This window comes from Pleuronectes platessa, chromosome 21 (assembly GCF_947347685.1).
Source record: "Pleuronectes platessa chromosome 21, fPlePla1.1, whole genome shotgun sequence".
NCBI lineage: Eukaryota > Metazoa > Chordata > Actinopteri > Pleuronectiformes > Pleuronectidae > Pleuronectes > Pleuronectes platessa.
The window spans coordinates 15,771,334-15,822,765 of NC_070646.1; the positions used below are offsets into that span (position 1 = coordinate 15,771,334).

Below are 51,432 nucleotides of genomic sequence, written 5' to 3' on the forward strand. Positions count from 1 at the left end.
ATCCAGGCTCAAAATCTACTAACAATATTCTCCAACTTGTCTCTCTTGTGGGCAAATATCACATCCATAAGCCTAGAATACTTCAAACCAACCCTAATATCTATCCATTCCATGCTGAGCCACAGTATCTCTTCTAAGATATCAAGACTTCTCAAATAACCCAGAAAATTTGTAGTCATAGTAATACGTTGTGTTGTGTTATTTTAGGTTTACATGTATGAATGCATACAATGACGTGACTGTGCAGGTTTGTCTAACAAGCTGAGACAACAGGTAGATATTATTTTTTATTTCAGGCCTTAGGTTACCTTTTGTTGAATGATTTCAACACAGAGAGAGAGAGAGAGAGAGAGAGAGAGAGAGAGAGAGAGAGAGAGAGAGAGAGAGAGGGGAAGAGAGAGCAAACAATGCGAGATTGGCAGTAATACATGGGGGGACAGAGAGAGACGTGCTCCAACAAAATCAAGTGTGATATGATATTGAAGAGGGCGGGGCTTAGATGAGGTGAGTTCAGTCCACAACAACCCCTGCGACCGTAAGTTAGTCAATATAAAGCAATAAAAGTGTGCCGCCTCAGTGGAAGCGACCTGTTTGCTGAAGCTGCTGCACACGACTCGTTGTTTTTCTCCTTGAACGACAGTATGACTGAAGCGGACTTGTACACGCTGTACAAAGGGGTATATCTGCCTTCAGGGCTGTGCCCTCCACAAAGCCTGCAATACTACGAGGACTTCACGTTTCGCCCCGATGATATTGTCATTGTAACATATCCCAAGTCAGGTAAGTTCACACCACTGTATTGTGTGCAAAAGTTGCGCAAATTATCTCGACAAATTGTGTCAAAGTTGTGACTAGCTCTTTAAATCATAGTTTGTTTGTTTTTTGTTTTTTTTTATTCTTTTTTTGCAAAACATACATTTCATGATAAAGTTACTGGCACATTTAGGTCAACTTGGACTGCGGTCAAGCCAGCCGACACTCGAGTCTCTGTGGTCAAATCAGCCGACACAGAAATTCTACTGCACCCATATACTGATATTTATGGTAAACGCATCCGAACCGCCCAGAACGGGAACAGGGATATTTCAAAGTACTATAAAAACAGTTTGCTCAATAATTCCAGAGAGACACTGATATGACTGTGTTCAGGACCTCTCAGGCTACCCACACACTCAATATCAGACATTTTTACTGTATAAATTAAGATATTTTTTAAAGTAAAGTCAAACATGTGCCCAATCAAATCGGTTCATTTCTGGATATTTCAAAGTACCAAAAAAAGTGTTTGCCCAATAATTCCAGAGTGAGACTGATATGCCTGTGTTCAGGACCTCTCAGGCTACCCACATACTGAATATTAGACATTTTTACTGTATAAATTAAGAGATATTTCAAAGTAAAGTCTAACATTTCCACTGTGGAATACATCATTTCTGGATATTTCAAAGTACTATAAAAATACTTTTCCCAATAATTCCAGAGAGACACTGATAAGACTGTGTTCAGGACCTCTCAGGCTACCCACACACTGAATATCAGACAGTTTTACTGTATAGATTAAGAGATTTTTCAAAGTAAAGTGCAACATTTCTACTGTGTAATAGATAATTTCTTGTTATTTGAAAGTACTATAAAAATACTTTTCCCAATAATTCCAGAGTTAGACTGATATGGCTGTGTTCAGGACCTCTCAGGCTACCCACACAATGAATATTAGACATGTTTACTGTATAGATTAAGAGATTTTTCAAAGTAAAGTGCAAGATTTCCCATGTGGAATACATCATTTCTGGATATTTCAAAGTACTATAAAAACTGTTTGCTCAATAATTCCAGAGTGAGACTGATATGCCTGTGTTCAGGACCTCTCAGGCTACCCACACACTGAATATTATACATTTTTACTGTATAGATTAAGAGATTTTTTAAAGTAAAGTGCAACATTTCTACTGTGTAATAGATCATTTCTGGATATTTCAAAGAACTATAAAAACAGTTTGCTCAATAATTCCAGAGAGACACTGATAAGACTGTGTTCAGGACCTCTCAGGCTACCCACACACTCAATATCAGACATTTTTACTGTATAGATTAGGAGATTTTTCAAAGTAAAGTGCAACATTTCTACTGTGTAATAGATCATTTCTGGATATTTCAAAGTACTATAAAAATACTTTGCCCAATAATTCCAGAGTGAGACTGATATGGCTGTGTTCAGGACCTCTCTGAATACCCACACACTGAATATCAGACCTTTTTACTGTATAAATTAAGAGATATTTCAAAGTAAAGTCCAACATTTCCACTGTGGAATACATCATTTCTGGATATTTCAAAGTACTATAAAAAGACTTTGCCCAATAATTCCAGAGTGATACTGATATGACTGTGTTTAGGACTTCTTTGACTAGCCACATACTGAATATCAGACATTTTTACTGTACAGATTAAGAGATATTTCAAAGTAAAGTCCAACATTTCCACTGTGGAATACATCATTTCTGGATATTTCAAAGTACTATAAAAAGACTTTGCCCAATAATTCCAGAGTGATACTGATATGACTGTGTTTAGGACTTCTTTGACTAGCCACATACTGAATATCAGACATTTTTACTGTACAGATTAAGAGATATTTCAAAGTAAAGTACAACATTTCCACTGTGGAATACATCATTTCTGGATATTTCAAAGTACTATAAAAAGACTTTGCCCAATAATTCCAGAGTGATACTGATATGACTGTGTTTAGGACTTCTTTGACTACCCACATACTGAATATCAGACATTTTTACTGTACAGATTAAGAGATATTTCAAAGTAAATTCCAACATTTCCACTGTGGAATACATAATTTCTGGATATTTCAAAGTACTATAAAAACAGTTTGCTCAATAATTCCAGAGAGACACTGATATGGCTGTGTTCAGGACCTCTCTGACTACCCACACACTGAATATCAGACATTTTTACTGTATAAATTAAGAGATTTTCCAAAGTAAAGTGCAACATTTTGACCGTGTAATACATAATTTCTGGATATTTCAAAGCACTATAAAAATACTTTGCTCAATAATTCTAGAGAGACACTGATATGACTGTGTTCAGGACCTCTCAGGCTACCCACACACTCAATATCAGACATTTTTACTGTATAGATTAAGATTTTTTTCAAAGTAAAGTCAAACATGTGCCCAATCAAATCGGTTAATTTCTTGATATTTCAAAGTACTATAAAAACTGTTTGCTCAATAATTCCAGAGTAAGACTGATATGCCTGTGTTCAGGACCTCTAAGGCTACCCACATACTGAATATTAGACATTTTTACTGTATAGATTAAGAGATTTTTCAAAGTAAAGTGCAACATTTCTACTGTGTAATAGATCATTTCTGGATATTTCAAAGTACTATAAAAACAGTTTGCTCAATAATTCCAGAGTCAGACTGATATGCTTCTATTCCCACTCCTATGACTAGTCCCTTTTCTTGGAATCTGTAACTGTCCTACCCTCTCTTTCAGCCGCACCCATATTTAAAAATCAATATTGCCTAAGCGATGTCTTTTCAATTTCTTGATCGCAGCGTGAAAGACTCCCTTTGTATTTGTTAATTATGTTGAGCATTTTGTTTATTATCTTATCCTTTTTACACTACAAATACTATTTTTTTTCCTATGAATTATGCTCTGTTTAATTAGTAGTGTTGTATTTTATAATATTTTCTGAATTGGCACCAACTGTGGCTCCTTTGCTCCCTTCGAGCTTGATTATTTATCTCCATTTCACTATTGCAAAACTTGTAAGTACAGGTAATATATAACAAAATACATACATAACGCAAACAATGGAGGAAAAAAATACTTTTTATAAATAAAACACCGGAGTAGTTGTCAAAAGCTTTGTTCTTTATAACAAGGTAAAAATGTCATTTTTTGTATAAAATGGGAACCTAAAACCTTTATGTAAAAACCCAAAACATCACTCAACTGTGATATTAAAACGAAAATAAAATTAGAAAACCTAACCAGCCATGATGCTAAATTGTTCCCTTCCTTTTAACCTCGTAATTCAGGTGCCATTGTTGGGCCACACCCATCTTCAAACGTGGCCTTCACTTTGATAGAAAAAAAAAACCTGTAAAGTTTTGTGACTGCAAACTGTAATAGATATCCAGAAATTATCTATTACACAGTAGAAATGTTGCACTTTACTTTGAAAAATCTCTTAATCTATACAGTAAAAATGTATAATATTCAGTGTGTGGGTAGCCTGAGAGGTCCTGAACACAGGCATATCAGTCTCACTCTGGAATTATTGAGCAAACAGTTTTTATAGTACTTTGAAATATCCAGAAATGATGTATTCCACATGGGAAATCTTGCACTTTACTTTGAAAAATCTCTTAATCTATACAGTAAAAATGTATAATATTCATTGTGTGGGTAGCCTGAGAGGTCCTGAACACAGCCATATCAGTCTAACTCTGGAATTATTGGGAAAAGTATTTTTATAGTACTTTCAAATAACAAGAAATTATCTATTACACAGTAGAAATGTTGCATTTTACTTTGAAAAATCTCTTAATCTATACAGTAAAACTGTCTGATATTCAGTGTGTGGGTAGCCTGAGAGGTCCTGAACACAGTCTTATCAGTGTCTCTCTGGAATTATTGAGCAAACTGTTTTTATAGTTCTTTGAAATATCCAGAAATGATCTATTACACAGTAGAAATGTTGCACTTTACTTTGAAAAATCTCTTAATCTATACAGTAAAAATGTCTAATATTCAGTGTGTGGGTAGCCTGAGAGGTCCTGAACACAGGCATATCAGTCTCACTCTGGAATTATTGAGCAAACAGTTTTTATAGTACTTTGAAATATCCAGAAATGATGTATTCCACATGGGAAATCTTGCACTTTACTTTGAAAAATCTCTGAATCTATACAGTAAACATGTCTAATATTCATTGTGTGGGTAGCCTGAGAGGTCCTGAACACAGCCATATCAGTCTAATTCTGGAATTATTGAGCAAACTGTTTTTATAGTACTTTGAAATATCCCCGTTTCCGTTCTGGGCGGTTCGAATGCGTTTACCATAAATATCAGTATATGGGTGCAGTAGAATTTCTGTGTCGGCTGATTTGACCGAAGACACTCGAGTGTCGGCTGGCTTGACCGCAGTCAACTTGGGGTAGGGGTAGCCTTCCTCAAAGAGACACACTTACGAAGTTCAGCTGTTTTAGGTATTCAGAGGAGTTGGGTGGGGAAAGTCTTTGCATTCCTAGTTCAACGCTAGGGCCAGGGGCGCAGCTATTCTTATACACAAAAGTGTCACCTTTGATAGTGATCAGATAATTGCAGACACGAATGGCCGGTTCATCATAGTCACCGGTCCTCTTTTCAACAAACCTGTTATTCTCGCCAGTGTATACGCTCCAAACCGGGACGACAGCGCTTTTATTATCTCCTTTTTTTCTACTGTCCCTGGGGTCAATAGCCACCACTTGATTGTTGGGGGTGACTTTAACTGTGTTCTTTGCCCCAGTCTTGATCGGTCTTCTACCAGACATGCAAAACGGTCTAAAATGGCCACAGCTATTAGTACCTTTATTGAGCAGTACGGAATGGTTGACCCCTGGCATTTTCACTTCCCCACAGGAAAGGCTTTTTCTTTTTTTCACCAGTTCACCATACATTTTCTAGGATTGATTATTTTATTCTAGATGCGCGGTTTATACCCTTTTCTAGCCCTCCCACTTATCATAGCATAGTTATATCTGACCACGCCCCCCTATCCTTTGAACTAAATTTTCCTGATCATCCTTCCCCATATAAACAGTGGCGCCTGAACTCTCTTCTACTGTCTGACAGAACTTTTGTCAAATTCATCCAAACCCAAATAATTTTTTTTATTGAGATTAATGCATCAGCGGCGGTATCTCATAGCACCATATGGGATCATATGGTGCTAAAAATCATGTTATTATTAGTATTATCATTCTTTGCTGTTTTTTTTTGTTGTTATTTTTTCTCTCAACAAATTAACTGTGATTATGCCTGCAATTGACATGTGATGCATGCTACACTGCTCTTCTAATTGACTTTATCATGAAATGTATGTTTTGCAAAAGTTGAGACTATCTCTTTAACTCGTCACACCCAATAGTAGTCACAGAGACTTCTTGGATTGAATGCACAATACACTTTTATTTGTACGCATTCCATGAACGAAAAAGGAACACAGAGAAGAAAAGTCTTCGATCAAATGGTCCTTTCATATTAATAATAAATCAAAAAGGACCTACCTTTTATTGATTTCCTTTCTTTTCCCAAATCACATAACAAATCAGTTATACAAAAATCAGTAGCAATCATCACAACATAATACTTAAATAGGTCATTTTCATTATTTTTTTCCTATTTAATATAATGCGTGGATATGGACGTCTGATATTATACCTCCTTCTATAATCCTCATAATTTGATATTAATGTAAACAGTTTTTACAGGTTTTCAGTTAGCAGCTTTATATATAACCAAAAATATTTTTAAGTCAACCACATCTTTAACCTTTAACCCTGTGACTTCTTAAACAGTTTACTGCTATGTTCTCTTACATTGACTTTGATTTTAACAGAGGTGTCAAAAGTATTCCCATTTATTACTCAAGTAGAAGTATAGATACTAGGGTTTAAAAATACTTTTGTAGAAGTTGAAGTATCAACTCAAGCTTTTTACTTAAGTAAAAGTGTAAAAGTACTGTTTTCAAAACTACTTAAAGTATAAAAGTAAAAGTAATGTAAGGGGAATTTTTTAATGCAAATACATTATAATACCATATGTGTACTACTGAGCGTTAACAAGCGTTTCATGGAGCGAAAGATATGATAACTAGCTGCCAATAAGTATTGTAATAATTCAAAAAGTCAAACTTCAGTGGAATGTTATCAATAACCTTTATTGGAAGAGACCTTGACTCCTTTGGACTAAATCCTGTATGCACAACAACATTACCGATAGGCTTTGTTCAGCCGCGAAAAGCAGCAGGTTCTCAAGGTTATTTGAGCCTATGCATGCTCTACCTGGCCTGAAGATGAGCCCTGCAACACTAAACAGTCTTTCACAGGCTGCTGAGGTCCTGCCCTTTGTACACACCGCCCGTCGCTACTACCGATTGGATGGTTTAGTGAGGTCCTCGGATCGGCCCCGCCGGAGTCGGTAACGGCCCTGGCGGAGCGCCGAGAAGACGATCAAACTTGACTATCTAGAGGAAGTAAAAGTCGTAACAAGGTTTCCGTAGGTGAATCTGCGGAAGGATCATTACCGGCACCCAACCCCCCCCCCCCCCACAGGTGCTTAGGGTCTCGCGCTGCGCCCCAGGGCCAGCGTGTCTCCCGAGGCCGGGGTTGTGTTGGTGTGGCACGCGAGTTCTCTCCCACCCCTTCTATTTTTCTGTCTGAGCCCTGTCCACGACCGTGCGGTGCCTCCTTCTCCTCTCTTCCACCCCCCTCCGTGCACCTTTGCCGGCCTGCTCCGATTTTTGTTTTGGTGTTTTTGAACGATGACACCTCTTGATTTTAAGTCTTAATGCTCTTTTCTGTAATACACACAAGGGTCTAATATTAGTTTATATGTGTTTCCCAACATCTCGGTGCTATAACCAAAACATGGAGGAATAAGTGAACTATGTAAAATATCTTAACTGCCCTTCGCTTTGTATATAGGACTACAATACTTTTGCCCACTTTCTATAATTTATACTACAAGTGTTTTCCAAGTTCTGGTTGTTGTTTATAACAACGCCCAAAAACTTTTGGGTCATGAATTTGGTGTTACTCCAATTTAAAAATAATACAGTTTCATCGAACCCCATTTTAAGTTTTACTGTTTCACAAACACTATCTGTAACTTTGAGCTGTTTAACAAAATCATATTCAGGCCAGAACAAAAAATATGTGTATCATGTTCAAACAGGAGGAATTATATATCTTGGACTCTTCGCTACTTCTTTTATAGGAGCACAACTCAGTGTGAATAACACTGCCTCTTTCTGTTTTCCTCAACAAAAAGGTTGATGCTTACAGAAGCAGCTTGAGAAACAACTAAGAACTACTTTACCGCAGGTCAAAGACCACGTGTTGTTTCTATCCTGCAGTGAGCACCATTTGGGAATGTGGAATATTCTTTGCAAACAAGACGAGCAATCCTTAGCAAAATCAGTGTACTTAACCGGTTCTCACCAGTTAAAAAGCAAACATTGTGGGGGATTGATGGTATAAGCTGTCACTTCTCAAAGCTGCTTAGTGGTTTGTGTCTGTGCACGCTGCTGTCAGTACTTATCACAGATAATCAGTGAGAGAAGAACCTCCACTCTGTAACAACTTTCCCAAATCCAAAAGAGTGAGTTATCTTCTTTCCAGTGGATCATAGGATAACAGTAATTTGCACGTACTAATGCAGTGCCCGTTCTAAACATACCCTTTTAGAATGGGCTGTTTGCTTAGCCTGCCCTCTGAAACCTGTTTTCTTTATTCAGGCACAACTTGGTCGCAGGAGATTGTCCCACTGATCATGAGTGGAGGCGATCCGGCCTCCGTTGAGTCTCTCCACAACTGGGACCGAGTGCCCTGGTTGGAGATGCATCGGTCCAGGGACCTTAACCTAGAAAAAAGGCCGTCTCCTCGCATGTTTGCGACTCACTTCCACTACAACATGATGCCTCCGGGCTTCTTTGAAGTAAAGCCAAAGGTAAATCTGTCTTATACAGAGAACTACAGGTCAGCTGCAGCTCAAACTTCTATTAAATCAAGGGTGAAGACTTAACTGTTTGCAGTTTGAAATCAAATTGTTTCTAATTTCTTACACTGCAAAGTAACTTTCTACTCATGTATTTCATATTATTCTGTTTATTTTACTCCTCAGTCTATATGATCTTTGTATTTTCTAATGTTGCTTTGTACCTTATGTGAAGCACTTGAATTGGGCTGCTGTGGAAATGTGCTTAGCAAATAAATTTGCCTTGCCTTACGCATGTACTTTTACTCTCTCATTGAAATGACTTTGAATGTCAACATAGCTGTCATGAAAAAGGCACAATACCCACTCTAGCCTTTATACAGCTTCTTTATTTTTTCCATCATACGAGTGCTTTCATTTGCCTGATTGAACTCCAAGCAATTCTAGAAACGATTTGATACTTCCTAACTCTGTTTATGCACCAGTAAGAATTACAGTGTAGGTGGTCCCACCACTGAAGTCCACATGGTCCTGAGGTCAACCTCCCAGATTTCAGGATTCTACTTTTCTGAAATGTCAAATCCTCTTAACTCAACTACATCCCAGGCATTTGTATTTGCTGCCACTCAAAAGTCCTACACAACTACAGACAATTCTTTGTGAGAAATTAGAACAGAGCAGATTGAAGTGTAATTTTGATTTACCTCAGGCATAGTTGAAGAGCTCCATGTACCATAATTGATTAAGCCATGTCATTCTCACTACAGGTCATCTATGTCATGAGGAATCCCAAAGATGTGTTTACATCTTTCTTACATTATTCCGAAGTGGCCTCGTTCCTGGTTAACCCAGGCCCACAGGGAGAGTTCCTCCACAAGTTCCTTGATGGAAAAGGTCGGGCTCAGTGTTACACCTATGCAATACAGTATACGCACTTAGTGATAATAGATCATCGTAATATATGTTAAATACTTAATGTGATTTTTCTCTCCTTTCTAGTTTGTCATGGTTCATGGTTTGATCATATAAAGGGTTGGCTGAATGCTGAAGACAAAGAGCGCATCATGTACATCTCCTATGAAGAGATGATAATGGTGAGATTTAGCAGTACTCCTGAAAACGTCCGACCAAAATCTCTGTAATTTTTTTTTGGAACAATTCTGACCTCAGAATACGTGATAATTTATGAACTATTGTAGGAATGAATGCCAAGTTGTTTTTCTTTTCTTTGGTGCAGGACCTGAATGACTCTGTATCCAGAATTGCTCAGTACTTGGAGAAACCTCTGACCACAGAGGTGATAGAGAAGATAACAGACCGATGTTTGTTCAAGAATATGAAGCAGAACAACATGTCAAACTACTCTGCTGTTCCTTGTGAAATAATGGACAGGACAAACTCAGAATTTCTCAGGAAAGGTGTGTGTTCCATTAAATAGTACATACAGTACTGTTAGTAGATGTGGTCCACTGTCCATTAAAATAAGGACATGTTTTTACAAATTGTTACATCAAATGATTCCTATTGTTGGGTGTTGTGTTTCAGGAATAACTGGAGACTGGAAAAACCAACTGACAGTGGCAGAGGCAGAGTACTTTGATGCTGTGTACACAGACAAAACGAATGATTTCAAATATAAATTTGTATGGGATTAAAATAAACGTGATGAGCACACAATGATAGTCACCCCACCATACAATAATGCACAAGATCTTTCTTAGAGGCAGATCATTAGTATAACTGCCTTTACCAGCATTACTTTCTAATTACTTATCTTAATCAGAAAGCTGCAGTCCCATCTTCTCGACTTTATGTCAAATCCTCTGTGTTGATATATATATATATATCTCAAAGGCTTTATGAAATATAATTTAGGCTTTCAGCATGGACTCCTAATGCTATGTGCTTCCAAGATGACTAAGGCAGGCCAGATAATGCCTCAAAGCCAACTATGAATAACACTTCAACAATCTGTTCCTAAATGTATTTCTATTTTTATTTGCTTCCTCATTCACCACATGACATCCTGTCTTTTAAATACCCTGTCTGAATCGTGGAACAAAGGGATGGTGCTGGTTGGGCTAAAATGTAAGATCCAATTGTTTGTTTGTATCTAATTGTATGTTTACTGACACCGTCTCTTGATATTGAATTATAAAATGTTAAGAATTAAAAAGAGAAAGTGGAAATGTATGGTAATTTTTATTCTACTTTATTACTTAATAATTTCTGGTGCATTAATGCCTCATGTTGTTGCCAGATTACTTTTTGGGGTAACACGATTTCAGGCGGTTTGCTTTAGGAACTCAAAATAAGATGATATCTGTGTTAAATTTGTATTGTGCCATCTGAGCTTTAGTACTCGCGTGGAACAGTTTCGATTCTGTAGAAAATGATGTCACTTTGTTTTCAACACAATGCTGCATTCACGGTACCTGTGAAAAAATGTCTCTGTCATTCATCTCAAATTAGTGTAGCTCCAAAACCTGTGAACTCTACTTAGTTGTTCGTGTGCGGTCCCCTACTGTTTTACACCCATAATAAAAACATAAAAGTGGGGATAAGAGTTGGCTAAAATGAACCAATATTTTATAATTCACCAGGAAGAAAACCGCTTTTAAACATCCACGAAACAAAGGGACTAAACTAAACTCAAATCCTCATGCAGCAGGCGTCGACATGAAGCTGAAATGATATATTCTGTGTGATTATAATAATAATAATGATTAAATCTTTATTTTGTAAGACAATTCGGAGTAGAGTGTTCGTTTTTCCTATTTGCGCCATGTGACTTGAATGAAGCATACGGTTAGCTAGGCAGTCGGCTAGCATTAGCAAACAATAGCGTTAGGTTACCGAGTTTCGCTTCTTCCGTATCATACGGCGCTTAATCTCAGCGGTGCTAAGATTATACAACTCAAATACGGTGACAGCGGTTATTCAAAATCCCGCTGTTGACCGGTTAGTGCGGTTAACGTAAAGTTAAACCGCAACACGCCTGGTATTGTTTGCTAACGGTCGCCAACGCTTGCTAGCACGGTCCGTCCGTTTAACGCGCTTCCGTGTTGTGATCTCTTCAGTGCGGAGAGAAGTCAGGCGACAACTGCAACACATGGGGGGATGTCTGGCTCAGTAACAGGTAGATGGAGGGAGTCCGCCACACTTAACCGGGGTTCAAATCAGTGGTTCAACTCGGTGTCAGGGTATTGGGAGATCACACAGCTCACACAGTTCACCGGTACTTTACCGGCTGCTACGATTGGCTGTCACAGTCATAATATTAATACATGTTATTTATACAGCACCTTTCGTGCATTAACTGCAGCGCTAAGTGCTTTACAATAAAAATGAGCTAAGATAGATCCATAAGAACAAAGGGTATACAAAAGAATTGGAAAAAAGAACCATTACAGTTACTGTGTGTCAGCCTGTAGTTTGTGGTTCATTTGACTTGATATCAGAAGTGGAGAATGCCGTTTATGCGATAGTGAAAAACAAATGTATGGAAAAGGAGATGCATATCCCATACTTAAATTCATGTATAGTCATGCGTGTGTCTGTAAATGTATATATTGCATGATACTTATTACTTGCTGATGCCTTTTTGACTCTTGCTGCTGTAATACTGCAAATTCCCCCATTGTGGGACTAATAAAGGAATATCTTATCTTATATATATTGTCGTCTATGTAAAGGAGTAGGTCGAGCCAAGTCTGTCATTTCACCCCTTTTCGACCATATGTGTAAACACTGAAGCACATCCATAGCCACTGTTCCACCTAGACACTCGAAGTGCAGCTTCGGAGCCCGTGCCTGTAAACTTGAACCAGTTCTTTGAGTTTTGCCAGTCAAAGAACTGTCTCTTGGCCAGAAAACCTGGTTTGATTCAGACACCAGCACTTTGCTGGTCTGGAAATAAGAATCACTTAGGTCAGGGCCTCTGTTGAGACTATCCTGACCACTGAAATCATCACCACCATTGTTGATGTGCTTGAAGTCAGATCTAGCGTTGTAGAGTTATGTATAGAGTGATGTGTACAGTGAAGTAATGACGTGGCTCAAACCATAGTTGCAGTCAAGTCAAACCAACTCTGAACCAGGCCTATAGCACCGATCCAGCACTACCGCAAGGTTCACCTAGGTCGAAAAAGGGTTATGACCCACTTGTCATGACTCGACATATTACAGAATCCTTTGATTGTTGTCACCATCATCATCCCCTCTCGCATTCCTCCTCCTCATCATCTACATTGATCTCCCCATGTTGTAAGGTATGGCCCTAACAGTGAGGAGAGAGAAGACATGAAGCACTGACAACATAGTTCCAAGCTGACCAATACAAGGTATGTTGCTGTGGCTTGGTTTGTCGTAAACCCTTAAGAAATACATTGTGAAACCTGTGGCCAGAGGTAAATAGAGAACATGAACACACTGCCGCTCGCTCAATTCAAAATTGCATTGAAGACACAGCCGTAGAGTGCTCCTTTAATTGTCATCCTCCCAATATCTTGTGGCAGCCATCATGTCATTGTAACTCATAGATCTGTGCAGCAAAGGGTACGGTGTCCTGTTCAGGATCAGGTTGTGAAGTCATCATTAGCTGAGTAATGTAAGGAGGACATGAAACAGCAAAATGTGCAAAATGATGCGCAGGAGCGAGGCATTAACAAAGTATGGGGGCAGGAAGTGTGCTAACGTGTCTGAATAGACAATTCGCACGTAGTACATTTTCTAGTCTGTTTCGTTTACTTAGGTTTAGGCTTGTCCGTATCAGTGACACATCGCATGGGCTGTGGCTGAAATCAGATCACATGGTTTATTACTCAGCTGGGGGAAATGGGTGGGTACTGGCCAGGAATGTGAAACTCAAAGCTTCACCCTCACTCTCCTTCTGTTTTGTTTTCCCTTCTGTCTTCGTCACTGATGCCCCCTGACATTGCAGCTTTGCTTACTTTCATCAACATGTCGGCTGAATACTGTAACAATAAGTCCCAGCAAATATCATTTGAACATTAAAAGCACGGACATTTAGATGAATTAGTGCTTCAGTGAAGTTTGGTTACTGCACTGCAGGTTATGAAAGACTGAGTGGATGTTGCGTGACTGCACCCAGCTGTTTTTTGATTGCCTTCTTTTATTGCCATGTCTGTGTGAGGTGGCAAAACCATTTCCAGGGATTGAGGGAGTGTGGCCGACACAATAGACTTGAATGAGCCTGCTGGTGGCTTTCAGTTTCGTTTCTCTGCCATTATGGTGAGAAGGAAACCGCAAGGAGGGGGTGGGATTATAAAATAGATAGGAAGGTTGTTACGGGTTCATATGATAGTTGAAACTCAGAGGGAGATGAACAACAGAACTTGTCATACGAAGGAATAGGTAAGATCAACCTGCCTCTGCTTATTCTTCATGCAAATTAGACTCTAGTTTATCTTTGTGCCTCAATATATGCTGCTGATATTATGACTAAAGACTAAACCGATTTTAAAATACTTGATCAATATTAATTCTGTTATGTAAAAGATAGTATATCGATTTTAGTTTTGAGAAGATCGTAGACCATACTCTCTCTACTCTGTGTCTCTCTGTTACATTTGAATGTATTTCATGCAGATGAAAAACATACTGTGAAAGTGAAGTGAAAAACATACTTGCAAATTGAACCTCTGTAGCAAACAGACATTAATAATGGGTCTTTCTTAAAATTTGTTTAAAAAGTACAAGTACAAGAGTTTTACCTTCGGTTTCCTTATGGCCTGCAGGGCATTTGTTACCAGAGTTTTCTCAAATTGCTGAACAGGTGACACAGTTGACGTTAACGGAAGTACATAGCTCAAAGTGTTTCCTAGTTGTTTGACTAGAATATCATAAATTTCTGTGTGAACTCCTCTTGTTCAGACTTCTGCATCACAGTGTGGTGTGAACTCGGACCTATTCAGCTGAATATAGGAAATTATTTATGAGAGCAGTTAAATACGAATTCTCAAAGGGCAATAAACACACACTTTTGCATGCAGAGGCATGACGAAAACCCCCAATTATTGTTTTTGTGCTCCTACATGTAAACAAACAACAATCTTGCTGCAAAACATATTTGATAAAGCTTTTTGAATCAATGAGGGGGCCAAAGCAGTAAAAATGTGGACCGTAAAAGTTAAATAATATGTTAAAGTATTCTATGAATTTGGAAATTTATGGGGATTATTTTGCATTAATTCTAAATTGTTATAGAATATCCTTAAGACTGAGCTGTCTTCATGAATCAAGCAGGAAATACAACAGAGAACATAACAGAGTCTGTACCATGCACAAGGTGAAGGAAGGTTCATGGAGTAGAAGGAGATTAAATACATGGTTTCACAGTTAACAGTTCCAATACAATCATAATTTTTATGAGAGCTTCATCTAAATCAAATAGCACACAAAGTGCCTAAGCTAATAAGACACAAGCTATTTTAACCTTTCATTTGAACACATGAGACATTCGCAGTGCCGCTGGAAAATGCAAATCCGTCCTTTCATTTGTTTAATAATCAAATGTGATTTGGCAGCAATGACCTCAAACAAGCGGTAGCTGCAGATCGGACCTGCAACAACATTCTGAAGGAATCTTGGGATTCATTTTTGTATACCTCGCCATTCATGCATTTCCTGAACAAACAAATTTACTTTTTTTAATGGGTCCACAAACCACCTCTTATCACTGTAAGTCAACTTCCAGGCAGTGTATCCACAGAACTGAATTGTTTCCATTTATAGACGTCTATCTAAGTGTAGGCTGATTAATATCCAATCTTGTGTCACTTATTGGACTCCAGGTTTGCCAGCTCTTCACTCCAGTTAGATTTGGTTAATGTCAGTAGCAAAGGTGTTTAAATACATGTTCCGATCTACACTGTGTTTCAATATTTTTGTTATGGTGTGGACAAGAGCAAAACAATGCTTTCTTATTTCCTGGTTAAAATAGATTGTGCTTGTTCAAAATGGTAACAGATGAAGATATGACCATATCATAAGACAAATCTATAATTCTGATGAATCCAGCGGGTTTACTTAAGTTTTCCTGCAACTCTATATTTGCCCAGCGAATCGGTCATTCTTTAATTAGCACCAGTAAGAAAGCATTTGATTATTAATATTGACAGTTTATATTTCAGAGTGTTTTTTCCTTCTGTCACCATCATTTAGATTTCTTCTTTATTTGATACTTCAGGCTGTTTTAAAGCACATTACTTAAACAGCAAAGGTAGCATTGTAGTGAGAGCAAAAACCTTTGCTAAAATACATTGCAGTACATTGTGTTTTCCCTTTAACGGTGTTGTCTTCTTCCTCTGACAGTGTCACTCAAGATGGAGGAGGTTCGGGAAAATGTAGTGGCTATGGCGGAACAGCACAAAGATGGGATCCCCGTGAAAAAACTGACCCAATACTACCAGCTGGCTTACCACAGAAATCTGTGTCTATCATCTTTGGGCTTCAACTCAACAGCTAGTCTGTTAGCCTCGCTGGATAGGGATCTGATTGTTGAGGGGAAAAAGGTGTTTCACAAAACCCACTACCATGCGAGGAGGGCTGGAATTGCAGTTGGGGTAAACACTCCACCAACAGAGAACAAGGATGTCAAGATGGTTTTGGAAAATGTAGTGTCCCTAGTGAAGCAGCAAAAAGATGGCATCCCAATTAAAAAACTGGCCGAAATTTACAACCGCACATACCACAAGAAGTTGGTTTTATTACCCTTGGGCTTTGACACCATGGCAAGCCTTGTCGCCTCACTGCATGGGCATCTGGTTGTGGAAGGGGAACTGGTGTTGCACAAGGACCATGTGTTTGGAAGTCAGGGGGTAGCAGAAGCTGGAGGTGGATCTGGGACATCATCAGAAACTACAGAGGACAGTGAGATGATTGAGATTGTCATAGAAAATGTATTGGCTCTGATTAAAGAGCATCCACATGGAATTCCTCTGAAAACGTTGGATAAAGTCTACCGTCAGAAATATGGCAGACATATAGCTTTAGCCCTCTTGGGCTTCAAAAATATTTCCGCCCTGGTAGTATTTTTGAAAAGAGATCTAGTTTTGAAAGGTCAACTGGTGTTCCATAAGAATCACCAGCCTCAAAGTCAACCGGTAACTGGGAATTCAACGAATGCTACGAAGAACCGTAGGTCTGCAACTCCCCAGGAAACTGAATCACTTAGTGGAGATACAGCCGCTACCCCGACTTTTACCATGCCAAAGGTAGATGTCAACCCTCACCAAGTGCGCCTCGCTCAAGCAGGAATCAGCCCTCCAGCTCCTCCTTTGCATTCCACTGCGTCTTTATTCACAACCCACTGTCTTCCTGATAACCTACTCTTTGCTGCATCCAAGCCAGCTGAACAACTGACCCAACAGCAGTTGTACCAGAGAGTCTTAGAGGTCAGTTATTTCAACAATTCTATTATTGTGGTTATGTTTATTTCTAGCATTTATTCATTAAGCATACAGCATTAATATCTTTGAGTACAATTGTTCTATCATAAGTTCATATTTGCTTTGCTGCAGTAGCATAAACCAAGTTGCTGTGTCTTGTGAAATGTATACAACATAAACTTTACAACCTCTATAGTCAACTTCATATATGTTAATCATACACAAGCTTATTCGATCCTATAGATTGCAATAGTGGTTACAAATACAGCATATATATAGTATTTTTTTAAGTGCCCAGTAATGTCAAATCTGGTGCTGCACTTCTAAACACTTACTCAAACTGAGGTTGATAGTGTATTCCGCTACTTTTTAGTTGAGGATAATACTCACTTGTTCCAATGAGTACATTTTTGCAGGTGGGACTGACTCACAATAAACTCATGGGTTTTCTGAAATGTAGAAAATGAAAAATAACACAAGCTATACTTCCTTTCAGTCCAGCACTACAGAGGACATTTAATTGGAAACATTAGTTTATAAATACAAATACATGTATATATGTGTGTGTGTGTGTGTGTGTGTGTGTGACATAAATCAGCCATTTCCTTGGACATAGTTTAAATTTGGATATTGAATCATGCCTTCACCTCATCTTACTTTTGAACCACCTAGTCAGTAACAGTTTATTGATTTGTTCCAGGTGATGAAGAACTACCAGTTGAGTGCTCCAACAATCGACCAGCTCCAAACCTGCTATTTTCGGCAGTTTGGTGAGGGCCTTCCTCTGGAACAATACATGTCCCTGTACGACAACTGGCAAGCCTCTGACTCTAAGAATCTGTTATTTCAAGAGCAAGCAACAGCAAGTCCCAACCCTGCCGTATTGCCGACAACTGCAGGTAGGATGGCAACACTCCTTTACACCATCCCCCTTCTTGTGTAAAAAACAAAGACTGTCACATATCCATGCTTATAAAACAAACAAATGTCATCATGTCCTTCCACAGCAACAGGTAACCTTCCGAGAGAGCCTGAAAAAAAGCAGCAGCAACCAGCCGCTAAACTTGACTTCCTCTCCGGGTCTGAATTTCCAAAACTGGGGTCAGAAGTGAACTTGACCAAAGCCCAGAAGAACAAAGTGAAAGAAGAGACACTGAGAGGGGACACTTTCCCTGTGTTCAAAGAAGCTTATCGTGCGCAGCTCAGAGAGGTCCATGGAGCTAATATGCGGGCAGTAGAGGCCATGGAGGGGGCTGGGGAGGATCTCACAAGGCGGAGTAGGAACAGGGTCATGGATCCGGATACAGTCAACAGCCTGATGGAGGGTGTGATCCGAGACATCGCTGCAGAGGGAGAGCTGGTCACCGAAGAGAAGGTGAGGAGCACACTGAAGCTTCGAGGAATATATAAATATTTTGGGAAATACACTTACTCGCTCATTAAAATTACTCATTAAATATCATGTTTGACATTACCTCTGTCCAGGTGATATCCAAGGCATGCGTGCTGATGCAGGTTTCCTCTTTGAAGAACTTTAACATCAGACCCGGGAATGTTCCAGCTCTAAAAGACCTCCTGTACATCATAAGAGAAATCAACATGTTCATAGAGGTTTGCAAACATTTACATTCCCTTCTGATCCGTGTTTTTCTGGATGCTTGGTAGCTAAACATTATTTGTTTTCCTCTTTTCGTCAGTCCACTGAAGCTGTGACATCCATTTGTACCCTGTATGAGCTGGGTCAGTCACTGGCTGCGCTGAAGAACAAGAAGTGCTTCGAAGAGCTGAACCTGGGGCCTCTCTGCAAACAGCCACTCATCCACCGCATGTTTAAGATTGACAGTAACACCAAGGATGATGATATACACCAGATTAGGACAACAGACATCTTGAAGGTATGACTCACATTTTTGACTGGCTCTTATTTTTGTTCACTGTTGATTTAGATGTAAGATTGAACGTTTTATATTACACAGTAGTGTTTGGATAATTACCCGGAGAACTCAAAATTTCTGATTTACTAAATTAACGTCTCAGTTTCTAGAGAAAGTGTTTCTGTTGGATGCAAGGGAAATCAGGAAAGGAAGTAAATCACCTCATGGCAAGTCATAATAAATCTACGTGACTGTGGTTATTGTCGCAAAATGTGAATAGTTGTGTGCAGCTTAAAGATAAGACTGTATGAGACGTGAACCTTTTAGAGAATGATTTATGTGTCACATGCACCGAATTCTTTGAATCAGTCCAAAACTTTCTTTCTGTCACGAATAGTGACTGATGAAAAGACCTATTTAACAGAAAATACACGACGGAGTTTGCTGTATTGAGTACATGTGCTTTCTGTTTTACTTTTTGACATGCCATTAACTTTTCCCTAAATGTGTTTACTCTGTTTCATTTGTTTAGCAACTTCGCTTATTTCGGAAGCAGCAGAGCAAGGCAAGAGTAGACCTGGCTGAGTTTATGAAGTATTTGGCTGACCACTACAGCTGTGAATCTCCCTATGAGCTTGGCATTAGAATACACAGCATTGGGCTGCCCATATCGGTAAGAGACTCGACCTTCCTTAAGCAATAACAGACAATACATCAGGGGTATTCAAATAAAATCTACCTCCTGCAAAGGTCTACTAGTGACTGCAATATCAAAGAAAGACATTGCAATAATATTCAACAATATTTATTGTCAGTTTCCACATTGAACTGGAGGAATTATAAATAAGTTCTGTGATATTAAAAGAAAATGTATTTAAAGTGTGCATTTAACATGCTTAACTTTAGGAAAAATATCATAGAAAGTGTAAATAAAAGTTTCAGTTTTTCCTCTTTTTGACATAACAATTGACCAATTTTTGAAACATTTTAAAAAACATCTTAACTGAACGCCGTAAACACCTGCCTTTCTCTTCCTTTTGTTTTCCTCTTATATCCCACCCTAACTTTTTTTAAAGTCTTTCTGGTTTTCGATTGAAAACGGTTTTTGCTGTCTTACTTTCTTTATTAAATCACGCCATGTGAAGATACCTCTGACTCACAAAGTTTTTTGGGCCCATTAAAGGGCTCTAACGGCTCTTTCCTATCTTTCTATGTACTTTAGTAGAATATTTATTACGTATGATCAACCACAATGTGAATATTTCTCCTATGCATTGGGCTGATGAGAGCACATGTTGAAACCTTGTTAACATAAAAGCAGTTCAGTGTAGAAGGAGGGTTACTCAAATTAACCTGCTCACTTATATTTTTCTAAACTTTCCTCTTGTTTACAAATCCTGCCTCTCCTCTCCAGACCCTGATCAAGGTCAGTCGTTCTGAGCATGCCAACTTGGAACAAGCCATGGAGGTCATCCAAAAGGAGCTGGAGGAGGAGACTCAAGAGCAGCTGAGAAAGAGGAAGAGGAGCGTGTTGGAGCCATTGCAAGGAGCAGGTTGCTTCACTTCCCCAGGCAGCTTGGACCTCAGGAAAAAGTATGCGTCCCTGACAGCAGCCGAGGTAGTGCTGGCCGTATTCTCAAATGCAGTGGGGGTCTTCAGTCCCAGGCTGACAAAGGTGGGTGCTAGACACTGAAGAATGGGATTTTTGAATTTATCTTAGAAGTGCAGAGCCCGTTTTACACCTGCCTGTTTGGGAATGTACTGTTGAAGTAGAAATGTTAGCATATGGGACGTGGGACAAACTGAAAAGTCAAAATACATGTTGGATATATATTTTCTCCATCACACTGATGTTTTTCAAGTTTTAACTCCTCTAATAAGTTGGTTCTAATTGTTATTAAAATCAATTGTTACCTAAATCAGCTCTCTATAGTATGGTCATTTGTGGTGTCATGTGAGTGTCAAATTACCATATATCTGATACAGAGCTTTGTCTGAATTCCAATCCAGCACGTCCAGACCTTTCTGCTGCAGGTGTCAGGTGACCGTCTGGCAACGGCCCTGTTTCAGCTGGCCATCTGTGGTGGCTCGCTGGCTGTCCCACACGACCTGGTGCCAAAAGACAAGGCGCCCCAGACCACTGAAAAAAATACAAAAGGGGACAAACTCAGCACACCCCTCCCCAGTGAAGGTACTAAACCACAACGTAGTGTTTTTTTGACACATATACTAACTAACATGATCGTGTATAATAATGCATTTTGTTATGATTGACATTTCTGATCTGTGTCTCTCAGCCAAAGTGAAGCAGTTTCTTAAAGACAGTCTGTCCTCTCAGAACTCAGCCATAACTCTGGCTCACATCGCCTCTCTGGAGAGGAAGTTGATCAAAAATTTCAAGGTCAAAGATTTCCTTTCTTTAGAGCAAGGCAACTTCTTGGAGTTTCTGGTTAAAAACAATCAGGTACAAGTTGTTTTTTCATCTTTTTATTTTGCAGCCAACTGTCTTTTTTGTGTTTTTAAATAAAAAATCTAAGCGTATACATAACATTTAGAATGTCTTCATCCTGTGTCCCTCTGGCTGTTTGCAGTTGCTGCAGGACACACTTGGCTCCACTTTGATTGTGGGCAGTTGCGGTGTGGAACTTGTGGGCAGTGGTCTCCGACCCACCAAACAAGATGTGTTTGAGTTCATCCAACAGTGTGGCAACATAACCTCTACTGACCCAGATGAAGTAAGTTATTTCCAGGCACATTCAAATTTGGTTGCCTAAACATACAAATTGATGCACTTGGAGAGCTCCTCCTCACACGGTTATAATTGTTATTATATAACTTTTTTTCCCTATCTTTATTCAAAAGCATGGCCTTTCCGTTTGAGATGAGGATTTATTTGATATCATCCTCAGATTTTGCCCTCAAAATCCACCACTCACATTCAAATAGCTCCCACTTATGCTTTGATCTGCCCTGCATGTGCTCAAACTGTGTTTGCAATAATAAATAAAGTTTTTCTTTTTTTTCCAGCTTTCCCATATTGAATCAGCACTGAAGTCTCACTATAATGTCCGGGACAGTCGTGACCTCGGCTACGGAAGTCTGCAAACTCTGGTTGGACTGGTCAAACTCCAGAGAGGGCTGGCTGGGGGAGGAGTGAGCCAGGTCTTCTATGAGTCTGCCCTCTTTGCCAAACAAGGCAAATCAATGTGAGCACTGTTTTACCACACATATTACTCAAGCTAAGTAAGCACATAAACGTCTTTGAAAATGTCATAATAGGTAAACCAAAAAAGGAACAGTTCTTAAACCCAGGCTACACTGGGCTGGCGCTTGTTATTCACAGAACTTCTCTCCCGTTCGCAGGAGCACGTGCGCTTGTGTGTATATCTCCGTCGCTATTCATACGTTTGCTTAGTTATTAATTGATGTGTCGGATCATCTATCTGGAACGTTCTGGTCACTTTAACCCTGATGTCCTTGCTGCGCACTCCAATGTGTTAAAATATGATTGAAATAAGTGCAATCCTCTTTTAACGGAGCCAACTACTGAATCAGATATATAAAAAACCTCACCTGTCACTAGACTTTACAGTTCCTATTTCATCCTTGTCTTTCTCTATATTACTCTTCCCTCTCAGGAATAGTGCTGAAGTTGGCTGTGAGGCAGTTGGGCTTCTTGGTGAAATGTCCAAGACCCAGGCCATGGCTAGCTTGCTCTCCTGCCCCCTGCTGGAGGATTTAAGTGAGTGGAGCCAGTGGGAGCTGATCTTTAAACCCCTTCATGGCTCCCTCAAAGATTTCATCGAAAGAAATGCAGGTACAAGTCAGACATGGTTCATTTTGCATGGCTGAATAAGGAGTAAATGAAAATGTTAATGAAACGTATTATAGATGTTAGGTATGTAGTTAATATCTCAATTACAAACTCCTTTTTATTGACTTGCCCACAGCTAACACAGGCCTGGCAGCGTTGGAGGTTAGACCAGGTCTGCTTCTCAGGATCACCACACACACAGGAGACAAGTACTTCTCCAGTGCCGCCATGACACTTGACCCCACTGGCACAGCCGGCCATCTGGTGTCCATGGTGGTCGCTGATGGGATCGTCAATGCTCCCACTGCCCTCCTGGCCAACTACATGCAGAGCTCCCTTGCAGCAGCATTGGCTAAAGAAGGTAGTGATGCATGAGGGCTCTGAGATTGAAGCTTTTCTTTCCTTACATTTTCAAACTGCTTCACAGAAGGAGGTTCCAAATGCTGCCTAAAGTTTCTAAAATAAAGTTTTGATTTGTTAGACATGTCTCAGGATGAAGAGAACGTGGCATGTTACAGCAGAGTGGCCGAGTTCCTTTTGGCGTGTTTGATGCGAATCCCCACCAGAACCTGCCAGGCTCTTCTGCAGCAGGTCAGTCTCACTGCGTTGCACATTCAGATCACAGGATCAAATAAGTATCAATTATTTTTTTATTTCTTGTGAGATGTTACATTTAAGCTTTGAGTAGAAATAGTGAGAACAGGTATTCCACATTGAAGGTGTTTAATTCATTCCAGGGTTCATTTGGGCAGGTGGAAAAATGGAATGAGGGGATTCCTGATAAGTGTAGTTATTATGTCCTGATAATCCCAGGACCTCAAAGTCTAATCATGAAACTTAATAATCTTTATATTTAGGCTTAGAACAAGACCAGTATATGTATATTATAATTTTCTATAAGTAGAGCAGGGAAGGTATGAGTGTTGATTTCATTTCTTGTACAATTTGTGCAACTCATGTTCACTCGTTTGTTTTTGCAGCAGGTATTACAACATAGCTTCCATAGCAAAAGTCTCAAGGATTGGGCAATACGTTTCTGTAGTAACGATGAGTAAGAAGTGACTCGTCTGTTCTTGTATAAATGTGGCCTCCAGGTCTTTTTGGAGCCTTTCTCCCGTGTCTTGGGCCAGGCCAAGTCTAAACAGGTCCTAATCACCTTGGCCCAGTCCGACCCAAGGCACATGAACTGTCTGCATCGTTTGGGCATCCTCCTGGGGATCACAGACTGGGCCAAAGACTACCAGAAGAAACTGAACCCACCACCGAGCCACAGCTACAACATGCACACAGCACCTGTGGAACAGGCGAAGGTCAGAAAAATGGAAAGACTGTTCTCATTGAATCGGATGAGTCATAATTCAAAGTGTGCTCTCACTACTCAAGTGTGTGAATCATGTGCCATTGTAAACAATGGAATAAACAAAGATAGCTCACGTTACATTTTGACTAAACAAGGAGCAAGTTTCTCTGTAAAATCAAGGAAAAATTTCTCAGAATTAGTCCCAGTGTAAAGGTGATTTCTGTGTACCATAACACCACACAGTACAACACATGTGGTATGGTAGCTGTAAATTCACTGTCATGTTCCTCTGGCAGGTCTATAATTCTTGGCTTGTAATGTTCTTTTCCTTCCCTTTCATTTTCCCTTCAGTCCAATTTGATAGACTCTGAGAGCAGCAGTCTGTCGGCGCTGAACACGAGTGAAGATGATTATTTTGAGGATAACCCCATGGAAAGCAGCTACGCCTCCTCCCAGCTCAACCAGAGCCTACATCAAGGTGGCTAAAACTCCAGCACAGGAATTGCGAATTTTACTGAACCAATTTTCCCTTTTGTTTAGTGTTTAATGGCTAACTGTTTTTACAGTTAATGGCGAGCAAGATGTAGAGGTCGAGGAGGATGAAGAGGAGCTGTTCGAGTTTGCCTCAGTCCCTAATGGGGAGACATCCGATGTCAGTGCTGAAGCAGAAAGAGTCCAGGATAAGGAAAACTCAGAAATGTCTGATTCTAATGAAAATGATGCGGACGTCTGCCAATCAGAGACCATGTTATCTCCCCAAAGAACCATCATTGAAGACATCAGGTTTTTTCTTATTTACCATCTGCAGATATATTTACTCTGTCCATATAGGTATCGTGGTTTATTTGACCACATGTGGCCCCTTAAAGTAAAGCAGATCTTTGCTTACCTCTTGTGTCTCTTCTCAATCTCTGACAGGAAGAACGAGTTTGGTATTGGTGTGGAATTGGCCGCTGAAGGCAAGAAGCTCATGCAGATTCAGCAGGACAGGCTGGGCCGCAGCTTGGAACGCCTCTCCACGGAACTCTACAGCAAGGATACACACTTTGTCCTAGAACTCATTCAGGTAGCTTCAAGTACATTCACACCCGCACATATGCTTTTATATATGGTATTATACATGGTAGCAGCCAGTGGGAAAAGTCAGCTAGGTGGGTCCAGGGACATGCCAACTGGAGAGAAAAATAAACAAATGGAGGGAGGGAGGGATGAGAGACAGATGTACTGGGATGATAATTATTAAGAGTTTCATGTCTTGTTTAAATGTAACTTTAACTTATTCTAATATTATTTCAGAATGCTGATGACAACAGTTACCCATCAGATGCCGGCCTCATTCCATCGGTGGCCTTTGTGGTGGAAAAGAACTGCATCACTGTCCTCAACAATGAGATCGGCTTCCAGGAGAAGAACATCCGGGCCATCTGTGATGTGGGTCGCAGCACCAAGGGCAAACACAAATACGGATACATTGGTATGCATGTCCATGGTGTCTTGAACACTGCTTGAATTTGCAAATAGTGTTTTAAAACTTTATGTTTGTCTCATAACAGCAATATTAATAATCCTGATACTTCTTCTAACAGGACAAAAGGGCATCGGCTTCAAATCAGTGTTTAAGATCACAGACTGCCCGGAGATTCACTCCAATGGCTTCCACTTGTGCTTCGACAAGACTTGCGGCTTATCCATGGGATACATCCTCCCCCACTGGACTGAAGATGAGAGGCCTCTAGATGCAGCGCTGAGGAACGCAAACCAGATCAGGTTGGAAGAAAATAAATTAGATTGTCTTTTTCTTTACAAAAAGGTAAAACACAGGAATTACAAATAAATATAAATTGATGATGTACGATTCATGTCTCCCACTAAGCCATGACAATTTGGCAGTGAGCCAGCATTTATAACACCATGACCCCAAAACTGAAGCAGCAAAATTGAATTCAGTGACAAATCTTAAGTAAAAAAAAAAGGCCATTCAGGTTAATTCAAAAAGATGCAAACCATAATTCAGCTCTATATCATCAGCAACTCTGGTTTTCAGTAAATGTGGTACCTCAAACATACAGTACATCAGATTTATAATGTTCAGCCATATTTGTTCTACAGTTGTATGTTTACCTGATGTCTGAAGGGATAAATGATTTTTGGCCACTTGAGGGCAGCAGAACAACCTCTAAGCACAACATGTTACCACCTTATATTTGCTGTGGGGATTGTGACAGTAAATCCATCTACCCGTCCTGAAGAAACAGATCAACATTCAAAAAAATATGTAGAATGTTTTGGCCACCAAACTATTAACCATACATATCAACATTCACTCTCACCTTTTAACTCGTTTTTTTAGTTATAAGCATCGTCATTTGGTGCTTGGCAGGTATCAAACTGTGGCTTTATCAGAGCTACAGCAATTGTCCTACAACAGTTAGTTGTCAGTATGGCTCGTTCCAAGTGGTGAGTCAACCAAAATTGTAAATGAATCATTAACGAAAAGCTGAAAGAGGTTACACCGCAGTGTTTCCCCCAGTAAATGTCTCAGTCAAGGTGGTAAGCAGGTGGCGGTGCTGTTGGCGCGGTGTGTAGCGGTGCTGTTGGCGCGGCGCGGCGAAAATTTTTGGGGGTATTTTGCTCAAAGATGCCAGTACGCATGAATGAAATAAACAACTGTTTATTTCAATATAAATAAACAACAGTAGGTACAAATGTTGTGGAAAACATGCAGACACTACAAAATAAAATTAAAGAACAGTGCAAATTAAATACAAATAATGGACAATACACTTAACTTTTGTATGCACATAAAAGGGCAAATTCAACTATTTACAGTTCCTTTCTGGATCTTCTTATTTGCGGCACAGCTGACAAGAGGCATCAGTGCATGCTATTCTGCGTGGCTGTGCAAAGAACAGTTCCAGCGCCCTGCTGAAATTAAACTTAGACACTGGTGGGCCATTGATGCTGATCTTCATGAAAGGCTGTAAGACTCTTGCCCTGCAGCCTGTTTCGCAGGTCTGTCTTTATCTACACATAGAGTGAATGAAGTCAATGTTGTATTTAATATTTTAAATTTTGAACTAAGATAGTGAGAAGATGATGGGCTTACCCTATTCATGGCAGAAAAATCTCGCTCACAATTGACACTTGCCACTGGTATCGTGAGCGTGATCGCTGACAGGAGGGACAGGTTTGGATACAGCTGATGTAGCTCATCATACTGCATAAGCCTTTACGTTACATATCATTCATGGACCAATTAAAATCGAGATATTACTAGACATTTACGCAGCTTAGGCCAACGTCATTACGTTGGCTATGCTCATTCACGTCGCGTTACCCCCGCGGATTTTTAAGTCAACATTGCAGCTGCCGTGTCCGTGCCCGCAGATATTTCAGACTGGAGGAATTTTAACAAATTGGATTATAATTTAAAAAGGAACAGAATGAATAGCAAGAGAAAGGCCTGCGCCAGCCTTGGACGGTGTACAGCAGCAACAGGGACAAACAATGTTCGAGCATTTCAAACGGACAGGTAGCCTACATGAACGGAAGGATGCTAGCTAGCTGTGCTGTCAGTCAGACTGTCACTGGATTACTATCGTATTGCTTATTTCTACAGCCAGGGAGTCAGATTGGTGAGTCAGAAACTTTTTGGGGGTTTATTTAATAATAAAGTTGGATGAATTGATACCGAGTGCAATCCATTCTGCATTTTATATTCAATTGAGCAGTTGTGTTTTCATTGTTACTGACGGACAAACCTAAGCTCTGCAATGTGGATAAATGGTTACATTCTGATGCTGGACAGGTCCATGGGGCATATGCTACTGGTACTATATCTATTAAGATAAAGTTTATGGAGTGGAGTTGCCATCAGTTATGCTGTAGTCCTACATAATGATGAATGCTGTCTTTTATTTTTAAGTTGAATAGAAGTAGTACCGGTAGTTTGAATCGGCGAAGGTTTGACTTGTTGCCTTACGTTTATTCTGCCCTCGGTGTGAGGGACGGGTCCGTTAAGTCGATGGATGCGATGTTTAATCATTTAGACCAAACTACAGTAGGCTACGGGCAAACCTGAAGTCACCGTCGTGACATTTCATATACGTCCCGTCTGTGTGTGTGAGTGAGTGAGTGAGAGAGAAAGAAAGAAAGAAAGGGAGGAACTTATTTGAAATCGGCCGTGCGTGCCTGTTTGTTGTTTATTGTTTTTGATTTAACAATATATAGGTTTAGAGAAATCTGGCTTTCAGAACTCAGTGCCTACCCACTCACTGACCTCACCGCACGTCACTGGCGGTAGATTGACAGGTGACTATGATAGACTATGCAACAATATATTCAACCACCAGATGTCGCCGTCTCAATTACACTCAAAAAACTTTATTGGCACGACTAATGTTGTAAACAGTATTACCTGAGTATTATCAATGCCATTTTTTTTTTTTTTTATTTTTTTTTTTTCAATACATTGGTAGTCAAGGCGGGGCCCTAGTCTTGTTAAGGCGGCCGCCTTAACAAGATAGTGCTGGGGGAAACCCTGCACCGTTACAAGTTCCACAATTCATAGGTAGTTGAGCATTCTAAATTTATTACGTTGCGTCTGTGGCTCAGGATGTAGAACAGGTCGTCCACTAACTAGCGGGTTGGAGAGCGAGATACTGAGCCCCATATTACATAGAGTATTATGCTATGTCGCCTATTACATATAACAGCTTTGTCCTGATGTTTTGAGTGGAAGAGGAAACAGAGGCCTTTATTCACTATTAAAGCTGCATATTTAATCCACCAGTTTTCTAACTGCATTATGGAATTTGATTGCTCATCAGTTGGACCACCAAGATCTGCCTTCCTCTGCGCTCCGAGAGCCATCAGACCAGGAACCTGTTTCATGATGTGCACCCCTCCCTGCTGCTCTTCCTGCACCGCCTGCGCTCTATCAGCATATACAATCAGGTAGCTCTTGTGCTGGCACTCAAACATTCTAACACACTCAAAACTAAAACCATTCTTTCAAAGCTAAAAGAAGTCTTAATCTATTTCCTCCTGGTGCTGTCTTTCTTCAGAGTGAGAACCGTCTCGTGACCATGACTCGAAAAGATCTGAGTCATGACGTAGTAGAGGTGGAGCACACAGAGGGCACAGAGCGCTGGCTGGTGGTCAAAACTACGCTGCAGCCCAAGAAGGTAATAAACACGCAAGCCTCATGGTCTATGTAGGTTTTAGATTTTACATTCACATCAGTCCTGAAATTCACCGTAGTTTCGCTGACATGCTCCTGTGTTTATTCCTCATAAATGTTCTGTGCTTTCTGCTTTTTGCCAGCCTCAGTGAAAGCTCACGAATTAGGTCTTGGCTACAACATCTGGCCTAATAATTTCTCAATGGAATCCCTGTGACTTTGCTCATCAAAAAAAATATTTTTCCCTCCCCAATTTCCCAGTGGCAGTTGCCTGTTTCCTGTAGTTAGGTTCTGTTGGAGAAGATGTGAATCTGACTAAGAAAACATATGTTGAAACATTTGCTCTCATTTAACAGGCACCTAAACCTGTTTTTTGTGAGTCTGTCTATTTGCGCTGATGCATCTATGTTGATACTGATCTGTTTCCCCTTCAGATCAAAGAGGACGTTGAGGCGACCGAACTTGCCCTGGCGTTCCAGCTTGGAAGCGACAACACAGGAGATGGCATTGTGTGTCAACCTCAGAAACAGCCTGTGTTTGCCTACCTGCCGCTTCGCAGTTTCGGCTTCCGTTTCATTGTCCAAGGTGAGAAGAATTTTTAAAGTAATTTTTAGAGCATCCCAGTTATGTAAGAAGGAATTTGACACTCACTTGACTTTGTTCTCCAGGTGACTTTGACATCCCTTCCTCTCGTGAAGACGTGGACAGAGACAGCTTCTGGAACCAGTGGCTTCGATCTGAGATACCTCAACTTTTCCTTCAGGCCATGGACGTCTTCAGTGTAAGACAGAATTGTATCGTGGGATTAATTCACTGAAATTTGAAATTAGAAGATTTTACTGAGTATAAAACCGAAGACATTTTGAAAAATGAGTTTCTTTGTAAATTCAGTTTCATACACCTCTCTTAAGTAACTTGAAAGTCACTCAGACACACACATAAATACCAGTCCTCTAAATATGTCTGAATATTCTTATCAAGATCCATTATTTACACTGGATCTGTTCCCTTATCCGGATCTGGGTTCTAACCTGACTGTTAGAATCACTGTTACATATATACAGACCTGAGACAAAAACTCCTCTACCTGAGAAATTATGCATTAAATAAAATAAATAAAAGAATAACAGGATGTCTAGAACATGATGCAGGGATAATACCCATTAGTACTTAGTAGTCATTCACCATTGAGTATTTTTTGTCTTTTAACTAGTGTCCTGTTTGTCCCTCTCTCCAGGAACACCCAGAGTTCAGGGGCCTGAATGGCCTATGCCAGTTCCTACAGTTTATCCCCCTGCCTGATGAAGTGATGGACTTCTTCAAGCCTGTTGCTGGGCAGATTATCCAACTGCTTAAGGGAAAGGCCTTCCTGCCGACACTCAGCTCAGGTGTTACTCACAAATGAAACAAAAAAACAAAACAACATTGACAAGAGTAATAAATACAGAGCTCATCGTTGTTTTTGTTTTTTTAAACCTTCGAATGTTCCTCTCCATGCTTTCTGTCATAGAGGGTAAGGTTGTGTACAAGCTGCCGTCCCAAGTGGCCGTCTGTCGGGATGCCGTGATCCGCGAGGTGATTGGCGGAGACGAGCTTGAGAGACATCTGTCTCTGTCCTATCTCCATATGGGTTTGAGCCCAGCCCCACCCACCTCCCTGCTCACTCACCTGGGAGTGCGAAACCTGCGGGGATCAGATGTTACCACGGTAACCACAGCCATGGCCAAGGAGCTGATGAGGGAGGAAGGCATCCATTCAGGTGTGTGCACTTAAGAGTGTATTTAAAGAGAGAAAGAGGAGGACTTGGCAGATTATGATGTCACACAAATAACTAAAGCTGCTGACACAGTACATGTGCACTGTGTAATGTGCAGTTATCAGTCATTACTAGAATGCTGATATTACATATATGCTGGTTTGTCACAAGGTTAAACAGCAACACAATACGGCTAAAGTTAAGAGAACCAAAGTTCAATGCATCACAGTACGGAAGGTCTATATACTACACAGTGTTATACCATTAATATTTTATAATAACCACAACTTTTTTTACATCCTCAGTGTTTTCCATATATTTGTTGTTGGACTGCCATAATATCAATATTGACCACACATAAATGGATACAAATCTAAACAAATCTCCACTATTTCTCAATCTCTCTCTGTCTATCTTACAAACACACAAACACATTGACAAGGCTCGGTTTGCCGTTGTTGGACTGACAAAAGTCCAGCCTCATCAGTGCTTCCTGTCCCTGTATGTCCCTTTACGGGTCCTCTCTGTGTGCCCATGGGCATGCAAGGGTTTGACACAGCGTGAAGAAATGGAGCTAAATATATTGTTTATTATCATTATCATTATTATTTTGTTGCAACTCAGAATTTTAACTTAACTTACTCAGCCACTCAAGGATATAAGCAACTGTTGCTTATCTCAGTCAGTTTTAGAAAGTGTGCCTGTGTCCTTTTCTTAGACGCCGGTCTGCGACAGCTGGCCAAGTTGCTGGTTTGCAACTTCCGAGCTCTGGAGTATGGCTACGGAGAGGCAGACGCCATCTTGCAGAGCCTGAGGGATCTACCCATAATCCCCCTGGCTGATGGAAGTGTGGTGGCATTAAATGGAGCGGGAGTATTCTTTCCAATGGAAGAAACCAAGACTAAGAAAAAGAAATCTCCAGCTCAGCCAGGTAATTTCATGTTAACATATACAACAGCTCACTTACATCACACTCTCGCATTAATTATTATCTATTCACTGATGGAAAAGAAGTAAAAAATCCCATTTATTTTCTGAATAGAGATTTTGATTTTCAGTCATAATATTGCAACCTTCCAAGGTAGACTGAGCCCAAGCTACGAGATTTTGAAAAAAGGATAAATGCTAGAAGGCAAAGGTCTGTTTAAGTTTAATTCTTCACAGAGAAGAATTAAACTTCTGAAAATCCTCCAGTTCGTAATGTTGGAGCTTGCTGTTACCATGGAAATGTTTACCATTACTGCGAAAATCTGCTCAGATTGAATCGTCCTGTGTTACAACCATGATTTCCTACTCTAACATACCATGCATGTTGGGAAATTAATAAAAGGGGGAAAAAGGAGGTGAAAATCAAAACAGGGATCACTCGCAATGGTTTATGGGCTGAATAGTTCCTTCACTCTTAAAGAAATGATGTACACATTTGTATACCTTTGCCTTTTAGTCCGATTTCCAATATTTGTTTTGCTCTGAATCAAATATTTTGTGGTCAAAATTGATCTCTTAGTTGGTCGGCCTGGTTCCAGACTTTAAATCTTTTATAAGGATTTTCTGAAATGAAAACAAATTTCAGTGCACACATTTAAAACAAGACTTTGGAATAAAGTTTCAACAAATAAACTCTTGAGATCTCACTCATCATTAAATGTGAGATCATTTTATAGAAATGTAGAATTTATCAAGATCCATGTGCCTCCTGATTAAATAGAGCTATTACTAAAGGAGAAAAATCTTACTTTGATGGAACAAGCTAAAAAATAAAAACAGATAAATATGCATCAACTCAGTGATGAGGTGCCCCCCTGACAATGTGTGCCCAGAAACCTCGGCACTGAAACTGGAAATGATTGTGGTACCTCATGTGCTAAATAAAAACTGCATAGAATTCTGATTCATCTGAAGCAAGATACTCTGGTAAACAGACGTGGTAACTGAGACTAAAACTTTATTTATAGCAGTTACAGAAACAGAGTATGTGCCAAAGTTCTGTTCTGTTAGAAGTCGGCACATTCACAGACGATGAGAGCAGAGAAGTAGGTGTACAACAACTTGACCTCTCTCTAACGATATGCCGACACACTCCCTCACATCACAGCGCACACACACATCACGGCATACACACAAACACACACAAAAGTGGCTGAACGCCACTGGCTAGGTGCGTCATCACATTCACAGACAGTACACAGAGCAGAGGTTTAGAATGACAGACATGAATAATTGATTTTCACACTCTGATGTAAGCATCCTGCCACTGCACTTTGCTGGCTCTAATAATCCTGTCTGGTGTCTTCGTAAGCGACTCAGAATTCTAACGTAGGACTTGGATTTGGTTCTGCTTCACCTTCATACCTTATTCTTTTTTTTATGTGCATGTAAACCCAGAGGTAGGTTTCTGCATTTTGGCACCAGACCAGTACTAAGTACAAATAGTCAGGAAGTCTGTCTTTCGTGAGGTGCCTGACTTTTAGTTCAAATACATATGTTACAGCAGTTACATGTGATTGAAGACAATATTCACAGACTGTTTAGGTGGAAAGTGAACAAAGAACAAAGCATGACTTAAAAAATGATGGAGGTCTTGACGCGGGCAGGTTTTTGTGTCAGTGAATGTGGCTTGGTTTGAGCAAGTGAAACTAATGTCTCATGCATTTAAACTCGATAGACAACTGAAACGCAGCGTCCTTCTGATTTAAATTTGGTTTCACAAGGGGACACTTGGGCCTAAGCAGATGTATTGACTCTAAATCTAGAGCCATTCTAGTTCAAAAAGTTTCGTATTTGTCGTCTCTGTGTCTTGAAAGTGACATGGTCATTTTTAGGGGGGGCCAGTAGATACAGGTTCATGGTTGTGAACCAGCTTTCTTTTAACATACTGTCTTTCAACAGGACCTCTGTCTGCACTATACAAGGATGTAAAGGTGGTGCATCCCTCTCTGCTGAGCTGTGTGGAGCCCCTGGAGAGTCAGCAGGTTCGAGAGCTGCTGAAACGACTCGGAGTTCATGAACTGGAGCCCCAAGAGCTGCTGGAGAAGCACATCTACCCCACAATACGGAACAACAAATGGAAGGTAGTGTGCTAAATGGATAAATCGAGTTTTACCATCTCCATCTACGTGATATCATTCAAAAACGATGTTATGCTAATTTCACATAGCAGGTTTTGAATCTCTCCCCTTGTAGTTTACTTAATTGTCTTTCTTTCCTTCTCTGACCCCTTTGACTGATTCATCATCATCATCATCATCAGTCAAAGCCCGAGGCAGTGGTGGTGAGCTACCTTGTTTTCATCAAGCAGCACTCCTCCTCCAGCCACGAGCACTTGGACGTTGCAGTTCCTGTCCTCACCAGCGGGGGGCTGCTGTGCCCAGGGCAGGACAAAGTGCACTTCTCTGAGGAGTACGGCAACATCAACCTGCAAAAGACACTGCCTGGTACAAACACACAAACACAAACCCCCTGCTGCTACTGTATTTGCCTTTTCTTATGGAAACATTTTTTCAGCTGTATGCACATGTTTTTCCTCTGTGGGGAAAACGCTTTGTTAGGGTTTTTTCCTCCATTGTTATGGTTAAAGAAAGCATGAAATGCCTAAGAGTATTGGACATAGGAGTGTGTGTGTGTGTGTGTGTGTGTGTTTGTAATGTAATTGGTAGTGGAATCAGGACACTTGGCCTGAAGAGGAGCTCAATTCACAACCAAGTTTTAATGTGTTCAAAAAATTCCTTATATAATTTATAGATAGATAGAAAATTTAAACCTAGTACTTTTACATCATTGAGGATATTTTGATCCTTTGTGCTCTAGTTATTTTAAGGAGAGACTGATAATGTCTTTGTCTTGCTGTTGAGTTACCGTCCAATCTATTCTTGTCCAATACATACAGATTTTCTGTAAACTCAATGACAACTATAAAAATATAATACTAAAACACATTGTCACACTATAAACTTTTTTTATACGATTTTTTTTTGGAGTTGCTGATATTTATACCAAATTCTATATTATATACTGTAAATTATGAATTACTCTCAGAAACAACATTAGACTTACAAGTTACAACTTCTCTAACTTTTCTGGAATAACTTCCAAATCCGTGAAAATTACTGTTACATCACAAATCACCTCAAAACTATGCTTAAGTGGACTTGCAACTGTATTCTCTGATATTTCTGACACAGCAGAAAAAATGACTTTATTCTCATATTATATCTTCATTGTTGTAAAGACTCTGTTCTCTTTATGTGACCCTAATCTTAAAAATTTAACCTAGTGCTACTTTTCCCTCCACTAGGCTATGATTGGGTCCTGCTGAGTCCCTGCTATGTGGAGACTGACAATGATGTGGAAGGATGGAGGGAGCTGTTCAGCAGACTGGGAGTCAGAGATGGTCTCATCATCCGTAAAGAGACACAAACACTCACTTCCAGAGAACTGGTGAGGAGAACATCGCTGCACCGTTACTTCAGCTTTTTAGGAAAGGCACAAAAGACTAGATCTTTGGCAGTGACAGCCCTACTTGTGAGCACAGATGCTCCAAGGGTAAGGGTTTGTTTTGTTAGGACACAATATTTACTGGTTGCGTGGACACCCGTGGCATTACAAAGTAACTGCCTCATCATGATGAATCAGGTCGTGATTAAGGGATGAAGACACTAAAGATTAAAAGGACTAGAGAGATGAATAGCTGCTTTCAGAATGAGCAGAAAAAGCAGGTGAGTAGTGGGACATGTTACAGACAGAGCTGAGGCTGCACAGGTCAGACATTCCTGATGCCTGTTTTAGCCTGAGCTAAAGCTACGAGGGACAGTATGTGGATTTGTTAATTCATTTTATGACTTGTGCTGCCCTCATGTAACAGGCCTTTCTCGCAGCCGCCATTTCGGCCCAGCAGGAAAATCAGGGGGTTTAAATAATGGGATAAATTTCTGAAGCCATTGTTAATTATTGCTCATATTTCGCGCCAGCAAGGAGGTTATGTTTTCACCCTAGTCTGGTTGTTTGTGGGTTTGTATGTATGATTATACAAAGTACACAGGAGGGATTACCACAAGAGAGTCGAAGGGTGTGGAATGTGTCAATTTTGGGACGGATCCAGATCAGGGGGCTTCTAGAATCTAGTGTAGGTTTAGGTCTACAAAGTTTAAAAATAAAGATTTGCCCTTTCAAAAGGTCTAATCCAATGTACGTGCACTGGTTTTCAGTTCACCATTTACAAGGTGTCAAATCTGGAAAACAATGATGCACCGGAACAGTGACATTCGGAAATTGATTTGGGAAACTTTCAAAAGAGAACTGCAGTTTTGAAGAAGGAAAAGTCATCCAACATAATCTTTGCAGAGAAACAGTTAAAGCATAATTAAAGCACTGAAGAGCAGTGATTGAACCTATGAGAGGGGTCGCAGTAAGTAGGATGAAATCTAGATTCATTTTTTGAGTTCAGGGGATGGAAAACCAAGACAAAATCTAGACCACATAGACATTTGCCGGTATGAATAGTGAAATAGAATCTGATAGACAACCAGGTGCTAGCTAAATAGGTCACAGTAAGTACTTTGAAGCTGCCTCTGGTGTGTATGGGGAGCCTGGCGGAGAATCAGGGTCATTGTATTGTGATCAAATCCTTTAGTTCTGGTTGGAGAGAGAGACTCCACTTCATTAACAGTGTGTGTTTTGTTTAATCCTGACTCTTCTGTCTTTTGGCGCTCCTCCAGGCCTCCAGCCCCTGGTCAGCTGAAAGTGAAAGGTGGCACCAGAGGCCTGGGGAGGACTTTGTGCTCGATGACTACCCCTGCGAGGAGTTCAATGCCCTGGCCACAGCCCAGTTGCCTGGCTCCCTCCTCCTGCAGCAGAGAGTGGCCTTGCTGAAGTTGCTGGCGACCAACTGGGACACCGGGTAACAAGCACATTCAATGTCACAAATTAACTTACATATTTCTCCTCCTCTGTCATGCTCTGTGCAGTGGGTACTGTTCCATTCGAGGACAAGGTGCATTCACTGGGTGTCTGTTATTTTTGGAAATTTAATGGTTAGGTTAATGGCATTGATGTTGATGTTAGTCAGGGTCGGGTACTAATTCCTGTTCTGTGACCATTAAGTGATGACAGGAAGTAAAGTGGAGTTATTGTTCAACATTTAAATCAAACAAAAGGCAGTGGCACACTAGACTTCTGTTTGTGTTTGATGTTGCCAGAGTCATCTGTCTGGAGATTAATAATCTGGATTTAGTTGCTTTTTGAGCTGCCTCATTTGGTGAGTTACCTTTATTTTAAATTAGAGCACAGCTGCTCAGCTAAGAATGTCAGTCAAGCTCACAAACTCATACCATCTGTTTTCTGCTATTATCATATTTTTCCGATGACCTCATGCGTCGGTCAATGAAAACCTCAGGACCTTGGGAGTCTTTCTACATATTTCTTTGGAGTTATTCAATTCCATTTTATTTGTATAGCGCCAGATCACAACATACATTATCTCAAGGCACTTTAGATAGGCCAGGACCTGAAAACTTATAGAGAAACGCAACTGTTCCCACAATGAGCAGCAACTGTGGCGAGAACCAGACTCAATGTGGGCGGCCATCTTCCTCGAGCAGTTGGGGTGAGCAGAGAAATGTTACCATTGTAAGTGCTGACCACTGGCTAGGGATGGGCGTTCGATTAAATTGTCTTCGTCGATCGTCGGGAGAGTTAATGACGAATTTTCGATTAATCATTAATATTTTCAAGTTCAAAAATTCACTATTTATAAGCTACATTAAAATGCAGAAATGCAAAAAATCGTGTTTTCCTCATTGAGATCTTTATTACAAGATGAACAAAATATGCGCTGCCGTAATCTTAGGCAGCGGAACCGACAGCTAGAAGCCGGTGCTACTAAACACAACTGACCCTCGTTTTTTTTTCCTCCAAAATAAACTAATAATAATTTAAAAAAACATAATGTTAAACAACAACTACAAATATATAATACTTAGGTCTGACAGGTTTTGCCAAATGTAACTCAAAACTATCAAACAAGGTACTGAGTCGAGAAAGCTTCATAAAAATAACCAGTAACTCACATACAACTTCAGCACCAGCCTACGGATTTGTGTTGAGAAAGATGAGCATGTTAACATGCTCTGGGGTCAGACGCGAACGCAGCCTGGTGACCGTCAGTCCAGCCGCCGAAAAACCCGCTCTGAGGGGGCTGACGTCGCCGTGATACACAGGTAGCTCCGTGCTAACTTGGCTAGCCTGGCCGCGGCTCCGGTGTTTGCGCTCCCCTCGTCCGTGTCAGACAACGCAGGCTCCTTGTCTCCCCCAGTCTCTGGGATAGCTTCGCAGTGTTGGCAGTGAACCAAGTCATTTTTTAACTCAAAATGGTCCCATGCAACACTTCGCCGTGACCTCTTCATGTTTACTTTGGAAATGGAAATACACGGTAACTCGCAGCCAGTCGCAGGTAACTGAGTAGGACTGTGCCTTTTTTTTTCAAACACTGCCCCCCGTGGTCAAATGTGTAATTAGCGAATTCCTCGATGAAAAAATTATTTCATCGAGGAAATTCTTAATGATCAATTAATCGATCGTCGATTAATTATGCCCATCCCTACCACTGGCTAAAGAAAGTTGCTTTCAGACATGAACTGAACTCCAAAATCTGGAGATTCTCATGTTGCATTGGTTGTGTGTGAAGACAAACTCTTGAGAAAGTCAAGATCTATAACTTTGCTTTGACAGATAGGATTAATATAAGATATCACTTTTTATTCCAAATTTTATTTCTAAACTTGTATCTGGGTAAAGATAACAATGGAACTGTAATGACCTGGTCACATTTACATTTTACGGTCTAAAAGTAGCGGTTAGCTTCTAAAAGTGCATTGCTTCAAGTACCCTTAAAAATGGCAGGAAATCATAAGGCGATATTAAAGCCAGAGAAAGACTGAATTGGGTTGTGTGTCTATCACAGGGAAAGTATGATGACATTATTTTTCCTGAGATCCTAAGGAAAACGTGGAGCATAACTGTCATCTATTAAAGTTATTAATTTGACATGAGTAGATTTTTCTTCAGAGCGTGGATCAGAACCTCTCAGTGCATTTAACGTTGAACATTGAGCATGCAGTGCTGCTGAGTGCAGTTGGAATGTAGGTCACAAAGTGCTGCCACTTTGTCGAGTTGTCATGAATGACATCAAGATCACTGAGCTCCAACTGAAGATGCACAATAATCATCTGTGAAGTTGTATGATAGTGTATATTGAGTGCATCTTGTCAAAGAAGTGGTCATAGTGTGGTATTGCCTATTCCTTGACTGTAAGGACCGTTGGAAATCTCTCAACCATTTCTGACTTCTACCCCTCTCATTCTTTCAGACACAAGTACTCTCAGTACCTCACAGCCCAGCTGGTTGACAGTGATGGCCGAACAATCAAGAACACCAATTCCTCCTTCTATTACTCCTTGTGTCGTCTTGAATGGGTGCCAGCCCATCGCCCGCTGGAAGGAGGAGAGCAAGAGAGAAAGTACCTCTGTCCCAGCTCAGTTTACCTGACCTCACCTGAGGTCAGCAAACTGCTGGGGACTCATGTCTATTATGTGGACATGGACGCCAGCGAGTTCACCAGAGCTCTAGGTAAAGACATGTCTTCTATGGTGGGGATCTCTTGCTAGTTTTAGATATTACCGAGGATGTTTAAATGTTGTGTAGGGCCGATATATGGCCCTAGAAAGAACCCATTAAAATTTGGAGGTCAGAATTTTCTTTTCCATATTCTTTGCATTGTTTCCCACAGAATTAATTCAATGTATGGAATGTAGCAGGGGTGGAGATTCTGAGTGACAGTTACACAGACTTAAGAATGAAAGAAGTTTTTGTGCGAGAACGAGAACTGCAATGGATGCCACAACTGCAGCTTAAATTGTGAGGTCTGCGTGGATGGTTAAAACTTTATTGATGATAGAGATATGGCTATACTGCAATTAGTGCTGCAAATAGCTCTTCAATGCAGCAAGGGAGAAAAATTACAGATCTGTTATTTTATTATGAGAAAATATTTTTGATTCCTTTAAAAAAAAAAAACTGTGATTGGACAAGAACTCCACAGTCTGGATTATTAATGGGCAACACTGCATTTAAACTTGGCAGAGGTATGAGCTCTCACAGCTCCCTAGTCATTATTATGTATTTACAACATGATTTGTGTATCTGGCATGTCTACCGTCCCAAAACCTCTGGAAAAAAAAACTCTAGCGATTTGTTGTGGTTCCTCTATTTCAGAAACGATACACTAGAGTGCGTCGAATGGGATTATGACCGAAATAAACGTCATAGTCACACCATGCCCATGTAGGAAGTTTCGCTACATGGCCTTGGACGAGCAAGCTAGCGTTAGCTGCTGCTACCCGTCAGACATTTAAGTGGCCGCATAAACAAGGGACCCCCGGGACACCTCTAAACGTTGACAGTGTGGAAGGATGCTGCTGCTGCGCCAGCTCAAGCTCCCACTGCTCCCATTGCCGGGCTTCGCTGGGGAGCTTGGGCTCTCGCAGCCAGGCTCACCGGGGTTGAGGGGGGCGGGGCACTCAAAACAGGTCAATCTGAGGAGGACTGTTTTAGACAGGTTACAAAGGTGCTGTTTTAAATGATCCTTGTGGTATTTTAACCAAAATATGTTACAAACATTTCATTAAGACCCCAAGGAACCATATCAACTGTGGTAAATAGGGCATAATATGTCCCCTTTAAGTCATTCACATAATGGTCCGTCGTCACACTTTCTTTCACTCCTTCAGGAATGAGACAGAGTATCACAGTGGAGGCTCTGATAAACTACTTGAAGGAATGGTGTGTCAAACCAGTGGCGGACGACCAGGAGCAGAGACCGCCTGAAGACGAGTCAGAGGGAGCCAGTTTCACATCCACAGTTCAGCACATCCACAACGTGTACACCTATCTGCATACAAACTGTCCCCAGAGCAGCCTGAAGGAGCTGTTCCAGCATACCCCTGCTGTGTTCATCGAGTACAAAAGGTACATAGCTGTGTGCGCATAATTTCTCATGTTTATTTCAAGATTTAAACCCCAGAGGTCACAAGTAGAATTTGCTTCCCCAGGCACAACGATGACTGGTGTTCAGGACGCTTCTACCACCTGAAGGAGGTGTGCTGGAGTGACACGACGACAATGTTCCTGCGCTACAAACTGCTGACTCGCCGACCTGACAGCTGTGTTCAGGAGCCAAAAGTCCTGGCGCCATTCTACCATCCGCTGGAAGGCATGGAAGACTTCTTCACCAGAGTATGCTGCTTTGTTACCGTTCACCTGACACACTTCACTAGTTTCATTTAAAATTGCAATCCAGAAAAGGGTTAAATATGCAGATGATGGTTATGTACAGTAGCATCATGCTGAGGCTAAAGCTAAATGTCCCAGGCCAAAAGTCAGCATCTTCACCACATGATCCATTTCAAAGACATGCAAGTAAAGAAACAGCATTGCTTTTGTGTTGCGGTCAGCAGTGGCATGATAGATAATCTGTTGCTTATACCCTTTAAAGTTACAAAAACATTAACATTCTATTCACATCTTGGCCTTAATGTTACACCATCTCAAAGGCCATATATAATATTCACATATCAAGACAATAATTACAAGTTTCAGAAATAAAGATGATTACTGATAGAAGCCCATATTCAGCCCAAAGTACCCCATTGCTGACACCACACATGATGTCTGATTACACTTACTATACTATCTTATGTACAGCTGCTGAATGTGGATCCCAGCCCCAATATGAAGCAGTATGTCGGTTTGTTGGAACTGATCTGTTCTTCATCTCCCATACCAACTGCTGAAGTGCTACAGGATGTGTCAGTGCTCTACGCCAGACTTGGTGAGGACAATCAGATTGCCATTCTTTTGTTTCATAGACTTTGTTCAGACTGTTATCCGTAAGGGATCAGAGTAGAGTGTGTAATCCTATTGGAGCAACCAGAGCATCCATACTGTAAGAATCTGTAAAGATCAGAATCACATTTTAGACCAACTCCAAATTTGGTTTGGATCGGATTTACAAAAATTGCATTACATGTATTTTTTTTACGCTGTACAGACATTCTGCAAATAAAATCTAGATAAACATTTGTTCTCAAGAAGGCCAAATGTTTCTCACTTTTCAGTCACACGCTTTTCCTTATTCTTCATGTCCCATCTGCCTGGATCTCCATCTCAACAACTGTTCTATTTCCCTTTTGACTAGCTTTACATGTTATAATGTAAGATGATCTCTGTATCTTCATCAGCTCAAAAGTGCAAAATTCGAGTGTCTGGCGAACAGGAGCACAGCCCTCAGTTCGAGCTTAAATCCAGCTACTGCTCCACTTTGAAGGGTGAGTAAAGTTCACACCTTTCACATCGTTGTGAACACAATCCACTCGTCACTACCTCTTCAATCTGTGTCTGTGTGTCAGGCTCTCTGCTCGCCTCGTCTGTTTATTGCAGAGGAGCATCATCCACCACCTGTCAGTATGACACATGTTTTGAAAGCAGCAGGGGCAAATGTGTTGTTGCAGACTGGAGCCGCTCCACACTGGAGACTGAGAAGAGTCCCATAGCTTACTGTACTGTCTGCAGTGCACGTGTTCAGAGGTGTGGCAGCAGGGCAGTCATTTACAGTTCTAATGTGATCAGGGATCTTAGAATGTGTGTATTCTCAAAGATAGTTTTGTTCTTTTTTAATTGAATTCTAATGGATGAGCCGGAGGGAAGGCTCGGGGAGAATTGTGAGACAAAGATACCGCATGGGCTGAAAGGCACAGTTGCATGCCGATGTTCTAAGAACAATAGGAACTTTGTTGTTGTGGTTTAGCTCACTGATTTGGCCCATTACCCCACACTGTCAGCAGATGTTGCAGCACTTGCCGTGACAGAGAGCTCATGAAAGCAATTAGTAAGGCACCCAGTTGCTTCTATTTGGATCATACTACAGTCAAACATATTTTTAGATTCAATGTGACTTACACTATTCCAAAGGACAACTTGCCAGAAAATCATCATGTTTACACATTACTGGATATTTTGCAAACAAGAACTGCTGATTTTAAACACTTATGTGTACATTCATACAGTATATATGTGCTTAAATAAAATTGGGCTAAAACTATAGGCCACCATGAATAAATATGCTGTACTGGCTGGTATAAATTTTCTCAAACCAATCCCAGTATTGATCAGTAAACATTTTCAAATTCAATAAGGTTCTAGTTAGTCATTTAAAGATATGTAACCAATATATCCTGTAAAAAGTGAATGTGCACAACCAACTGATGGTTTTGATTTCTCCCTTGTGTCCAGGTATGGTGTCTGATAAGAGGGTCTTCCCCACCAAGGATAACACCTGGGTGAGTCTGGCACGCAAACCTATGATTGCTGACAACAAAGAGCTGGAGAAGATCTTTAAAACACACAATGAGGTCTGCCTGCTCAACCTGCCACCAGCAGAGAAGAAGGCTGCTCCCAGAAACCATACTGGGAACGTTGGTACAGCACTGCTATATTTGTTTTCCATAAATACGTGTTTTTATACCCAATCTGAGTTTTTGCCAAACCTACACTAATATAATCCTGTTTGAAATCCCAGGAGAGCGAGCCAACAGCGTGCCTGCCTTCAACGAGAAGGACCGGTCTTTGTTCATGGACATCTGCCGTGTCCGTCCCCTGTCCCTGTGCGTCAAGACTGAGCCTCAAACTGAGAGCCTAAGGCCCAGTCCATCCATGCAGGCCATGGTGCACTCCGTCATGCCCTACATCCAGAGGTTCCTCTACCACCACGAGGACTTAGCTGATCTCTATTCAGACCTGGTCGAAAAGAACATCGGAGGGAAAATCAAACGTCTAACCTTTTGTCAGGTCAGAAGATCACAACTTCAACTTTAACATTGTTTGGGACTTGGAAGTTTCTTGTTTCGATGTTTGATAGAAGATGGGAATGTTTGACCGATTCATACAACTTTACAAAGAAATAGTGTACACACCATGTAACACACACCTTCGTACGAGTAGAAAACAGCAATGTGTCTGGACACGGTGTCACCTGGAACCTAGAGTATGCCCCTGCTCCTGGAACCAAAGTGACGTTTGTTGTTTGTGTCCAGGTGGGTAAGCTGTACATCCGCTACCAGCTGGATGTGGCCGACAGGGATGAACCTGAAGTGGAGATGCAGGACGTCATCTGTCTGCTGAAGGACGAGAAGGAGTTCTACATCCAGAAGGATCATCTCTCAGCCAACCTGGACATCTGCAGGTACACACACGGACAATTGTGTCAAATTATGAACTACAATGGCTATTACTATGTGTCTTGCAAGTTATTTTACAACATCTTGTATTCCTGTGTGTGTGTGTGTGTGTATTTCAGGGAGCTGGTGAAACTGTTCTGCACAGAGAGCAGCCACAGGAAAGAGCTGATGCATTTCCTGAGCGCCCTCATAACCTCACTCGATGTAAGTGATATACGATCCCTTCAAGCATTGATCACTAATCCATATCAAGTGAGAGGGGTCATTGCATACTCGTGGGCTTTCATCCCATCCTCTTGTCTTTTCCATCACACACTCAAACACACACGGATACACTGCTACCACCATGGAGCTGACTGTAGCTAGAACTAATAGGCCGTTTCCCTGGAGGGAGTCACGTTTGCATTACATGGCAACTCGCTCTCATCTCTCCAGCAAGTGCAGCTGCAACGAATTCTGAAGTCAGAGGTTAACAACGCTGATCTTCCCTAAGGCCTCAACTTTGATCTCTATTGAATATGTGATCTTGCTTTTAATTTGTGTGCAGAAGCTGTGTTGAGACATGCAGCAGAATTAGGCCGCATTATATAATCAATACTGAATTTGGGATAAGACGCAACTGACTGTTTGATTTCAGGTCTATGTCTGGTTTTGCTTAAGTCAATAAAATGGAATTTGAGATTGTTTGTTTAAGAGTTTTAATGAAGAGATTCAGCAGTATAACAGCCACTTAATACACTGGAGTCAGACAGAGGCAGATGTGAGAGGATCTGAGGAAGCTTCTTACAGATCCGCCTCTTCTCTCATTGCATCCAATTAATACTTTCACTTTTATATGATGCCAGGGAACTGATAACTCACTGGCAGCACATGTGAATTAGGTCATAGACATTTTAATAAGAATGTCTGCCAATGTTAGCGAGAGAATCTGAGAGATGAAAACTAAAGAGTACCCGGCTCAAGTGTTGTTATGAAACTCTTTTTGTTTAGACACTGGATGGGATGCATCAGTCATGTGTCTGTTATGTAAATACATTTTAGAAAACCATATAAAACAATGTGATTGCTGTAACTGTGCCGAGTATCGGTACCACACTCATTACCTCTGTTTGTGTCTGCAGGACCCAAGAGCTCTGAAGAGACTGTTGGATAAAGAGGACATCAGAGAGCTGCCCAGTGACCAGGAGCTGTGGGAGGTCCCAGAGCCTCCCAAACCAGAGTTTCAACTGGAGAGAGGTGCGCAGGACACGTACACTGTCAACACATCCATCGTCAACGTTCCAAAATAACAAGGCATCACTGCACTTAAAGACAAACCACTGATTTCACACATCGGAGCATGATAATGGTGTTGGGGAGTACAACTGCATATTTAAAAACTTTATATAAAGCCTTCAATTACTCCAAAGAGAGCCAGGTAAAATCTGATAAACTGTCTGAAGTTATGTCGCAAATTAAAAAAGTAAAGTTAGAAAGAAGTTTTACAACCTGATAAGGTCTGTTAATCTTTAAATAAGCAGACTCAAGAGAATCTAGGACTTCTAAAAAGAAAATAAAGCTAAACATTCACAGAACTCCAGATCTTTATCCAGAGGGGCTCTATGTGAGATGAAAATGTCTGAGTCAGTCGCTGTGGAGGTTTTGGGGGAATTTATCCTGCAAGCACCTCAGTTTTAACTCCAGATAATGTCCAAGTAAGCACATGTGAGATCAAAACAGGAAACAAAAACAGGAAAGGAATCGATCAGGCATGTTGATGTTTCTGAAATGCGACGAAAGACAGTTTAAAAATCAATACAAGTATCTCTGGATGAAAAAGAGGAGCCAAACATAAGAACCAGAAGAAGATGTCAACATGGAAACCTGAGAGTCATAAGTCTTGTACTGGGGCAGGTCCTAATAGTTTTAAACTAACGTTACTGGCAGCAAAGAGGGAACAGTGTATGTTATGGGGATATATTCGGTGGTGGATTAATCCATACATGGTACTGTAGTGAATATTTCCAGCAGCCGATCAGTGTGGGACTCAATATATTCATTTTAATGGAGAAACATGTTAGATAGTACTACAAATATTCAATGGACTGCATTTATAATAGCACGAGTAACTCTAGTTGTAATGTCCAATCAAAGTACTTGACATTCAAATTCACATTATATTCACTAATTCATCCTGTGCCTCGGTAGTTAGGTGTGTATTTAGCCTTTTTAAAATGAAACTTTGTATTTTTGAGTTCTATAAGATGGATATCTTGGGCAAGGAGCCACCGGCAAGGGAGAGAAGTCAGACGTTCACACGATGGTTTGAGTGTAAAGATTGAAAGGACAAAACGTTCAGTGTTAATGTGTGAAATAGTCACAGTTTGATGCAGAACATCAGCAGTAACTCGCTGCTCTAACTGGAGCCTGAGATGAATTCTAACAAGACAGTGCAGCTTTTTCTGAGTCTCTGTCAAAGTGACATCTTCCATCTGCAGTTTCTCCAATTCTCTCTGTGACATTCGGCCTGATTTCCATTATCATTTCATAATATTCAAAGTGTATTTCTTCACAGTCTCAACCCTGCACACATACACTCCTTCCACACACACGCACACACGAAAAGATAACTAGTGGGTTTCTCGCATATGCTAATTTGGGTTTGTTCACGGTTGTGTGTGGCAACATAAAAGAGCAGCTGTTGCCAGGGCTCAAAGAGCGAGGGGAGCAGATATCTCAGTGCAGCGTGCGCACACATTCATACGTCTGCAAGGAATAATATGATCAAAAGACTTTTCCATTACAAAATCTGCTTTTATGACATAACAGCACTGAAACAGGCCTATACTGCATGTGTTGGCCGTTTCACAGCTTTTACATTATCCTCCGTTTCTCCTTGTTGGTTTTAACTCTTGAAAATGTTGAACTTCAGTCCTATCAAGGAGTCACTCCTCCATCAGCTCTCTAGAGGAGCCACCACGGCATGCACAACAGGACGGGGAAGACACACTAGTCTGCTGGCCTCCTCGAGCATCCATTCAAAGCAGTGGAAGCAGTCGCACAGGTACTTTGTCCAGCTATTCCAGAAAACATGTTTATGTTTTAATGTCCAGACACATAAAAACCACAAATCCCTTTTCTCACGATTTCTATGTGCCAGCAGGTCAGTCAGATGGAGGCGTAGTAGATGCCATCATGAAGATGTGGCCCCCTCCTCCTGGCCCTAAAGACAGAGGCCCGGAGAGAGAAGGAGTGCTCAGAGAAGGAGGCCACGTCGTCCCCCAGAGTCCCAGCAGTGAGGGACACCAGCCACTCAGGAGCAGCTCCAGACCACCAGACCAGCCCGCGTTTCAGAGAGTCCTCAGCCATTCAGACCAACCCTATCCTGCTGCTGGGACCACTAACATGAGCACCGCGCCACGAACACCAGGTTACACATTTAACTATCTCCTGTCTCCTGCTGCCTTTGGTTGTTTGTTATGGTTCAGGGTGAAATAACAAATGACAGATAAACCCCAGGACAAATGACAGACTAGGTTAGGGTCTAGCTGGAAAAGAAAGTGGAACTGCTTGCGGCCAGTTCATTTCCCTATTTGAAGACCAAGCCAGAGATACACTTCCAGTGACATGACTCTAAATGAATGTTAATGTTTCTCCATGACTGCTGGACATGTAAACAGGCAACAGATTATCAACATGTTAGCCAGAACAACTTTATATGGTAAAATTATGTCCAAGAAGAAGAAGTGACCAAACATTAATTAGTGCAGCCTGTCGGATGCTAATATTCAGAGAGCAGGGCGGCTGATAGCCAAAACATAATCTTAGTATAGTTTTATAATAACAACATTTTGCCGCACAAAATTAAAGGTTAGATTTTTTTAATAACAATAATGTTTTAATCACTTGAATACCAAATTATGCAGAGAATGTAATTTTACTGAATAGTATAACATTTGCAAACATGACACTCAATTTGAAATGTAATGTTTAATAACATTTCACACACTACCACGGTCGACTGAATCTATGCCTCTGATCCTGGGTTAGTGTCATAAAGATCAATATCTGGATATCTGGAGGTTCTCGAAAATATTTAGACACAGGACACAACACACATCAAAACACAGAGCTACGAGAAGAGTACGAAAAAGATAAATGTTTGGAAAATATTATATTCCAAGCACAGTCTATGATTCCAAGTAGCTTCTCTGTGCACATTTGCTTCATCAAAATTTCCTTTTAAAACTAAACCAATTCACGACTTGAACATACCATCAAACAAATAACAACCAAAGGTGTTTACTGTAATAACTGAATTGTGGCAGGGATCTGTTCTTGCTTCTGCTTTAAGTTGAGTTAATTTACTTTGTTCGAATTCCTTCAAACACAAATCACCTTGAGTTCTTACCTGAGGAATAGCAGCAGCTACATGTAGCACCTTAGCTTTGTTTAGCTTCAAGGCTGCAATCACACTGATTAACTCATGAACTAACATTACTGACAGTATATTCACCTCTCAACTTCCATTCCTGAAATCAATGAAAATGCATGTTTAATGCTGCTGGGCTCAATTGAGCAGGCAACTCACCTGGATAATCCTCTTCATTCAGAAGAACACATGGAGTGTGTGTAGCTGTGTGTGTGAGTGTGTGTAACCACTGAGCATCACCTGCTGATAGTTTGCAGGTGATGCGTTTAAGGAACGTAGGGAAGCTGAGCAACTACCAATGGTTTATAGAGATAGTTCACTTGAAAATGAAAATTCACTTATTATCGACTCGCTGCTTTGCCGATGTCCACAAAGCACCTCTGGAGTCTCGGGGGTAAACAGCGTTGCAGCAAAATCCAATACAATTGAAGTAACTCGTGACCCCATCTTCAAACATAATAAAAACAACAGAAACAATATAAAATGCCTCCATACTGCTCGTCCGATGTGTCTGTAAGCCCTGACTTTAGAAATTGAGCCATGTACACCAAGTGTTTAATCTAAATGTCCGCTGTTATCCTCCTAATTACTCCAGCAGTTCTCACGAAACTAGATCAGTCGTAGCGATACTCTCGAGCTCTCATGAGTGGTGAGTAAATAATAAAGTGAATTTTCCTTTTTGGGTGAACTATCCCTTTCTGGGGGTGCATTTAAGGAACATCTGTAACTTGGTTACCTACCGAAAATAGACAGAAGTATGCAAAAGTAATCCTCAAAAAATGTTCACTGTGACCTTTCAGACAGCACTCAAAAAGATAAAAATAAGAACTAAACTGTTTTATTTAAAAAAAAAGTCTATGCAGACATTTTGTAATTCTATCAACATGGTGAGTGAACGTTCAACAAATACCAAATGGAAGCTAATGGGCAAATGCTTGTACAACCAAATTAATCTTAATAGTTATCATTTTTTATTTGATAGTTTGGGTGGCAGCATTTCATCCGTTCACATTTATCATGAAAACACAGTGATTATTTCAAGTGGCGTTATAGTCAATTCTATATGTGCAGCGCCTCCTGTAAATGCTTAATTCTCTTATTTTGTCTTGTGTGTTAGGAACAGAGCATCATCAGCAGACAGAGACGACTGAGTCTGACAGAGCTGAGAATGGAGAGAGCAGCGCCGCAGCACAGCAGAGTCCTCCATCTGCACAGCCCGCTGAGACAGCCGGCGACCACAACGCTCCAAACAGCCTGTAGGCCTCTCCTCCTCATCTCACACTATCTGAAATATTCATGCAGAAAACTAATGTTGATTTTTTACTAAATACTCTTTGTAATCCCACCTGCCCCCCCCCCCCTTACCCCCCACCTCCTCTACTCTCCACACTGATCCATCCTTTGTCTGTCAGGGTCGTCCCTGACGCTGTAGTGCTTCCGAGTGTGTTCCAGGGGACGGCAGACACTCATCGTCCTCCCCTGCACCTGGACTTCCCCCAGTGGAACAAGGGCCAGCCTCTGGAGGACATGACGCTCACCTGCCAGAAACCCACCACGGTCAGTACCCTCACTCCACTGGACGGTTTCCCATGGGGTTTGAGTGTTAGCAAGCTTTTTTCTAAACCGCTCTTCCTCTCCAGGTGGTGATATCAGACGAAGCCATCGACATGGCGGAGATCGGTGAGTGGGGAGAGCAGCTGGTCAACTCCTTCCTGTGCCACTGGAAGGACAGCGGCGACCCCAGTTGCCCCACGGACATCGTGTGGTGCAATCAGAGCGGAGAGAGCGGCCAGCCCTACGACTTCAAACTGAGCTTCGGAGCCGCAGGAGAGGCGAGGGTGGTGTACGTGGAGGTGAAGTCCACTATAAAGAAAGAGAAGTCGTTCATCCACCTCTCCGCCAACGAGCTGGACTTTGCACTGAAAGAGAAAGAGCGCTACCACATCTATCGGGTTTACAGCGCAGGAGACGCCTCCAACACTCGACTGTGTCGCATTCGGAACCTCGCGCAGCATCTTCACACCAAAGATCTGGCACTTTATCTGTTTGTATAAGTTTCAGTTTCTGCACTATAACACACACCATAAATTGTAAGTGATAAGTTAAATATGCCTTTTAAACATTACCATAACTGCACTGACTTTAGTTTTTTTTAAGTGTGGCCACGATGCAAGCTACGGATTTCTTTATTATGCTGCTCGTGAGCCCAAATTTGCACATTCCTTTTTCATCTCTGTCCACAATGATGTTGTTATTGCCAGCGAAATGCACACGCGTTTGTGTTTTCTAGTCAGTGTTCAGTAGAAACTCTGAATGTTTTAACCGTCTTTTATTACCTCACTTGTACTCTAGCATTCCTTTGAAATAAATGATTTCTTGTTAACTCAGTGACTCCAAATGTATTTGGCTCTGACCACTGGATATGAACAGACACAGTCTTCAATAAGTTTACAGACACATCTTTAGCGATGTTCGACTCTGTCACCTGAACCTCTGACAGATGAAGCAATTATAACTGTGGCTTCAGTTGAGTCAAACAGAAGCAGAGCAAACTGGAAAGAAAAGGAAGTGAACCACAGAACTGCAATTCAAACCTACTCCACATGTTATGCTGTCACGCAGACAGCCAGTGACGTCTCATTTTGTGACCACAATATCT

At 40.8% G+C, this 51,432-nt stretch overlaps 2 protein-coding genes across 5 annotated transcripts; both read left to right on the top strand.

Moving 5' to 3' along the window:
• The first annotated feature begins 361 nt into the window (after positions 1–361).
• On the top strand, positions 362–10,928 carry LOC128426341 (sulfotransferase 2B1). Of its 2 annotated transcripts, none has more exons than XM_053413174.1 (7): positions 362–504; positions 641–780; positions 8,540–8,751; positions 9,507–9,633; positions 9,739–9,833; positions 9,977–10,157; positions 10,285–10,928. In XM_053413174.1, exons 1-7 carry the CDS (start codon positions 500–502, stop codon positions 10,392–10,394), a joined length of 870 nt encoding a protein of 289 aa, XP_053269149.1. In that variant the 5' UTR covers positions 362–499; the 3' UTR covers positions 10,395–10,928. The 2 variants fall into 2 exon arrangements, with proteins under 2 accessions (XP_053269149.1, XP_053269150.1); XM_053413175.1 differs by having other exon boundaries at positions 404–535.
• wu:fj29h11 (uncharacterized) lies at positions 10,765–51,156 on the top strand. 3 transcript variants are annotated; one of them, XM_053413173.1, is made up of 48 exons: positions 10,765–10,827; positions 13,011–13,082; positions 16,075–17,156; positions 17,851–18,049; positions 18,158–18,525; positions 18,636–18,761; positions 18,848–19,045; positions 19,557–19,697; positions 20,439–20,699; positions 21,035–21,215; positions 21,322–21,488; positions 21,616–21,759; positions 22,052–22,230; positions 22,663–22,841; positions 22,975–23,199; positions 23,320–23,429; positions 23,933–24,148; positions 24,490–24,616; positions 24,705–24,921; positions 25,057–25,204; positions 25,435–25,612; positions 25,725–25,905; positions 28,968–29,094; positions 29,205–29,324; positions 29,755–29,905; positions 29,989–30,101; positions 30,558–30,708; positions 30,831–31,079; positions 31,795–32,007; positions 33,966–34,147; positions 34,327–34,510; positions 35,371–35,513; positions 36,791–36,972; positions 39,439–39,698; positions 40,859–41,096; positions 41,180–41,363; positions 41,832–41,958; positions 42,368–42,454; positions 43,419–43,604; positions 43,705–43,973; positions 44,219–44,367; positions 44,482–44,566; positions 45,484–45,598; positions 47,274–47,405; positions 47,505–47,771; positions 49,891–50,029; positions 50,186–50,330; positions 50,414–51,156. In XM_053413173.1, exons 3-48 carry the CDS (start codon positions 16,086–16,088, stop codon positions 50,825–50,827), a joined length of 9,228 nt encoding a protein of 3,075 aa, XP_053269148.1. In that variant the 5' UTR covers positions 10,765–10,827; positions 13,011–13,082; positions 16,075–16,085; the 3' UTR covers positions 50,828–51,156. The 3 variants fall into 3 exon arrangements, with proteins under 3 accessions (XP_053269148.1, XP_053269146.1, XP_053269147.1); XM_053413171.1 differs by lacking the exon at positions 10,765–10,827 and adding an exon at positions 11,067–11,878; XM_053413172.1 differs by lacking the exons at positions 10,765–10,827; positions 13,011–13,082 and adding an exon at positions 13,911–14,115.
• Positions 51,157–51,432: the final 276 nt, after the last annotated feature.

Coding starts and splice junctions, on each gene's coding strand:
- LOC128426341 (XM_053413174.1), top strand. Junction 9,834..9,976: donor CCTATGAAGAGATGATAATG/GTGAGATTTAGC, acceptor TCTTTGGTGCAG/GACCTGAATGACTCTGTATC. Junction 10,158..10,284: donor CTCAGAATTTCTCAGGAAAG/GTGTGTGTTCCA, acceptor GTTGTGTTTCAG/GAATAACTGGAGACTGGAAA.
- wu:fj29h11 (XM_053413173.1), top strand. CDS start 16,086: ATGGAGGAGGTTCGGGAAAATGTAGTGGCTATGGCGGAACAGCACAAA. Junction 22,231..22,662: donor GCCAAACAAGGCAAATCAAT/GTGAGCACTGTT, acceptor CTTCCCTCTCAG/GAATAGTGCTGAAGTTGGCT. Junction 25,205..25,434: donor TTGTCCTAGAACTCATTCAG/GTAGCTTCAAGT, acceptor ATATTATTTCAG/AATGCTGATGACAACAGTTA.